This window comes from Chelonia mydas, chromosome 14 (assembly GCF_015237465.2).
Source record: "Chelonia mydas isolate rCheMyd1 chromosome 14, rCheMyd1.pri.v2, whole genome shotgun sequence".
NCBI lineage: Eukaryota > Metazoa > Chordata > Testudines > Cheloniidae > Chelonia > Chelonia mydas.
In genome coordinates this window covers 35,166,387-35,224,977 of record NC_051254.2, presented here as the reverse complement: position 1 = coordinate 35,224,977, position 58,591 = coordinate 35,166,387, and the positions used below count along the sequence as shown (strand labels likewise).

The 58,591-nt window shown below is 51.5% G+C and overlaps 1 protein-coding gene and 1 non-coding gene across 2 annotated transcripts; both read left to right on the top strand.

Moving 5' to 3' along the window:
* The first annotated feature begins 4,291 nt into the window (after positions 1 to 4,291).
* LOC102941219 lies at positions 4,292 to 41,110 on the top strand. Its single transcript, XM_043528530.1, has 14 exons — positions 4,292 to 4,779; positions 7,919 to 8,014; positions 8,879 to 9,109; positions 9,495 to 9,517; positions 10,642 to 10,769; positions 13,138 to 13,170; positions 15,072 to 15,584; positions 29,801 to 29,934; positions 31,966 to 32,388; positions 34,190 to 34,285; positions 36,062 to 36,292; positions 37,331 to 37,353; positions 38,691 to 38,806; positions 40,352 to 41,110. The coding sequence occupies exons 1-14, from the start codon at positions 4,363 to 4,365 to the stop codon at positions 40,891 to 40,893; spliced, it is 3,006 nt and encodes a 1,001-aa protein (XP_043384465.1). The 5' UTR covers positions 4,292 to 4,362; the 3' UTR covers positions 40,894 to 41,110.
* An 11,465-nt stretch (positions 41,111 to 52,575) lies between these two features.
* On the top strand, positions 52,576 to 52,647 carry TRNAE-CUC. The gene has a single exon. It is a non-coding gene; the product is annotated as a tRNA-Glu (tRNA).
* Positions 52,648 to 58,591: the final 5,944 nt, after the last annotated feature.

Genomic DNA, 58,591 nt, shown 5'->3' with positions numbered 1-58,591 from the left:
TGAGAGGATCTAGGGGAATCGCTGGAGAGAAACCTCCTCCCACCCAGCACCTCCGGCCAGTGGGTTTTCAGACAACTGGCATCACTTTCTCCTGCCAATGGAGATGCTATAAAAAGAGTTTAATCGAAGACTAGATTATCTCCATGCCTCCTGGCCCCACTGTTCCAGCACCCCTGCCCAGGTGGCAGGGTTCGGGTTCAGCCCCAGGTGCTAGGGCTCTGGCTTCATTTCTGTGATTTACTGCTTGTTGCTTGTGTCCTGTCAGTGACTTTTAATAAAAATACCCTTGCCAAAATTGTACCCTTACCCATAACTCTTGGTGAGTTTGTGCCTTCTCTGTCTCTCTGAGCACTTTATCTGTTTGTGGGCCAGGAACTGTTGTCAGAATAGCATGATTTTCAGTGCTGCATCCTGCCTCCTGCTGCCCTTTCTGCTGTTAGCCCTGGATTGCCACAGGCCAGTGATAACAGATTATCCTAATGCCAGAGATTATGCCAGAGATTATTATGTGCTGGAAATGGCCCAACTTGATGATCACTTTAGATAAGCTATTACCAGCAGGAGAGTGGGGTGGGAGGAGGTATTGTTTCATGGTGTCTGTGTATATAATGTCTTCTGCAATTTCCACAGTATGCATCCGATGAAGTGAGCTGTAGCTCACGAAAGCTCATGCTCAAATAAATTGGTTAGTCTCTAAGGTGCCACAAGTCCTCCTTTTCTTTTTTTGAGATTATGCCAGAGATCACACCTTATACACAGAATGTTGGGCCTCCAAGAAATCATTAGAAAAATCTGCTCTCTCTCATCCATAGTGAATATTCCTTACTAAACATTTTACGGTTGCCCCTTTGGCCCAGGAGGTTAGCCAGAATGGGGGCCCTGCACGAGGAGAAATCAGTGATAACAGTCAGCTGTATTCTTTAGTGTAATCTTGTTCATTTGAGGGGGAAAATGCATCAAGTCCTGTTTCCCTGAACACAGTGCAAACAAACAGCAGCAGGTGATTTTCTCACTCAAAAATCCCCTCGTCTGCCACTTCAGTGAGCTCTGTGCCCAAAAAACTGTCTCATCTTTCTCGCAGGTTCATATACACGACGACTGTTTGCCTCTAACACGCAAAAACTGGAAAACATGGGTGGGGGGTATCATAGACCAGAGGAGGCTAAGCCTCCCCTAACCCAGGCCTGTGGCCCCCACCCATGTTCCCTCTCTCCCCTGAAGCTGGCAGGGGCTCTGCTCCAGCTGGTGGTTAGGGGCTGGGCGGCTCGGGCTCAGCATGAAATGTCCCCATTGACTTCACTTACTCACAGGAGTAAAGTTAAACCCCTGTGAGCAAGCGTCTGCAGGATTGGGCCCTTAGAGAGCTGCTGGCAAGGGGCAGTAAGGCCCAGAGCCCCAACAGTATTTAGGCACCTAACCCATGGGAGTTAGGTGCCTAAATACTTAGGAGAATCTGGGGCCGAAGTGCACTCCTTCCTCCCCCCTCCCCATTACACAATACCAGAGGGGAGCAGGGTAGGAGTTGTCTCTCTCAGAGGGCCTGTCCCCACAATCACACCCCTCCCAGACCTGCTCCAGATGTGGGCCAGATCATGCGCCAACTGACGCTTAGGTGGGAGAGACACAGCGATGCAGAATTGGGGTTCCCGCCTCGGAGATACAACCCAACCCCCACCCCGGAGTATCGAGGATGCTCCTGAGCCCATAACACTGGACGGCTGGCAGCATACAATGGGCAGCCTTACGGAGTGCTCAGGGCAGCGCCCTCAAAAGAGGGACACTCCCGGGAAAGCCTGGAGAACTGGCAACCCCGTTCAGAGCAGCCACAGGCTACCAACGAACGAGAACCTGGCAGCGCCTGTCCCTCTGCGGCTGCTGCAGCTGGCTCTGCCCCCTCCTGCGCATCAGCCACTGGCACAGCTACTCCTCCACTGTCTCCCCAGCACGGAGATCCAGTGCACTTCTCCTTGGAGCTCGGCTGGGGGGGACCCCAGCTCCGACTCCCACCTCGCTCCCAGGGGCGGCGCTCGGCTCCTGGCTTCCACCAGCCGCCTGTGACTGCCCTGGGCCTGGCACAGCTGTGGCCAGGCTCCAGCCATGCCCGCCTGTTTGGGTGTTGTTGCAGGAGGAGGCCCACAGGGATGTCTGTCTGCCTAAGTTGGCCTAGCGCAGGGGTCGGCAACCTTTCAGAAGTGGTGGGCCGAGTCTTCATTTATTCACTTTAATTTAAGGTTTTGCGTGCCAGTCATGCATTTTAACGTTTTTAGAAGGTCTCTCGCTATGTCTATATATTATAGAACTAAACTATTGTCGTGTGTACAGTAAGCAAGGTTTTCAAAATGTTTAAGAAGCTTCATTTAAAATTAAATTAAAATGCTGATCTTATGCCGCCGGCCCGCTCAGCCCGTTGCCAGCTGGGGTTCCGTTCACCTAGGCCAGCAGCGGGCTGAATGGGGCCTGCGGCCGGGACCCCGGCTGGCAAGGGGCCGGCAGCCAGAACCCCAGACAAACAGGGGGATAAGCGGGGCTGGCGACTGGGACCCCAGACCAGCAGTGGGCTGAGTGGCTCAGCCCGCTGCCACTCAGCCCGCTCCCGGTTTGGGGTTCCGTCCGCTGGCTCCTGCCAGCCAGGATCCCGGCTGCCGGCCCCGCTCAGCCTGCTGCTGGTCTGGGGTCCCGGCCCTGTCCACATAAAGTAGGTACCTACCTTCTCCCTGGTTCTAGTCTCTTTCTCTCTCTGCACTGAGAGGAGGGTGGGAGTGCGCTGAGAACAGGGCTGGGGGTGAAGGAGCAGGCTGGGGGTTGGGGCAGGAGGTTTGGGTGTGGAGTGCTTACCTGGGCAGCTCCCATTTGGTGCGAGGGGTGCAGGTGGGAATGTGGGGGGTGCAAGAGTCCGGGCATGGGGTGTGGGGGGCTTGGTATGTGAGGAGGGTGCAGGAGTCAGGGCAGGGGGCTGGGGGTGTGGGCTGGGGTCGTGGGAGTACTCCCAGCCCCCTGCCCTGAGCAGCTCATGGCAGGGGTCTGGAGGGGATATGCCCTGATTCCACTCTGCTTTTTCCTCTCCCCCTCCATAGCAAGGGCAGATCGGCAGCAGGGAGGGAGAGAAGGAGGGGCAGGAACCCAGCACGCTGGGGGAAGAGGCGGGGGGAGGGGGAAGCTTGCCTGCCCTGCAAGGAGAGAGCAGGGGGCCGGGGGCGGAAAAGAGCAGGCCGGGCAGGATTTTTAAAATTAAAAATTAAAAATTGGCTTGCGTGCCATCTTTGGCACGTGTTCCATAGGTTGCCGATCCCTGCCCTAGCGCCTGCATGGGGCTCACTCCCAGCTTCAGCTGCACTTTGAACCGTATCAGAATGTTGGGAACCATGAGGAAAGGGATAGATAAGAAAATATCATATTGCCGCTATATAAATCTATCACACACCCACGTCTTGAATTAGGAGGTTGGACTAGAGGTCCCTTCCAACCCTGATATTCTATGATACTGCGTGCAGATGTGGTCACCCCATCTCAAAAGAGTTATATTAGAATTGGAAAAAGGTTCAGAAAAGGGCAGCAAAAATTAGTAGGGGGGAACAGCTTCCATATGAGGAGAGATTAATGAGACTGGGACTTTTCAGCTTGGAAAAGAGATGACTAAGTGGGGGATATGATAGAGGTCTATAAAATCATGACTGTGTGCAGAAAGTAAATAAGGAAGTGTTATTTATTCCTTCTCATAACACAAGAACTAGGGGTCATCAAATGAAATTAACAGGCAGTAGGTTTAAAACAAACAAAAGGAAGTATTTTTTCACACAACGCACAGTCAACCTGTGGAACTCTTTGCCGGAGGATGTTGTGAAGGCCAAGACTATAACACGGTTCACAAAAGAACTAGATAAGTTCATGGAGGACAGGTCCATCAGTGGCTATTAGCCAGGATGGGCAGGGATCATGTCCGTAGCCTCTGTTTGCCAGAAGCTGGGAATGGGCGACAGGGGATGGATCACTTGACGATTGCCTGTCTTGTTCATTCCCTCTGGGACACCTGGCATTGGCCACTGTGGGAAGACAGGATACTGGGCTAGATGCACCATTCGTGTGACTCAATATTGATGTTCTTATTAAACTCCCCCTCTCTGCCCCCCTAAAACACCAGACAGAGATTGATTTGTTTCCCTGAGCACCACCGCTGGGAATTTGACGTGGCTCCCTGCCCACAGAGAGAGTCACATTTCTCCCCAGTCTGGAGCCCTTCCTAGACTGAAACTGTCAGCCACAGCTCACAGGAACAGCAGCAAATCAGCCAGATCTAAGGGGAACGCCCCATAGGCTGAGCAGAGGCTGAACACAGGGAAATGAAACTAACCCTGTCACGCTGCCATGGCCGCAGACAGCCCTGTACTAAGTCTCCAGGATGAACTCTCTTGTTCCATCTGCCTGGAGTATTTCAAAGAGCCGGTGTCTATCCACTGCGGGCACAACTACTGCAGGGCCTGCATCAGCCAGTTCTGGGGGGAGACGGATACAAACTTCTCCTGCCCCCAGTGCAGAGAAACCGCCCAGCAGAAGCTTTTCAGGCCCAACAGGGAGCTGGGGAAAGTTGTAGAAATAGCCAGGCAGCTGAGTTTCCAGGTCACAGTGACCGCCGGAGGGGAGCAAGGGTGTGAGACACACCGGGAGGCCCTGAAACTATTTTGTGAAACGGATCACCAACTAATCTGTGTGATCTGCAGAGAGTCGCAGGTTCACAGAGCTCACACGGTGTTCCCAGTGGAGGAGGCGGCCCAGGAGTACAAGGTAAGGCCTGGGTGTCTTGTGTTTCAGAGTAGCAGCCGTGTTAGTCTGTATCCGCAAAAAGAACAGGCGTACGTGTGGCACCTTAGAGACTAACAAATTTATTTGAGCATAAGCTTTCGTGAGCTACAGCTCACTTCATCGGATGCATACAATGAAAAATACAGTGGGGAGATTTTATATACACAGAGAACATGAAACAACGGGTGTTACCATACACACTGTAACGAGAGTGATCAGGAAAGGTGAGCTATTACCAGTTTTGTTTTGTTTTGATGATAGTTATTTTCTATATTTTGGCTGGCATAGTGCCCCAGTGAAAGTCCCCAGAGCAGGGGGCAGCCGGCCCGCGCCGGACGCTTGGAGAGAAGTGAAAACACCAGCGGTATAGTGACTGAACCGTGACAGCATCACTTTGGCTGAAGACAGGTTGTAGGTAATGCATAGTCATGGATCCCGAGGACAGCTAGCAGAGTGGCATTGGTGGCATAGCAGTTAGCATGGCTGCTTTCCAAGCAGTCTGTCTGGGTTCAGTGCCAAACAAGCACGGTGTTTTCCTCAGCTCTTCCCCTGCTTTTACCACAGCAAAGCAGTGTTGCCAAGCAGAGAGAGGAGAGGCGCTCCCTTGCCATACCGAGGGCTCTGTGTGGCACAGTGGATAGCGTGTTGGACTGCTAGGGAGCAGTGCCTGGCCTGCCTGCATGACGACAGTCATTCAAAGGCTGTGTGTTCAGATCCCACCACAGTCACTTTAGCTGCTTTCCTGGCTACCATTGTGGCTTGTACGCAATAAGTAGGGCCCTACCAAATTCACGGGCCATCTTGGTCAATTTCACAGTCATAGGATTTTAAAAATCGTAAGTGTCATGATTTCAGCTATTGAAATCGGGAATTTCACGGTGTTGTAACCGTAGGGGTCCTGACCCAAAAAGGAGTTGGCGGAGGGGGTTGGAGTGCTCTTGCTGCTGGCGGCGGTGCTGCCTTCAGAGCTGGGCAGCTGGAGAGTGCTGGCTGCGGGCCAGGAGCCCAGCCCTGAAGGCAGAGCCGCCGCCCACAGCGGTGCAGAAGTACGGATGGTACTGGGTATGGGATGGTATGGGATGGCCACCCTTACTTCTGCGCTGTTGCCTGCAGAGCTGGGCCCTCAGTCAGCAGCTGCCGCTCTCCGGCTGCCCAGCTCTTAACTCAGTGCAGGAGTAAGGGTGGCAATACTGCTACCCCCTTAAATAACCTTGCAACCCCCCTGCAACACCATTTTGGGTCAGGACCCCAATTTGAGAAATGCTGGTCTCCCCCTGTGAAATCTGTATAGTATAGGGCAAAAGCTCACGAAAGACCAGATTTCACAGGGGAAGACCAGATTTCACAGTCTGTGACGCGTTTTAGTGGCCGTGAATTTGGTAGGGTCCTAGCAATAGTCAGCCAATTGAGTGCAGCCAAATGGGGCCAAGACAAGGGCCGAAAGGCGCGCCTGGCTACCAGTAGGTAGAAGCCTCTACCTGCGTCTCCGCTGCGCAGGGAGACGTGTTTAACCCCCTAGAGAATTAAGGAAAAAATGGGAAGGAGAAAAAGAAACCAAAGCCTCTTCCAATGGCTGAGGCCTGGTACAAGCCTTCTGTGGCTGCTCCTTTCAGGCCTATCTGGGTGCCCCCTTCTGGCCATACCAGGGTTGGGGCACTGCCACTGAGCAGTGGGCAGCCGGGGTCCAGCAATCCCTGGCCTCACACTGAAGAGCCCAACTTTTAAGCCTCTCCACTAACTTAGGTGTCGACTCTTAAGCCACCCCACCTTGTGCTGCAGCCCCAGTATTTAGCCTTCTTGTGTGGGTTCTCCTGCTGGGGAGAACGGGCCCTGCTGGGCTCCATTTGAGGAGGAAACCTGGGCCGGAAAGAATTGTGGTCAGCTGGTCAAGCTCGTGCCCCAGCAGCTCAGGCCAGTGCTCCGACGAGTGGGGGAGGCAGCTGAGGAGGGCGGCAGGCCCGTGGCCTTGGGACCCAGAGAGGGGAAGAGAGGAGGTGGCCAGACACTCCTCCTGGCAGGCTCGCCTTGCTCTCCTTCTCCTCTCAGATGTGCCCTCCTCTCCTCAGACTGGCCATTCCCGCCTCTGGCACCTGGATTCTCCCCACATCCCGAGCAGGGAAGCCCCCTGCGCCAGGTGTTGCGGGGCCCTTTCCCAATTTGCTGGAGGAGTCCGCCCTGGAGTGTAGGTCTTGGGGGAAAAGGCAAAGGCTTGTCTCAAAGGCTGATTTTCCAGAGATGGCAGCCAGGGAGCTGCTCTGCTTGGCACCTAGGCTCTGCTTTCACCCTCTCTATTGAGAGTGAAGATGAAGATTAAACCACTTTAGCCCTTCAGCTCCACGGAAGGTTTCTGTCCAGCCTGAGCTGGCTGTAAGACACCTGGGCTAGGATGTGTAGCACCCCGTGAATGTCCCCACCAGAGACTGTCCCTGGAGCGGGTGGCAGCTGGTCTGTGCCGGACTTTGGGAGCCAGCCACCAGAACCCCTCAGGGCTCAGGAGGGAAGTGAAAAAAACAGCAGTGTAGATAATTGAACTCCGCCAGTGTCACTTTGGCTGCAATCTGGCTGAAAACAGGTTCTAGGTAATGCATAGTCATGGATCTTGACAGCTCCCAGTAAGGCAGCATTGGTTGTGTAGTGGTTGGCATGGCTGCTTTCCAAGCAGTTCGTTTGGGTTCAATTCCCAGCCGGCTCAGTGTTTTCCTCACATCTTCACCTGCTTTTACCACAGCAATTGCAGTGTTGCAAAGTAGAGAGAAGAGATGAGGTGCTGAACCCTTCCATCGCGCAGTGGAAAGTGTTTTGGACTTCTAAGGAACACCACCTAGTATGGTTTGGTTTGACAGTCACTCAAAGGTTGTGGGTTCAAATCCTCCCAGAGTCACTTTAGCTGGCTGCCATTCTGGCTTTTACAGAATAGACAGCCACTTGAGGACAGAAAGGCGCACCAGGCCACTTGGCCACTCTGAGGGGAGGAGGGTCCAGGCCAGCCGGTGCCAGAGGGAGGCCCTCTCTTGTGCACAGGGCTTGGTAGGGAGGACAGACTCCCTGATTCCTGCTGAGGAAACTGTCCACAAACACACACAAAAAGTTAGTTCCAGCCATGCTATTTTTCTTTGCTCAGAAACAAATCCAGACCCGGCTGCAGACTCTGAAGGAAGAGAGAGAAAAGCTCCTGGGGTTGAAAATGTCAGCAGAAGGGAGAAGCCGGGAGTATCTGGTACGTGTGTCCAGTGTTATCACTCAGCAGAGACATGGTGTAGGAGTCTGTCTCCCTGGATGAGTGTGGGGATGGGGGTGTATGTGTCTCTGACCACGTCTGGTGGGATCACGGGGAACCAATATTCCAGTCAGTTCCTGCCTGGGGATGGTCTCACATGGCTTAAACTGACCTTTGCCCTCCCTGAATTCTGGGCCCTCCATGCAAGTTAGAGCAGCCTCGGGGATGCACAAGCTGACTTTGGCTCCCCAAGGGGCCCGAGTAGCAGAGACCAGCTGGGATGCAGTGGGCTTTTTCCACACTGCTGTTGTACCTCTTATTCCATAGGCTGGGAGCAGGACTATTGTCAAACATAAATGCCATTCTCCCCTGGTTGGGGCAACCCGCAGCACAGGGTTATTCTCAGTGCAATTCAAAAAGGCCTGAGAATTGGGCTTCCCGTGTCTGTGCATGTCGCCCTTTGGGGATATCCCTGTCTCTCCATGGGCTGGATTCTCCCAGTGATTTCTACCCTTCAGTGAGGCTGGACCAGATCCTGAGGATCTCAGAACAGCCCTGAGGGAGCTCAGCAGCTGCTACAGCCATGGTAGGGATGCAGTTGCTACTCTGGCCAGTGCAGGCTTTGGGGCCATGGCCCTGCCTCCTCCCTTCCCAGACATCAGAGAAAGTAGGACCAAGACGGATGTGCTGGGCAAAATCTTCTCTCTGACAACTCCGAGAAAGTTCCTCTCTAAATGGCGAGTTCTGAAGTTTGGATCTGCAATGAAATTTGCCCCATTGCACACTCAGGGCCCAGGGAAATATCCCCTGACCCTCTTCACATCCCTGACCTGCCTTTTCCCTCTTTCTGTCTGTTCATGGCAGGAGGAGACAGACGCCCAGAGGCAGAAGATCATGTCCGAATTTGAGCGGCTGCGCCAGTTCCTGGAGGAACAAGAGCGACTCCTGCTGGCCCGGCTGACAGAGCTAGAGAAGGGGATGACAAAGATGAGGGATGAAAATGTCACCAAACTCTGCGAGGAGATTTCCCATCTCAACGAGCTGATCCGTGAGATGGAGGGGAAGTGTCGGCAGCCAGCAAGTGAATTCCTACAGGTGAGATCTTGGCTCCTGGTATAGACTTGGCAGGCTGGGAAATATTATGTGAATCACACTATTGCACCCATTATAAAGCTGGAGGAACGGTGGCCCAGCCAGATGATGTAACTTACCCAAGTCACTAAGGGTGTCCAGGGCAGTTCAAGGAACAAAGCCCAGATCTCCTGCGTCCAAGGTCAGTGCTTTAACCACAAGGCTGCCGGCTGGAACAGGAGCCTGGGCTCTGTCTTTGCAATGCGACGGTGCTAACCGTGACGCTGCCGAACGCACCTCCCTGGGAATGGGGCGTGTGCCCCCTTCACCCGTGGGACATAGAAATAGGTTCAATGACTATGCGTTCTTTGTTATCACTAATAGACTGAGCTTCCTTTCTTCTCTCTAGGACGTCAGAAGCACCCTGAGCAGGTACGTGGCATCTTCTCAGTCCCCTTTCTCGCTTCACTGTGCTTGGGCCCGTGTCCAATCCTCATCTCCTTCACAGACAACAGCAAAGCATGCCGGGCAGGGTATTCAGGCATTTGCCCCCCTCTGGTGAAGCAAAACTTGGGCTTGATGCTCTTTAATTATTAACCTGAATATAGGAACGTGCTATAAAAACTCCATGGCTCACCTGTGCCACAACAACTGGCACTGTCTACACCGGGGTTAGGTCAGTAAAACTGTATTGCTCAGGGGTGTGGATTTTTCACACCCCTGAGTGACAGCGTTATACCGATGTAAGTTTGTAGTGTAGACCTGGAATTAATCCAAAGAGTGACAGAGCTGTAGTGATCTGCCAATTCAAAGTGTCTGTCAGGGTGGACCCAAAGTGTGTTTCAGGATTCTGGCTCTGTCAGATATCAAACAGCAAAGAGATGGAAAATTTTCCTGTGACTTTGCTTTATTTCCATCATTCAGCTTCCAAGCCCACAGGAATGAGCTTTCTTGCAGGTAACATTTCCAAGGTGCAATAGGGCCATTAACCAATCCTTTGTATTGTGATGTTTCTTGATGGCCCATCTGATTTTGACAGTCCCTCTGGGTGGGCTGGGGGGACAGTTCCCATGCCTGGGTTCCCAAATTCACAGCAAACATTCTCAAAGTTATAGAGCATACATATACATATTTTTTATAGCATGGAATATCGACATTACAAGTGAGATTAGTGCGGGCAGCAATTTACAAGCATTTCACAGAATCTCAATACTAAATACATTCTTATAAGACTAATAGCTATTCTGAGCAAAACTAACACACAAGTGAACCGGTCTGGTCTCAAGCTATGAGTTTTCCTGTTCTTCGCTAATGCCTGCAGCCCGGGCAAGAGCTGGCATCTGGCCTGCCAGCGTCACAGGGGTCACTATAAGAGAGACTTGCTCCGCCATTGGTTGGGCTGGACCTGTTCTGAGGCTGGGTTACACAGAGAAATGTGCTCAACTTAACAGCTTTCACAGCCCATCTGCTTCCACTGACATGTGACTGATATTAAATGATGAATGCCAAAATAATGGAGAATAACAATGAAGTAATCAAATGATGAATCAAAACAGCCTGTCTCCTAGGTGCGAGAAGGGGCAATTCCAGCAGCCAGTGGAGATTTCTCCTGAGCTGGAGAAGAGACTCAGCGATTTCTCTCCGAAAATCCTTGTTCTAAAGGAGACGCTGAAGAAATTGAAAGGTACGACCAGGAAGGGATCTAGGAAGGGAAATAAAAAGTTGTCTCTAGAATTGTGGGATTTGCTGACCAATCAACTGCTAATTTAAAACTAACAGAAAAGAGATAGATCAATATTCTTGAATGAGGGGACAGGGCTGGCGAATTTTCTAGGGCAAATGAAATTCTGATTTCGAAACAACTATGATATGAATGTGAATCATTGTCACCTTAACTTGTTTGCCTGAATTATAGAGGAATGCAATCTCTTTGGAGGAAGCAAGCGTTACGGCCATACAGAGTGCTCTGATCTTATTTCTGCCTGGGTTGAATTTCAGTCTGGCCTACTTTGATTTTCATGCAGGTTGTAAGGAGAGTGGTCACTTTGGATAGGCTATTACCAGCAGGAGAGTGAGTTTGCGTGTGTGGTTTTTGGAGGGGGGTGAGGGGGTGAGAGAACCTGGATTTCTGCAGGAAATGGCCCACCTTGATTATCATACACATTGTGAAGACAGTAGTCACTTTGGATGGGCTATTACCAGCAAGAGAGTGAGTTTGTCTGTGGGGGGGCGGAGGGTGAGAAAACCTGGATTTGTGCTGGAAATGGCCCAACTTGATGATCACTTTAGATAAGCTATTACCAGCAGGAGAGTGGGGTGGGAGGAGGTATTGTTTCATGGTGTCTGTGTATATAATGTCTTCTGCAATTTCCACAGTATGCATCCGATGAAGTGAGCTGTAGCTCACGAAAGCTCATGCTCAAATAAATTGGTTAGTCTCTAAGGTGCCACAAGTCCTCCTTTTCTTTTTGCGAATACAGACTAACACGGCTGTCACTCTGAAACCTGAAGTCTGGCCTCAATAGAAATTCCCTGGGCGTAAATAAAGTTCATGACTGATCAGAGAGGACAACACAAGTCTCATGCATGAAGTCCTCCTTACACCATATTAAGTGGACTTAAGTCATGCACAGGTTGATCATTCTACATGGGGGAGGGGAGACATTTCACATTCACTCTTAGGCCTTGTCTACACTGCCACTTTACAGCGCTGCAACTTTCTTGCTCAGGGGCGTTAACCTCCCCCCCCACCCCCGAGTGCTGCAAGTTTCAGCGCTGTAAAGTGGCAGTCTAGACAGTGCACCCGCGCTGGGAGCTACTCCCCTTGTGGAGGTGGTATTTTTACAGCGCTGGGAGAGCTCACTCCCAGTGCTGGCATGCCCTTAGGGCTTGTCTACACTTCCATTTTATAGCGCTCTAACTTGCTGGCTCAGGGGGGTGAAAAATCACCCCCCGGAGCGCAGCAAGTCTGGGCCGCGCTCCCAGCGCTCGGAGCTAATCCCCTCGTGGAGGTGGATTACCAGGAGCGCTGGGAGACCTCTCTCCCAGCGCCTGCGCGGGACCACACTCGCACTTCAAAGCGGTGCCGCAGGACGTAGCGTAGCTAGGGGGGAAGCGGGGCAGCGGCTGCTCCCCCACCGAGCAGAAGTGACGCCTCTTTAATTACTTGGCGCCTTTACAATTTTTACTCACCCGGCGGCGCTCCGGGTCTTCGGCGGCGGGTTCGGGGGGAGCAGAGATGAAAAAAGGCACCACCCCCTGGTACTCACCCGGCGGCTCTCCGGGTCTTCAGCAGCACTTCGGAGTCGGGTCCTTCACTCGCTCCGGTCTTTGGTGGCACTGCGGTGGCGGGGGAGGGCCTTCAGTGCCGAAAAGCAGAGCGAGTGAAGGACCCGATGCCAAAGTGCTGCTGAAGACCTAGAGCGCCGCCGGGTGAGTACAAGCGGGTGGCGCCTTTCTTAATCTCCCCTCCCCCTGTTTTTTCCACCTGGCTACGCCACTGCCACGGGAGCGCTCCCGCGGCAGCGCTTTGAAGTTTCCAGTGTAGCCATGCCCTTAATTTCTCTTTCTGTCTGGGTATCTCTGACCCTTTCCTTCTGCGTTTGGCCCAGCCGGCAAGCACATGTATCCTGATTATTTGTAAAACCGGGCCTTCACTATTAAAGCTGGTCAAAGCATTTCATTCAAAAAAAGTTTGGTAGAAATTCCCACCCCCCCTCAAAAAAACACTTCCAAAACCACAACGAAAACAAACAGAAACAAACAAACAAACCCCCCTGATTTTGTTTTTATTTTTTTCCCCCAAAAATTCTCTAAATTTTTATTTTCCAGGTCGTCATCCCCCTCCCCATTCTTTTTTGGCACCGAATACAAGTGGGGTATTTTTGTTTTGGTTTTTCACTTTTACATTTTTCTTTCTCTTTTGCCACCATGTAATATTTAAACACTTCTTCTTGCTACGTCCCCAAATTCATCCCAGCTCTGGTTATGGACGGCAGAAATCCTGCCATAACGTGTCAGCATGACATCTCATCTTTCTCCTCTCTCTCTAGACACCCTGCCCTCCGAACTGGAGAGAAAATGGGGTGAGTCCCTCTGGGAAAGGTGGGGCCGGGGAAGAAGGCTGCAAATGGGAAGAGATCATAACAGTTTGTGTTGGTGACCCTGGATTCACTTGCTGAAGAAGCTTCTGAGATCAAACAAAACCTAAGCTGTTATGACTAGAGAATGGGCATTCCAGAGAGGGGGACGGCTTTAAACACTCCAGCATATTAACCCCTTAACTGGTTGGACCGAGCCTCTTGCTGTCTCCGGTCATCCTCTTCGATCTCTCTCTCTTGCTGGGTTGGGGGGTCTCCCTTCACCCTGTCCTTGGGGACTCTCTCCTGGGTGCTCCATTTTGTCCACCCAGGTGGGGAGGAGACCCTCTCCTGCTGGTGCCTCCTTCTCTTCCTCCCCTTGTGGGCTGGGGGCCCTTTCTTGTCCTTGCCATCCATCCCCCGTTTGCTGGGGCAGAGGAGTGTCTCATCACCCCTCCTCCGCCTTCCACATGCTACTGACCCATCCCTCTGCCCCACGCCCAGTGTCAATCCCCAGCCCCTTCCTTCTGGAGTGGGGTTTGCACAATGTCCCTCCTGTGTAGGGTCCTACCAATTTCACGGCCTTGAAAAACGCGTCACAGACTGTGAAATCTGATCTCCCCTGTGAAATCTGGCTTTGACGGGGGAGGGACATGGCTGGGGGTGCCCCAGCCTTGGGCTCCCACTGTGGGCCGGGCTCCAGCTACTAGTCCCAGTCCAGGCTGGGGAGGGACAGGACTTCCTCTTCTCCTGCAGGGGCTGCCCCGAGAGGTGGGTCAGACTCACCTCCCCCCAGGTGCAGGAAGCTCTGCAGATGCTGGCTGGGACAGCTCCTGATCCCCCCATACCCTGCGACCCTCACTTCTGCGCTGTGGCTGCTGGTGGTACTGGCTTTAGAGCCTGGCGCCCAGCCAGCAGCCGCTGCTCTCCGGCTGCCCAGCTCTGAAGGCAGAGCCCCCACCAGCAGCAGCGCAGAAGTGAGGGTGGCAATCCCACAACCCCCCTACAATAGCCTTGTGACCCCCCCATGACCTCCTTTTGGGTTGGGACCCCCACGGTTACAACACTGTCAAATTTCAGATGTAAACACCTGAGACCGTGAAAATCCCACGGCTGTGACATCGACCAGAGTAGGTCCCTACCAAATTTATGGTCCATTTATTTGCCATCTCCTGCTTCCTCCCTCCTGGCTGGCAGGGCTGGGGAGGCATCTTCCCAGCAGCCCTCCCTATAGGCGCCGACTCCGTGGGTGCTCGGGGGCTGGAGCACCCACAGGGAAAAAATGGTGGGAGCTGAGAACCCACCGGCAGCCCCCCATCAGTTCCCCCTCTGCCCCCAGTGTTTGCTGTCTGCTGGCAGGCCCCACTCATCAGCACCTCCCCCACCCCCCCTGCAGCCTCCTGCCCGCTGGGAGGGGGAGGAGCGAGGGCACACGGGTTGGAGGGAGGGGGTGGAACTGAGCGGAAAGAGGCGGGGTGGGGTGGAGTGGGGGCGGGGAGAGGAGGGATGGGGTAGGGCCTTGGAGGAAAGGGTGGAGTAGGGGCGGGGCCTGGGGGCAGAGCACCCCCCCGCACATTAGAAAGTCGGTGCCTGTGGCCTCCCTCCCCTGCTCTCTCCCTGCTGCCGGGAGCGGGGCAGCCCCTGCAGGGGGACCAGGGAGATGCCACCGGGGAGGAGGCAGAATCTGCAGCCAAAAACATCAGCTATAACAGCACCTCTAGGGCCTGGGAGGAAGGCCACGGAGAAATCCCTGCTCAGCCCCAGCACAGAGGCAGCTCCCTGCTGGGGCAAGGCAGGAAATCGGGAAGGGTCCCAGCCGGGACGGGGCTGCTGGGGAGTGTGAGAAATGGTCCCAGCCTCCCCCAGGGCCGAGCTCTGCCCCTCACGCTCGGATTCTCTCCCCCCAGCGAGTGTGACTCTGGATCCAGACACGGCTCATCCCGAACTCGTCCTGTCTGAGGATCGGAAAGGCGTGAGGAGGGGACACAAGCGGCAGCTTCTTCCCGACAATCCGGAGAGATTTGACGCTGAGCTCTGCGTGCTGGGCTGTGAGGGGTTCACCTCGGGGCGACATTTTTGGGAGGTGGAGGTGGGGGATGGAGGAGGCTGGGCCGTGGGAGTGGCCAGAGAGTCTGTGAGGAGGAAGGGAGAGTTTATCTTTCGACCTGAGAAAGGGATCTGGGCTGTGGGACTGTGGAAGGGTCGGTACTTGGTTATCACCTCTCCTGCGACCCCTCTGTCTCTGAGCTGGGTGCCCAGGAAGATCCGGGTGTCTCTGGACTATACACAGGGGCAGGTGGCATTTTTTGATGCGGATAGTGAAGCCCCGATCTTCACTTTCCCACCGGCCTCATTCATGGGGGAGCGAGTCCACCCCTGGCTCTGGGTGGAGATGGGATGCCAGCTCAGGCTGTGCCCCTGAGACGTGGGGTGAAATTCACCGCTGCACCTTTCCTCCAGGCAGAGGCTCCCCCGGCACCTGTACTCCCCGTTTCTGGGACTCTGGCCAAGTGCAGGAAGCCTCTGAACTGACACAACCTCAGGTTGCTGGATGTGATTAGGGCAGAGAGCCCAATCCCATTGCCCAGTCTGGCCCTAGCCACTCTGATTCTGGAGCGCTCTGGCAGTCTGCAGGTCCGATGGAGGGAGAGGGAGCCACAGGGTAGGGACAAAGGTGGGGACTGGAGAGCAGTTTTACTCCAGTGACTTCACTCCTGATTTACACCAGGGTAGGTGAGAGGGGAATCAACCCCAGTGACTCCCAAGGGGTCACTCCTGATTCACACTGGAGTGAGTGAGGCCAGGAGGAAATCACCTCCAATGGGAGTGACTCCTGATTGACACTGGTGTGCATGAGAGGGGAATTAGCCCCAATTATTCCAATGGGAGACATGGCTAGAAAGGGTTAAACATCCTGCAAAATAAATAACCCTCAAAAGACATGTAGGGAGATAATGTTTGTGTTTTTTTGTATTTACATATGTATGAGTAGGGTCTACAATGTAATCAACAGTCCCTGTCTATGCTGTATTCTGATAATTCAGAGGTCAAAAGAAGAGCCTATCATTTAAATGAATTGTAAACATGGGATATCTCGGTATTCATCTCTCTTTGAAATGTACTTTGAATGGTGGAGGAACAAGCAAATGGCCTTATGTTAATTCCTATAGCTAAGTACTGGTGATGTACCTCCTTCAAAGTCACCTAATTACCTTTTGTTCCCTGAGTAACTCCAACTTGTCAAAAGACATGAAATTGTATAAAGGATCCTTGGATCCTGATTCTATCACCTCAGATTTGCTTAAGCGTCATCAGGGGAAGTTTGAGTCGCAAGATTGAGGTTCCAGTTATGCTGGTACTCACTGAAGGTGATATTGGACATTGGACTATAATCTATGAAGACAGGTTTCAGGGTAGCAGCCTTATTAGTCTGTATTCGCAAAAAGAAAAGGAGGACTTGTGGCACCTTAGAGACTAACCAATTTATTTGAGCACAAGCTTTCGTGAGCTACAGCTCACTTCATCGGATGCAAGTGAGCTGTAGCTCACGAAAGCTTATGCTCAAATAAATTGGTTAGTCTCTAAGGTGCCACAAGTCCTCCTTTTCTTTTTATAATCTATGAAGTATTTCTGAAAGAACTCTTTGCAGCCACAAAGCTCACCATCTGTGCTATGAATCTGCACCTCAATAAATTGAAATCATGTCTGTATGTATATTGATCTTTTAACCATACTCTTTGTCTTTTGTTTTTAAATAAATTTTAATTTAGTTAATAAGAATTGGCTATAGTGTGTATTTGGGTAAGATCTGGAATATTATTAGCCTGGGAGGTAATGTGTCCGATCTTTTGGGATTGGTAGAACCTTTTCTTTTATATGATGAAGTAAGATTTACAGAAATTTTCAACATATTTGACGTGGGTACCTGGATGGAGGCCGGAGGCTGGATCACTTCAAGGGAACTGTGTTGTTTGGACTTCTGAGTAACCAGTGAGGTAATAAAGAAGCTGTTTTATGCTGGCGTGGTAAATCTAAGTATTGGAATATCCACCAGCTTTATGGGGATTGTCTGCCCCATTCTTTGCAGTTCACCCTGATTGAGTGACCATAGCTGGCCTGCACTAGGACCCCGGTTACAGTACTCCTGATTGACACTGGTGTGAATGAGAGAGGAATCAGCCCCAGTGACTCCAATGGGAGTGACTCCTGATTGACACTGGTGTGAATGAGAGAGGAATCAGGCCATGTATCTTGTATCCCAAATAAGTTACTGGGCATCACTTCATGCAAAGTCAATAAATAGATGCTAGCACCTGTGAGTTCAATGGCAGATGCACTCATTGTATGCCAGAGCTGCTCCTGGTCCTAGGAAAAGGGTGACTACAGCCTTGGAGTGGGAGAGACTGGCCCAGTTGTCTTGGCCGGGTTGGTGCAATCCAAGTCGAGGGCACTGAACAGGATTCCCCTTTCTGTGCCTGTGTGTTTCTGTGGTGCCGGCTGCCTCTGTCCCAAACCCACACGGGCCGTAGCCGCTTTGAACCCTGCAACAGCTGGCATGATGATCTTTATTAGGTCATGTCTGTGCAAGGGCTGAGGCTGGCTCCAGCTCTGCAGGTGGCCTGACACCTACGTGACCCCACAGGGGTGCGCACTGTGAGACGTCTACAGTGAATGAAGGCATCCCAGCTCAGGGCAGGCTCCCCCAGTGAGCGGGCTTCCAGTCAGGGGCACTGGAACAGGGGCGCCAGGGGCCATGGCCCCATCACTTTTAAAAGTGGAGGGGGTCTGTGGGGACTAGAACCACGAGTGCCGGAAGCTCCCTAGAAGTGGGATGACCACCGGTGCCCGGACTGCCCCTCCCCTCGAGGCCCTGCCTGCTCTCTCCCCCTCCCCCTGTGGCCCCGCCCTCGGTCCTCCCCCATTCTGCCCCAAGTCCTCGCCCCACCTCTTCCCCCAAGGCCCCGCCCTTGCTCCGCCTCCTCCTGCTCCTGTTCCGCCTCTTCCGCTGAGGTCCTGCCCTCGTTCTGCCTCTTCCTGCTCCTGTTCCCCCGAGGCCCCGCCCACCAGCCCACCACTCCTCTCCGCCTCCTCCCTCCGTCTCCCGGGTCTGTGGGCTGGCCGGCCTCTCTGCACCTCTACGATAGGGCTGTGTGCGTGATCCCATGAACCCTGTGGAGAGAAACACCACAGAACGTACCACCTGGGAAAGTCAGACTGACAGCTTCCCTTGTGGCCCCGGTGACCTATGTAAGCCCAGGAGGAGTTCCAGGAACTGGCAGCACAACAAGCAGGACTTCCCTGCCAGCCGTAGTGATGGACCTGCCTCTTGGCCTGCTCTTGGAAGCCTGACCTTGGCTCTGACGCCTGGTCCCTGACTTTGGCTCTGACCCTTTGCTCTGCCTCTGGCTCTGACCTTTGGTGCCGTTCTTGGGCTCTGACCGCCACTGCTGTCACTGCTAGGTCTGACTGCCCCTGCTCTGACCATTAGGCCATGAGCACCCAAGCCCTGGTCATGAGACTAGCTCCTGCCTCTCGGAGAGGTGCCTAACCTACAGTGACAGAAAACCCCCTTCCATCGCTGTAGGAATCATCTGCATGACAACACTACAGGGGCCCAGCTACGGCTCTGTAGCTGCACCACTGTGGTACCAGCAGTGTAGACGTGGCCAGTCTCCTGGGGGATAGACCATATAGCAGCTACAGCATTAAAACCCAGAACAACTCAGTCAGATTGTTTCTGGAGGTGGGGCAGAGGGGTGACACTGAGGTCCAGCAGCATTTAGTGGGTCTGCGGCCTGCCCACAACTAAGCTCCACCCCAGAGAATGAGGCTGTAGTTTTCTACCTTCTCCTGTTCTTCCCTGAGTGCCCCTCCCCTACCCCTACCTTTGTGGTCATTTGTCTTGCTTTGTGCGATGAGTGAGGGAAAAAGGGATGAAGCAGCGGGGAAAGATGAGAGTTTCTTTAATTTTCCTCTTAGTTGGAAATGTCTGCTTGATGAACATTCCAGGCATGTGGGCCTTTGGTTTGCACAAGCAGAAGCCACATCTACACTACAAAATTAAGTTGATCTAATTCATGTTGGCGTACAGCCCATTCAGCAATTACACTGCACTTTGCTCCTTGTGTCAGCACAGCATGGCCTCACCGGGAGCAGTTGTACCGATTGTACTGTCAGCACAGGGCATTGTGGGATAGCTCCTGGAGGCCGGTAGCAGTTGACGGAAGCAATGCAGTGTCTACACTGACACTGCATTGACCTAACTACATCGGCCATGACTCTACGCTGCCCATGGAGGTGGAGTTATTAAGTTGCCGTAGCAGGGCAGTTTCATCAGTGGGAGTGAAATTTTAGTGTAGACACTGTCATAGTTAGCCTTACACAAACTGCCTAACTCTGTAGTGTAGACCAGACCAGAGAGAGACAGAGAGTGCATACTGCCAGCATCCAGGTACCATGCTGGGGGTTGAAAGCAAAGAAACAACCATCTCCTTTTGTTTCTGGTTCCTCCTGTGTTCAGAGAAAAAGGACTTTGTACGCCCCTTGTCAATAAACAAAAATACATCAGCGAAAATACCAGACTCCATTGTTAATGTGCACTCCCATCTGGAAACTCCCCAGGCCCTAAACTTCGACTGTGGCCGGTTACCAGCTGTGTCCACCCAGACCCACAGGGCCCCAATCTGACCCTGATCTGTTCACATATTGCAAACCTTCCCCACTCTGGCCTAGGGTTACCACCTTTGAAATGGAAAAAACCCAGCACCCGTCCCCACACAAGGCAAACCCATGGCAACCTCAACCCCTAACCACAAGGAAACCTCGCACCCCCCCTTCAACAGCCACTTATAGTATCTAGAGAGAGAACACATATAGATAAGATTGGTAACATCACTGATAACAAACAGGCCCTTGTTTTATCAGCACATTTTGCCAGCCAGTCTTTGTAGTCTGTTTCGTTTAGGCAGTTGTCATTGAATGTGCTGTTTCTGATGCCAGCTTTTTTTTTTTGCCTAGCTCCTTGCTCTCGCACAAACCCCTGTGTTGGTGGGCAGACAGCTGCTGTGTTGATCCATTGTCTCTTAAATTATGGCAGTGGGAACACTGCAGCATCTTTAGCTGGGCATGGAACTTTTAACATTAGACATCCGATGAAGTGAGCTGTAGCTCACAAAAGCTTATGCTCAGATAAATTGGTTAGTCTCTAAGGTGCCACAAGTACTCATTAGACAGCCAGTGCATTGTGAGAATAATGCAAAGCTTTAGACGCATGTAAAACAAACCCAGCAGATTAGATTATTTTTTCTGGCAACCGGCAAATGCATAAAAAAATGCCCAGGCCGGCCTAGGCACAGGAACTAGAGATGCGGGGGGGGTGCTGCAGCACCCCCAGGTTTTACGTGGGGCTTGGCTGCCGGCCCTGCACCTGGGCTCCGTTCCTGGCCCCGCAAACAGGGTCCTGGCCCCGCACCGGACGCTCCACTTCTGGCCCCCCACGTGGGGTCCCGGCTCCTGGCCCCACTTCTGGGGCTCTGCTGCCAACCCCGCGCCCAGGGTCTCGGCCTTGTGCCCGAGGGTCCTGGCTGCCGCGCCGGCCCTGCGCTAGGGGTCCCAGCTGCCGGTCTCAGCTCCCTTACCCCTGTCTGGGTGCCCCGCTCCTGAAGACAGGGCCCTGCTCTCGGCCCAAGCTCGGGGGCGGGGTGCGTGTGTGTGCAGACAGGGGTAAGGGAGCTGGCTTTCAGCACCCCACTATTAAACATGTTCCAGCACCACTGCAGGCCGGTCAAATACAGGCCAAGTGGTAACCCCACTCTGCCCCCTGCCCCCCGACAAAACACCAGATTTATTCTCTTCCTCCCACAGTGTCACCCCCAGGGATTTAAGGTGATAAGGTTCCCAGCACAGAGAGGGGTCACATGTCTCTCCATCGCCCCTGGGGCTGGAACTGCTATTCAGGACCCATTACAGCCCAGCCAGCCAGGGCTGGCCCAGGCATGGAAACACCCCTTTCCTGCAACAGACAGAACACATGAAAATTTCACCAACAATTCCCCCTGCTAGCTAGATTTGCTGCTTCCTGGAGGAGCCCTCAGCCATGGCCACTGTAGAGCATCTCCAAAGAGAGCTGACTTGTTCCATCTGTCTGGATTATTCCATATACTGCGGGCACAATTTCTGCTGAGCCTGCATCAGCCTGTGCTGGGAGGGATCAGGTAGAAACTTCTCCTGCCCACAGTGCAGAAAAACACCCCAGAGAAGAAACTTCAGGCGCACCAGGGAGCTAGGGAATGTTGTCAAAATAGCCAAAGGGCTGAGTTTCCAGACAGCCAGAAGCGGAGGGAGGATGTGAGCAACACCAGGAGGCCCTGAAACTCTTCTGTGAGGAGGATCAAACTCCCAGCTGTCTGGTTTGCAGAGCATCCTGGGCTCACAGAGCCCATGTGGTGGCTCCCACGGAGGAGGCCACCCGGGGTTATAAGGTAAGAACTTAAGAACGGCCAGACTGGGTCAAACCAAAGGTTCATCTAGCCCAGTATCCAGTCTTCCAACAGTGGCCAATGTCAGGTGCCCCAGAGAGAATGAACAGAACAGGTGATCATAGAATCATAGAATACCAGGGTTGGAAGGGACCTGAGGAGGTCATCTAGTCCAACCCCCTGCTCAAAGCAGGACCAATCCCCAATTTTTGCGCTAGATCCCAAATGGCCCCCTCAAGGATTGAACTCACAACACTGGGTTTAGGAGGCCAGTGCTCAAACCACTGAGCTATCCCTCCCCCCCAGATCATCAAGTGATCCATCCCCTGTCACCCATTCCTGTACCCAGAAAAGGTAAGACCCTTTTCTGCGGCTACAGAACTTGTACCACTGCCAGTTTAGGTTTGATCACTATTGCGTTCTCTAGTATTTCAGAGAGCAGGAGTCATCCCTGATGCACAGGACTCACAAGAGAAAGAGACCAACTTCCTCCGCCTCATGAAAAAAATCTCCAAACTAAACTTGTGTGCATGTCGCACACCCATCAGCTGAACCCCCCCACCCCCAAATCACTTTCTCTTTGCTCAAGGTCAAATCAAGGCCCATTTGGAGGCTCTGAGGGAAGAGAGGGATGAGCTGGAGGAATGTAAAGATATGGAAGAGGGTAGAAGTGAGGAATACCTGGTAGGTGCCCATTGTTGGGACCCAACAGGGACATGGGTGCTGGGGGCTCTCCCCCTGTGTGAGTGTCACCCTCAGACTGTCAGGGGATTGTGTGTGTGTCTCTGTGAGCACGTGTCACCTGTTGGGATTGTGCATGTGGGAGTATGGCCCTCTGTAGGCTGTCCCTGCCCCTGCACTGGGGCTAGGTCCGATCTCCAGCAGCCATGGGCAGCTAGCTACAGCACCAAGGGGGGTGTGGTGAACTCCCCTCTGGGCAGTCCAGGGTGTAGGGCCTTTGTTTTGCCTCCCTCCCCATGGGCGGGGGGGTAAGTATTAGTTTGGAGCAGTGGTTTTCAACCTTTCCAGACTACCGTACCCTTTTCAGGAGTCTGATTTGTCTTGCCTACCCCCAAATTTCACCTCCCTGAAAAACAACTAGCTTACAAAATCAGACATAAAAATACAAAAGTGTCACAGCACACCTGTACCGGAAAATTGCTTCCTTTCTCATGTTTACTTATATAATTATAAAATAAATGGTGACCCCAGGTTAAGGAACACTGATGTAATATATAAAGCAGTATAAACCAGTCATTGTTGGAATGAACTTTTAGTTTGTATTGACTTTGCTAGTGCTTTTTATGTAGCTTGTTCATAGAATATCAGGGTTGGAAGGGACTTCAGGAGGTCATCTAGTCCAACCCCCTATTCAAAGCAGGATCAATCCCCAAATTTTGCCCCAGAAGATCCCTAAATGGCCTCTCAAGGATTGAACTCACAACCCTGGGTTTAGCAGGCCAACGTGCAAACCACTGAGCTATCCCTCTTCCACCTTGTTGCAAAACTAAGGCAAATATCTAGATGAGTTGACATACCCCCTGGAAGACCTTTGCGCACCCCCAGGGGTACATGTACCCCGATAGAAAACCGTTGGTCTGGAGTCATTGTGTGTGTTGGCCAGTCCCAGGATAATAGCAACCACTCAGCTGTACTATAGGCAACCTGGAGTCTGGAGAAGCTAATAGTCTTTTCTGTGGGCTCTGAAACCTGCCCGCTTCCTCCGATTGTGCTGAAATTTGGTGTGTCTCATATAGGGTGGATTGATTCAAATCACCAAGTGGGAAGCTTGGCTTTAAACCATCCCTTTGAATCAACTTTTCCTTTAGTACTTTATTTTTGGAAGAAAGAGGCATTCTTACTGGTTGAGATTACCACTAAAACATGTAGATTTACAGGTCAGTGGAGCCTTTGCACTAGATTTGGTACCTTTTTTTGCTACCTAAGAGGGGGCACTCTTTGTCCATTCATTTATGCAATTGCATAGCTCAGTATTTTCAGATTCTTATGAATTGTACATTTTTAGAGTGTGTTAGAAAATGGGGACTGATATATTGTTTATTTACTAACTAATTAACTTTTTGTTCACATGTTGTTTGTCAAGCTGTATTAGGAAGGTAACTGGAATTTAGTTAAATACACAAAAGAATTTATTTCTATTAAAACAAAACAACCTTACATAAACTTCTCTTATTGACACTCGTTTCACATTTACAACTAAATTATAATAAGTTTAGGCCTTAATATATTTTGTATTAAATACAGATTTCTTTAAAAAAATATTATACTTAAACTAATAAAATAAAAAAAATCCAGTTTAAATTAAAATCCATTTTTCCTCTTTATTAAAAAAAATCATTGATTTTTATCCATTCTGGTCTCATGGGGCTGCAGGACAGGGGCCGTAGACCATATGTAAGGTTACTTCTGCCGGTTCCCCAGATACAGCACCCCTAACAAAACGGCATTGCTTAAGGTTGACAGATTCGACGAGGAAATTATTATTTTATTTTACAATCATCAGGCTGTGGCTTGGCAAACCTAATCTTCAAATGGGGGATATTGGAATTTAAGATTAAATTTATAATAAAATGTTGTGACTTCTGTCCAAAGCTCATGGCACACAGCAGAGATTCCTTGCATCTCTCCACCTCCACCCCCCAGGGGCCACTCTCCTGTCCCCCTCTATTTCAGGGACTCCCTGCAACTCCCCCAATCTCCTCCATGCCAGCAGCTCTGGGTGCACCCCCATTCACCCTTCCAATGTCAGGGTCCCCTAAACCCCCGCCCCCTCCACCAGGAGTTCTGGCTGCACCCTTCCCCATACACCAGGGTCCCCATTCTCTCCACCATGTGCTCTTTCTTCTTCTGCCCCAAAGTACCTTTCTTCCCCTCCCCCTGCATGGGAAGGGAGGGAGAGAGACAACTGGTGCCTCTCTCCCTCACCTGGGAGGAGAAGTGTAGCTTCCTCTGCTTGCTTTAGCTTTGTTGCCTGTAGGCATTTCAATCCCCTGGAAGGTGGCGTTTGCTGGTTGTAAACTTGCTTATCCACTTTATGGTTGAGTTTGTTGCTCTCCCTGTAAGGATGTTAAGGAGACCCTGGGCTCCGTGTTGTGTTAACTGGGAAATGTCCTTCTAGGAAAAACCTCTCTCTAAAATCTGAAACTCTAGGAACAATTTGGAAGCTAAACAAAGAAGCCCAACGCATGATCGTTAGCAATTTAACAGGTTTAAATGGGAAGAAGGGAAAGAACCAGTAACTGCAAAATAAAAAATCATGTGAAATCAATTTTTTAATGACAATTTTCATGCACCCTGTCTTTTTGAACTGTCCTTTTCCCTGTTTTTGCTTCTCTTTGCTACAAGGAACAGATCGAGGCCGAGAAACAGCTGATTGTGGCTCTGTTTCAGCACCTGCACCACTTTCTTGAGGAACAAGAGCGACCCCTGCTGGGCCAGCCGGCGGAGCTGAAGGAGAAAATCGCCTAAAAGAGACAGGAGGAAAATATCACCACGCTCTCGGAGGAGATTTCCCATCCCAGTGAGTCGATCAGCGAGATGGAGGGGAAGTGCCGGCAGCCAGGGAGTTTGTTGCTGCAGGCGAGACCTCAGATCTTTGCAGGGAAATATAGAGAAGGGGTAGAAGGTTAGAGCCAGGAGCCACATAGGACTGAAACTTCATAGATCTCATCTATAGGTGGTTAAATATAAACTCTCCCTTGTTTTTCATGGCTTTATAGGATCATTATTTTCGTTCATTTTCCAGCTGCGATTTATCAGGGTGGCAAGGTCCTAGGAGAGGGGTATGATTATGGATATTTTAAATTCTTTGCTTTGAAGCCTTCCTGTCCCACTCTGTGTTGGACACAAAAAGAACTCCGGGCATGGGCACCAACTCCATGGGTGCTCTGGGGATGGAGCACCCAGGGAAAAAAAAAGTGGGTGGTCAGCACCCACTGGTGAGCGCCACCAATTAGCTTGTCCCTCTCCCCCCCCAGTGCCTCCTGCCCGCCATTGATTAGATGTGTTAGTGATTAGCTGTTCCACAGCATGCAGGAGACTGGGGGGGGAAGGAGGGGGAGGAGCAGGAAAAGGCAGGGTGCATTCGGGGGGAGGGGGCAGAACAGGGTGGGAAGAGGTGGGGCGGGAAGTGACAGTGAGGGTGGGGCGTGTTTGGGGGAGGGGCAGAACAGAGTGGGAAGAGGAAGGGCGGGAAGAGGTGAGGCGGGATGGAGCCGTGGGTGAAGGGGTGGGGATGGGGCCTGCAGCAGATTGGGGGTCGAGCATCCCTGGGGAAATGAGAAAGTCGGCGTCTGTGAGTCAGGGCATTGCTTGAAGGCAGATGTGCCAACCCTGACGCCACCAGCATACCTATGTTGGCATTGTAGTGCAGGCCAATGGCTCACCCTTTGTGTACATGCACCGCTGCAAAACAGGGGTGGTGTATTGTATAGCCACCGAGTTGTGCTTCAAAGGGACAAGCTGGCTGCAGCTCAGTAAACATCCCGGTGGTTGCGTGGTGCCGTGTGTAAATGGTCACCGTTTGTTCACTTTTATCAGCTTGGGAATGAGCTTCCTTTTCTCTTCCTCCCTCTTAGGACACTGGAAGCGCCTTGAGCAGGCACGTGGCTCCTTCCGACTCTCCCCCCTGCCCCCCGCCGGCACCGTGCTGGGAAGGGGCGCGGGCATCAGCCTTGGTGGCACAAAATCCTGCAGTTGGGGCCCTTTATTTAAGGCCCTGTGATCCATCTTCCTAAAGCAGTGGACCCCAAACTTTTTCACTTGCGCCCCCCATATCGGGTCCGAGCCCCGCCTGGAGCTGGGGTGGGGGGGGTGATGGGGCAGGATGGGGGAGGGGGATCTCCATTCCAGGGGTTGGGGGGTGACTGGGACAGGGAGGGGGAGCCATGCTCAGGGCAGGATGAGGGAGCCTCCAGCTGTCTCTGTGTGCTCCTCCAGGCTTCAGCAGCAGCTGCTGGTCTTCCCACCCCCTGGTGGCAGAGGCCGGTTAGTAAGCGGACTTTTAGTGTCTGGGTGGCAGGGACTGGGGGGCCCGGGCCAGAGTGGAACTGGGGGGCAGAGCAGGGCTGGGTGGCTCTGTGCTTCCTGGGCTCATTGGCTCCCTGTTGGCCCATGCAGTGACCAGCCCCTGGGTCAGGGACTGCCCGCTTTAAGGCCCCTTCACACTGCCAGAGGGGTGAAGTTGAAAAGAGGCCTTAGTGCACGAAAAGCTCGGCCCATCTGGCTTGTTTCATGCAGGGGTTTCACAGGAACACTCTCACCAGCCCGTCAGCTGTGCAGAAGGCACCAAGAAGCACCGAGGACCAGAGGGCAGACTGAAGCTCTACAGTGAGTCAGCAACGATGCCCTGAGGAGAAGCAGGCTGGTGATGGGCTGCAGAGATGGGAAGGTCCCGTGAGCGGATGCCAGGCAAAGCCCCCCACATTTGCCCGGGCAGCAGAAGAGGCAAACTGGCGGGCAGAGGCTCTGAGTGGCGGGAAGTGATTTTGGAACAAAGCAGCCGGTTTGGAGGCCAGCGAATCCAGCCCCAGTGGGGCGAAATGACTGCAACGTGGTATTATCCAGCTGGCCGCGGCGGGTGGGGGGACGGTGCATGGATCTGTTGAAGGCTGCAGCAATTCCGCCCCCCCCCCCCAGCGGGCAGAGGGGGTGTGTGCGAAACACATCCCCCAATAACACCCCACCCAGGGCCGCTCCTGGCTGGGGCAGTTCACGCAACAGCCTGGGCTCAGGATGGGGACTCCCCGCTCCAGCTGTAAAATCCACCCTGTGCCAGGAGCCAGCGGCAGGGCCTCGCCCATCACCTAATGGGAGAGCAGCATCTCCCCGCCACCCCTGAGCACCGTGACAGGGAGCTAAGCGACCCTGAAGCTGGTCAGGCAGGGACGGTGGGACCTTAGTCCTAGCAGTGCTCCCTTCCAGCACCAGCTTTCCCCACTCCCCAGGAATCCCACCCTGCTCCCAGGGGCAGCAATGGGCTATTGCCCCCACCACCACCAGCCAGTGACTGCCCTGCCCACGGTCACAGCTCTGCTTGGCGGCAGTAGCAGAGAGGCAGTGTCCAGTCAGTTACCGGCTGTGCCTCCCCCAAAAAAGCTGGTCATGCAGGAGGGCAAATGCCGTGGATGTGGCATGGGCCACCTCCCTTCAGGGGTGCACCGGCCCGCTGCCTTTGGAGCACCAGACATGAAGCTCCCTAGAAGTGTGTGTGTGTGTGTGTGTGTGTGTGTGTGTGTGGGCAACGCCTGGGATGTGGGCTGGCCTGTGCTCTGCCCCCGAGGTCCTGCCCTCGCTCCACCTCTTCCCCCAGGGCCTCCCCCGCCTGCCACTTGCTCCTTCAGAGGAGTGAGTGGGGGGTGGGTGGGGCCTTGGGGGAGGAGGCGGAGAGGAGTGGCAGGTGGGTGGGGACTTGGGCCCTGCTGCGTCCCCGGGCCCCCCACCCATCCCCCTATCGCCCCTGGCCCCCACTGCCTCCCTGGGCTCCCCATCCCATCCCCGCATCGCCCCTGGCCCCCGCTGCCTCCCCGGCTTCCTCCCCCTATCACCCCTAGTCCTCACTGCCTCCTCAGTCCCCATTGCCCCAAGCTCCCTTCCACAGCCTGGCACTCCAGGCCTGCCCTGCTCCGTGCCTCTTGACCACTGCACCCTGGATGGTCGCCCACCCGGAAGACTGACCCTGCAGGTTTCTCTTCTCAATTTGACATTTCTGGGGAGATGAACGTGGTTAACATACAGTTTGGGTTGTGACGGGTCCCCAGAATTCCATGCAGCTGTTGAAAACTGGAGCTGTTTTCCCACACTTTAGGAGAACGTCAGGGGATGGATCACTTGATGATCACCTCTTCTGTTCATTCCCTCTGGGGCAGCTGGCACTGGCCACTGTCGGAAGACAGGACACTAGATGGACCTTTGGTCTGACCCATTCTGGCCATTCCTATGTTCTTATCCCGGCTCTGAATTAGTCTGGAAGCTCTTTAGGGCAGGGCTGTCTTAGATTTTTAAAGGTATTCAGGCCCCTAACTCCCATTGAAATCAGTGGAAGTAAGGCCCCAAACTACCTTGGAGGAGTGTGGGGCTTGTTCTGCGTGACTAGGGTTACCAACTTTCTAATCGCACAAAACCAAACACCCCTGCCCTGCCCCTTCTCTGAGGCCCCGTCCCTGCTTGCTCCATCCCCCCTCCCTCTGTTGCTTGCTCTCCCCCACCCTCACTCACTTTCACTGGGCTGGGGCAGGGGGTTGCGTTGGGATGTGGGAGGGGGGTGAAGGCTCTGGCTGGGGGTTTGGGCTCTGGGGTGGGGCTGGGGATGAGGGGTTCGGGCTGAGGGGAAGGGCTCCGGGCTCGAGCAGAGGGTTGGGATGCAGGGGGTTACGGGCTCTGGGCTGGGGGTGCAGGCTTTTGATGGGGCCAGAAATGAGGGGTTTGTGGTGCAGGAGGGGGCTCCAGGCTGGGGCAGGGGGTTGGGGTGTGTGTGGGGGAGTAAGGACTCTGGCTGGGGGTGCAGGCTCTGGGCTGGGGCTGGGTTCTGCATCCTGATTTTATCTACCAATATTAAAGAGGCCAAAGCAATTACCAGGGTGGTGGGTGAACCTCCCATTTGGGGAGGCTAGCCAACCAGCCCCACCCCTTGAGGCCAAGCCCACGGCAGCCTGATCCCCGAGATGCCCCCCCGCGACCAGAGGAGACCCAGGCCACCCGCCTCAGCCCCCGAGTAAGCTGCCCATGCCCCCAAGCACCAGGCTGGCCAGAGCACCCAGCTGAGCTGCCAGCCCCACCCGAGCACCAGGCTGGGCCACTAAGCTGATCCCCTTCCTGGGCTGGCCTAAGCGCTGCCCTGGCCGCCGATGGGCCTGAGCTCCAGGCTGCTGGCTGGAGCTGAGCCCCCACCAGCTTCTGGGTAGAGGGAGAGGGAGGGCGGGACTCCCAGGGGAACATGGGTGGGGCCACAGCCTGGGTCAGGGGAGGCTTAGCCTGCCCTGGTCGTTAATACCCGCCGCCCATGGCAGTTACTCCAGAAACTCCCTGCCACTCAGCGGAAAGGACTGTGTTCTCTCCATTAGGAGACGGGGCCGAGCAAGAAGCTCCCAACTTCACGTGCTGTCGTCAATAAATGATAAATGAAAAGCCCTCGGCTTGAGCCGGCAGCAGCAGAGGAGCTCGGGGTCGGGCGCTGGGTTTGGAGAAGGATTTACATTCCCTGCTGGGCAAAGGCCGTTCCCCGCCAGTAGAGGAGAAGTTTGTTTCAATTGGGAAAGTCCATGGGCCACTGAAGGTCTGTCTGCACCGCCTTGTAAACCCAGGTCTCCTCTTGCTCAGGTCTGGGACTTGAGCTGTTTCCACACTGCACCATGACAAGGCTTGGACCAGAGCCACAGCAGGACTCGGGCTCTGAGCCGTTCCCCTATTGGGGCCCATGACACGCACTGACCCGAGTCACACTGATTTGTGTGTGGACGGAAAGGGGGCTTGGGCTCAAACCTGTCACAGCCCAGGCTTAGTGTGCAGTGTAGGCATACCCTGTGTGGCATCAGCTCTCCCCAGTCCTGTTGAGGCCCCTCCGCATGGTACTGAAGCCACAAGGGGGTCGAGGTGGAGCTGTGGCCAGCTGGCTGGGAATGCATATTAGCTCCACTGTGTCCTTTAGAACTTACCCAGTGGAGAACGCACAGCTCCGGGTCACAGTACCATTCCCACTGAGCGCGCCATCTGGGTGTCTGTGGGCAGCTGTAGCCAAGGGAGATCCCTATTGGTTCCAGGCTTGGGGGTCTAATATGGTGCAGGGGCCCTGGGACATTACATGGATAGCCCTGCTTTCCTGGGCATCCCCTAGGATCCATGCGGGTTGCGGTGAGACCCGCGGCTCCTGCTGTCTGGCCTCTGCAATAATTCTTCAGGGCAGGAGATGCGGGGAAGGGGGATCATTGGATTTCCCCAAATGTCTGATATATTATCACTAAGGCTAAGATTTTGTCATGGATATTTTTAGTAAAAGTTGTGGACAGGTCACGGGCAATGAAAAAAATTCATGGAAGCCTGTGACCTGTCTGTGACTTTGACTAAAAATATCCCTGACACAATGGGGAGCCCAGCTGCAGGGTCCTCACGCTGCCTGCAGAGGTTAGGCAGCTGCAGGGGCCGCTCCAAGTTCTGGGGGCCCCCAACACCTGTGGGGGCTTGGAGCTCCAGGATCCCCCCACCTGGAGCTCTGGGGTACCCCTGCCACCTGCAGCGGCCAGGAGCTTTGAAGGACCCCCGGTGCCCTTGGTGGCTCAGAGCTCCTGGGTCCCCTGCCCCCTGTGGAGGCTGGGAGCTGTGGCAGGGGTCCTGCTGCCTACAGAAGCTTGAAGCTCCAAGGGGCCCTCACCACCCATGTCCACTGGGGGCTGTGGGGACCTCTGCTGCCCACGGCAGCCAGGAGCTGCGGACCTGCCGCCCACGGTGGCTGGGAACTCCGGAGGCCCCCGGCACCTGTGGCCACGGGGAGCTGCGGGGGGCCCATGCAGCTCCCAGCCAACAGGGCTAAATTCATGGAGCTTGCTGGAAGTCACAGATTCCGTCCCTTCCGCGACCTCTGTGAAAAAATTGTAGCCTTAATTATCACTGAATGTTTCACTACCACTTTGTGTGCCTCTGTGGGCACAGATCGCACTGAATCCGAGCCTTAACGCCCAAGGCAAACTTTGCAAATGCAGCTGATTGACTGAGCAGGTTTAAGATTTTACTTTGAAGTCCCGCTCAAAACTTCCTTCATTAGGGGCCCTTCCTCACCTGACACAGAAAGGATGGTGGGAGAGGAGGTGGAAGGTTGGTAGGAGATAAAGTAGAAGGGGCAGAGCTTAGGTTATTTGCACGGCCTTAACTGTGCATTTCATCTTTGCCATATTTTGGAAGGAGTTTGCCTTGGTGTATAAACAGGATCAGGGCCTAACTTATGTTTGTCAGTTTTTTATATTAAACCATAAACAGAAACCTCCAATGGGCTTATATGTCATGAGGTTTAAATGGCTATTTTATGTATTTAATTTTGAAAAAGCTACAGTGTTCTCTCAGGGTTTTTCCTCCAAAAGAAATAGAGATTTATCACCTTCCCCCCAGTTCAGCACTGCTCTTTGCCTGGGGGAATTTAATATCGGTCCCTTCACAGAGAGCTTTGCATTTCTCTGCACAGTCTCCAGGGGCTGAAAATCAAACAGGCTTCCCCCCAGCTCAGCCAATGAGAAGGACCCTAAGTGAAGAAACACCCAATTGTGGCTGCAGTCTAAAGGCAGGAAAGTGAAATGAAACCTGTCACTTTCCCCCGCAGGGAGCCATGGCTGCAGAGAGCCCTGTACAGAGTCTCCAGGATGAAGCTTCTTGTTCCATCTGTCTGGAGTATTTCAAAGACCCGGTGTCTATCCACTGCGGGCACAACTTCTGCAGGGCCTGCATCACCGACTACTGGGAGGAGTCGGATACCAACTTCTCCTGCCCTCAGTGCAGAGAAACGGCGCAGCAGAGAAACTTCAGACCCAACAGGGAGCTGGCGAAAATTATCGAAATAGCCAAGCGGCTGAGTTTACAGGCAGCCAAAGGCTCAGGAGGCGAGCGAGTGTGTGAGAAACACCAGGAGACCCTGAAACTGTTCTGCGAGGAGGATCAAGCCCCCATCTGTGTGATCTGCCGAGAGTCCCAGGCTCACAGATCTCACACTGTGGTTCCCATAGAGGAGGCTGCCCAGGAGTACAAGGTAGGGAAGCCTAGCGTATTGTAACAGGCAGGAGTTTAAATAAGTAAAGCATCACATAGAATGGGATCTTCCACTGTGAATTTCTAGACTTGCATATATTTAGGTTTCTCGCCAGTTTCATCTGAATGCCTCATTTCCTGTACACATATATATATACACACACAAACATAGCATTAAGAAGACAGGAAATGACACACTTATGTTAATGATCTCTGCTCTCAACCTCTTGCCGAATAACGTCTGGATCAAAGTGATGCTGAACGTTTGCTACCTAATAGTTCTGTTCAAAATGACATTGCCCAGGAGCTGAATAAAACGGACGGAGCTAATACAGGGCCCGATTCAGCAAAACGCTTAGACATGAGCTTAACTTTAAGAGCGTGAGTTATCTGACTGAAGACAATGGAATTATTCCCTGGATCTAACGCAGTGGTCACCAACTGGTAGATCGCAATCGACTGGTCGATCCTGGAGCCTCTGCCAGTCGACCGCGATCTCTGGCTGCTAAAAGTCCAGCAGCGCAGCGGGTCTAAGCAGGCTCCCTGCCTGCCCTGGCCTCACGCCGCTCCCAGAAGGGGCTGGCATGTCTCTGCGGCCCCTGGGGGGAGGGGGCAGCGGGCCTCTGTGTGCTGCCCGCGCCTGCAACGGCTGCCCCTGCAGCTCCCATTGGCCGCAGTTCCTGGCCAATGGGAGCTGCGGAGTTGGCACGGGTGGGGTGGGGGGCCATCGGCAGCGCAAGAAGTTGCCTGCCCCTTTACCCCCTACCCCCCCGCCCCCAGGCCACAGAGACATGCCAGCTACTTCTCAGAGTGGTATGGGGCCAGGGCAGGCAGGGAGTCTCCCTTAGACCTGGTGCACTGCTGACTGGGAGCCACCGTGGACCCCTTCCTGCACCCCACCCCCCTACCCCAGCCCAGAGTCCCCTCCTGCACTCAAACACCCTCCCAGACCCTGCACTCCCTCCCATACCCCAACTCCCTGCCCCAGCCCTGAGCCTGCACCCCGCACCCAAACTCCCTCCCAGAGCTTGCATCTCTCACCCCCTCCCACACCTCAACACTTTGGCCCAGCCCAGAGCCCCCTTCTGCACCCAAACTCCCTCCCAGAGCTGTCACCTCTCACCCCATCCTGCACCCCAACCCCCTAATCCAGGCTCAACCTAGAGCCTCCTCCCACACTCCAAACCCCTCAGCCCCAGCCCAGCACTTGCACTCCCTCCCACACTCCAACCCTCTGCCCCAGCCCGGTGAAAGTGAGTGAGGGCGGGGGAGAGCGAGCGACGAAGGGAGGGGGAATGGAGTGAGCAGCGTGGGGCCTCGGGGAAGGGGCTGGGTAGATCCTGGGTTGATCTTAGATTCAAAAAGCGATCTTGTGCGTAAAAAGGTTGGAGACCACTGATCTAATGAAAGCATGTGTTTCAGTGTTTTGCTGAACAATGGCCATTCTTTTCCTTTGTCTGTGTCACTCCTTTTATTCCTGACACGGGAATCACTCACCTCTTGGTTCCCAAACATGCGGATGTCTCAGAGGCCAGGGGGCTAAGGACTATACAGAGGTCCAAGATTGTAACATCAGTAACCGGTAAAACAATCCAGTGAATTGGAGGATACAAACCTGGTGGCCAACTATGCATGGCTGTGGAATCATTTTCTCCTTTTGAGTTAAATCAGGTGCAAAGCGTTTAAACAAATACAGTCATATCCGTGCAGCCGGGTTATAGTTTGTAGGGACTGGATTCTCCCTACGCCGCTATCCAAAGAAGGGAAAAAACGTTGAACACCCAACATTATTTCCTTGCCAGGAAAAACTCCAGATCCAATTACAGACTCTGAAGGAAGAGAGAGAAAAGCTGATGGGATTGAAACTGACCAAAGAGGCAAGAATCTGGGAGCATCTGGTAGGTATCAGGTTATTATTATCCAGCAAGGACATGTAGGTGCGTGCCCCTCCCAGAGTGGGTATCACTCTGGTAGTGTGGAGGATGGGAGAGGCTGTGTCTCATACTTTGACCATGTGTCACTGAGTGAGATCCTGTGTTTCTATGTTCCCCTTTGGGGATGTCCGGTCTGTGCCGGCTGGATTGTGGCAGACGCTCTGTGTCCTGCACTTGGGCTGATGAAAATGCCCCTGGACTCTGATATGTGAAGGGGGAGAGATGCAGTGCGTGATCCTGGGCTGGCTAGCACCAGGCATGAGGTCATGGCCTGGCCGCCTCCTTTCCCTCTTCTGAGCAGCCAGGAGCATCACATCTGCTGCAGGGGCACAAGGCAGTTTGTGTGGCCTTCCCCAGGAGATCCAGAAAGAGCCTGTTCTCCCTTCATCCCTGCTGAGTCCAGGCTCAGTCTGGGCCTGTGTGTCTGTGTTTGGATGGGCTGGGAATTTCTGGGTTATTTGCACCCCAGATGTCTATGTGTTTGGGCATCTCTGGGAGCGGCTATCAGGATTTCCAGAGTTAATGTATTAGAGGGTTAAGCTGTCTGTTGAGTTCTCTTTTGTTTCATTCTTTTTTGTTTGTTTGCTTGCCCCAGCCTCTCTCACTCCCAATGTCATCCAGAGTATGTCTACACAGCAACTAGACACCCGTGGCTGGCCTGTGCCAGCTGACTCAGGTTCGCAGGGCTCAGGCTGTGGGGGTCTAGGACCCTGAGAAGTGGAGGGATCTGGGACCCTGAGAAGTGAAGGGTCCCAGAGCTCGGGCTCCAGCCGGAGCCCAGAAGCCTACAGAGCAATGAAACAGCCCCGCAGCCCAGTGGCGCTGAATTTCTGGTTTCCCTGGGGGTGCTTGGCCTCCGCTCTGCCCAATGCCCCGCCCTCACTTCATCCCTTCCCCCAAGGCCCTGCCCTGTTCCACCCCCTCCCCCGAGTGCACCCCACCCTCGTTCCACCTCCCCCACCCTGCCCCAGTGTGTCCTGCATGCCACTGATCACTGGTGCATGAGAGGCGCTGGGTGAGAGGAGGAGGAGCTGATCGACGGGGCTGCTGGTGGGTATTGAGCACCCACGGATTCGGTGCCTATGCTGCAGCCCGAGCCCCACAAGCCCGAGTCAGCTGGCACAGGTCAGCTGCAGGTTTTTCTTTGCTGGGTGGACATAACCTCAGGGTCTTAACTTAACTGTCTTAACTTCTCCTTTAGGGACCTACCTGGAAGGTCACAGACTCTCTCGTGTCAGACACATAGACACACCAGTCAGATTACAGCCAGCAGGGAACTGTAGGAAAATCTTCCCCTGAACAATACTGGGAACTAGAAAAGTTCCTGGAGGACAGTCCATCAGTGGCTCTTAGCCAGGATGGGCAGGGATGGTGCCCCTCACCTCTGTTTGCCAGAAGCTGGGAATGGGTGACAGGGGATGGATCACCTGATGATCCCCTGTTCTGTTCATTTCCTCTGGGGTACCTGGCACTGGCCACTGTCGGAAGACAGGATACTGGGCTAGATGGACCTTTGGTCTGACCCAATCTGGCCATTCTTATCTTTTTATGGGAAAGTTTCCCTCAAGCGCTATTTAAAATACCCCCTCCATCCCCCACCCCCATTGAGCACCCAGGGTCTCATCTAGAGCTGGCCTGAATTGGCAGAGCTGCCTTGACACTCATGGAGTTAAACCAGCTGAAGATCTGGCCCCAGGTGACTCACTCTGTGGGCCTTGCCCTTTCCCTTCCTCGTTACAGGAGCAGGTAGAAACTGAGAGGCTGAAGATTCTGTCTGAATTTGAGCAGCTGCGGCAGTTCCTGGAGGAACAAGAGCGATTCCTTCTGGCCCGGCTGGAAGAGCTGGACAAGGAGATTGAGAAGAGAAGGGATGAGAACATTGCCAAATTCTTGGAGGAGCTTTCCTGTCTAAATGACATGATCAGTGAGCTAGAGGGGAAGTGCCAGCAGCCAGCGAGTGAATTCTTGCAGGTGAGATACTGGATCCTTGATACGCAAGAGCCTTGGAGTCCAGGAGTCAAATGCCAGAGTAGAACTCACAGGTTATGCAGCTCAAATATAATTTTTTTCTGTTTCTAACCATTAGTATTATTATTGGTTTCATTGTTCAGAGAACCTGGGTATTTAAAATCAAATATAATCTATGTAGGTACTCAAATGACCCCCATGATCATCGGATCTACATGCCTCCCCAAAATTAATGCATCGATCCTCTTTTTAGGGAAGGATTATTAGCTGCATTTTACAGATGCGGGGGACTGAGGCAAAGAAGCCTGGATCCCAAAGGGTTTTGGGATTGCAAGGCCTAACTTTCAGGTCCCTAGAACATCACTAGGACAACAGTGGGATCCACAACGTTAGGCCCCCAGACTCCCTACACAATGCACAGGCAGATCTAGGCACGGAAGAACAGGAGCCACAAAAACCAGAATGCCAGGCAAGGAGCTGCCAAAGCTGGCCGATGGGAGATGCCAAGGAGAGGAGTGTGTCCCAAGCCCCGGCACTCTTAGAAAGAAAGGTGCCCAAATCCGGGCTGCAGGGGAGGCGCCTGGCTCTTGCTTGTGATCCGCAAATGGGAACCCCTTACTTGGAGCCTGGTGGCTTCTGGTGCCTAAATCATTCTTGTGAGAATGAGTCAGGTGGGTAACTAGTGCCAAACAAAGCCACTCTGGTGGCAGAGCTGACTCGCCCTTGTAACCTTTAGCTCAGTAATTAGGGTCCTCAGTTGGGACGTAGGAAATCCTGGTTCAATCCCTGCCTGATGAGAAGGAGAGATGTTATGGGGTTCCCCACCTTAGAGGTACACACCCTAATCACTGGCCTAAAGAGTGGATTTCAACTTACTTCTCTTCTAGCCCACTCAAAGGCAGGGGCACAACGGACTAAGCAGTTAGGTACAAAGAAAAGCCCTAAGGTTATACCCTGAAATCATCTAAACGGCTACCGAGATTGGTCTGTGTTGCATCTCGTTGATTTCACTCAGGTTCCTTCTCTCCCTTCCCCTTCTAGGATGTCCGAAGCACCTTGAGCAGGTACGTGGCGCCTTCTCACTCCCACTCACAAGTTTCCATGCTGTTCTTATGATTGGTTTGTATTGTGGTCGTGTTTAGGGGCCCCAAATGACAGACCCATAGGGCTCCATTATGCTAGGCAATGGACAAAAACGTAACAGACACTCCATGCCATAGGTGCTGATTCCGTGGCTGGAGCACCCACGGAAAAAAATAGTGGGTGCTCAGCACCTACCAGTGGCCCTGCCAATCAGCTCCTCCCCCTCCCTCCCAGCGCCTCCCGCCCGCTGCGGATCAGCTGTTCAGTGACGTGCAGGAGGCACTAGGGAGGAGATGGCAGAGCGAGGATGGGGCGTGCTCCAGAGAGGGGGCAGAACAGGGTGGGAAGAGGCAGGGCAGGGTGGGGTCTTGTGGGAAGGGATGGAGTGGGGCGGGGCCTGGGGCAGAGCTTGGGTTGAGACCCCTGCTGAAAAGAGGAAGCCAGTGCCTGTCCTGCCATACATCTCACTGGGAAAGGATCCCTCCTTCCTTGCCCTTTGACTAGGACAAGCGTAGCTGTCCTATGCTCCAGAAAGCCTTACCTTGCAGGTCCCCCCGAACGAGGAGACCTGGGTGCTTTCCTCCTCCTAGAGGGAAGGCAGAGTGAATTTCCAAACATATAGCGGCTTTCGTAGTGAAACAAGATTGATGTGAACATAGAGCAAGAAGATCATTTTAAAAAAATTGATGATCTCCACTTATCTATGTTTATATCTCTGTTGGCTGAGAGCAAAATTCTTGGCGATCTGATAACTTTTGGGTGATGCATGAGACAAGCTGGAGCTGTGGTGTTCTCTCAGTCCGCTTCCAAGTGCTCAAATGGCCACAAAGATGTATGGCACAGACGTCATATTTTTTGCCCATTATTGGTTAATCGCAGCAGGAAAGCCAAGGATCGAATTGGCCGTGGGTTCAGATAGATTTTATCCCAGCACTCCCAGCGCTGGTAGCTACTCCCCTCAGGGGGAGGGAGGTGGTGGTTTTCCTGCAGTGCTGGGAGAGAGCTGGAGCTGGAACCGTGACTACACAGCCAGGTTAAAGGGCTGCCACGGCAGTGCTTTAATGTTGGTAGAGAAGACAGACCCTGAGGCTGGGGTATACAAAGGCAGTCCAGGGGTGAACTCCTGGCCCCACTGAAGTCAAAAGAAATTTTGCCATGGACTTCACTGGGGTCAGGGTTTTACCCCAGTCCGATCAGGACAGCAGGGTTCCTTAGCATGAAAGTCATGGGGAAAGATGATTTTTTAAAAACAGCAAACAAACAATGGAGAATAAGGAATAAACTAAATAATGAATTAGAAGAGTCTGTTTCTATCCAGGTGTGAGCTGGGGAAGGTCCCGCAACCGGAAGAGGTTTCTCCTGAGCCGGAGAAAACCCCCAGCAGCATCTCTCATAAAACTATTGCCCTAAAGGAGACTCTGAGGAAATTCCAAGGTACGGAGAAGGGATCTGAGAAGAGGGGAACTTGACATATGACAGTGGGAGGAGATGAGCCAATTAGCTGCTCATGTAAAGTCCAGACAATAAGAGTAAACAATGATCTTATCATTACTGAACTCTGTAAGGGCCTGGAGCAGAGGTTCTCAACCTATTTTGGCTAGGACCCCCTTTGAAAATATTTCAGGCTGTGACGACCCCCCTCAAAAAGTGAGGACCCCCTCCATACCACGCCTTCCTTACTTCTGCGGTGCTGCTGGGGACAATGCTGCCTTCAGAGCTGGGAGCCTCAGCCACTGCTCTCGCGACCCTCCCATACAATAGTCTTGCGATCCCCTTTTGGGTCGGACCCCCCAGTATGGGAAATGCTGGGACTAGAGGAGATTCCTTGGGACTAGCCCGTAGGATGAGAGCTTGTTGGAAGGTGGGAGGTGTTTTCTCTCTCACACACTTAATTTTGAAAATGTTTCTTTACAAGTAATTCGTAAGTTTTATCTAGGTTTCTTTTTCCCGTGGGCAGTTCTATCCTCCCCAATGCCCTCACCTACCGCCCCTGATCCCTCCTTTCACCCTGCACCCCCCAGGCTATCCTCTTCTCTCCTTCTACCTCTTCTCTGCTTTTCTCTCTTGGCTGAGGGACCCACCCAGGCTGCTGATGCTGGTGTCCCTCCACTCAGGGCTGGCCTTAGAGAAAATGGTGCCTGGGCGCATGGGTGGCAGGTGAACCCCACCCTTTGGGGTTCTGCACTGCTGGAGCCCCAAGCCCTCCCTGCACTGCTGAAGCCCCGAGCACCCCAGCTGCACCGGCCCAAGCTGCCTCAGCCGGCCCAGCCCCTGGCCGCCAGTCCAAGCTGAGTCCCTGCCGGCTTCAGGGGAACGTGGGTAGGGCCTTGGGATGGAGCATGGGTGGGGCCACAGCCTGGGTTAGGGGAGGCTTAGTCTCCCCAGGCCTTTGATATTCGCCACCCATGACTGGGCGAACTTGTATTTTGGCGCCCCTGGCCCCCACAGGTGCCCCACCACCCTATCGCCCCTGACCCCCACTGGTCCCCCTCATCCAGGCCCCGTTGCCTCCCCTTAGTGCTTAATTTGTATTGAAAGAGGTGCCGGGGCTCAGCCCCGGCACAAATTAAGCACTGGCTGTCAGCAGGTCAGTGGGTAGGAGGTACCAGCGCAACGTCCCCTTGAATACCACGCCTTGGACGGCGGTCCAGCCCGCCCACCTCTAAGGCCGGTTCTGCCTCCACTCTCCCCAGCGCTGTGGCTAGGAGTGGGGCAGCAGGGTGGGAAACAGAAAGGCAGAATCTGGAGCCAAAACTACAGCTGTAACAGCACCTCTAGTGCCTGGGAGAAGGGAATCGCGGTGAAATCCCTGCTCAGCCCCAGCAGAGGCAGCTTGCTGAGATCCGGGACGGAGAGGCAGGAAATCAGGGAGGGTCCCAGCCAGGACGGGGCTGCTGGGGTGTGTGAGAAATGGTCCCAGCCGCCCCCAGGGCTGAGCTCTGCCCCTAACGCTCTGATTCTCTCTTGGTCCCCCCCCAGCGGATGTGACTCTGGATCCAGACACGGCTCACCCCCGCCTTGTCCTGTCTGAGGATGGGAAAAGCGTGAGATGGGAAGACACGCGCCAGCACATGCCCGACAATCCCAAGAGATTTGATTCTTCTCGCTGTGTGCTGGGCCTGGAGGGCTTCTCCTCGGGGAGGCATTACTGGGAGGTGGAGGTGGAGGACGGGGGAGCCTGGGCTGTAGGGGTGGCCAGAGAGTCTGTGAGGAGGAAGGGACGGGTCAATGTTAACCCGGAGGAGGGCATCTGGGCCGTGGGTCAGTGTGGGACTCAGTACCTGGCTCTCACCTCCCCCAAGATCCCCCTCTCCCTTGCTGAACGGCCCAGGACAATCGGGATTTATCTGGACTGTGAAGAGGGGCGGGTGGCATTTTTTGATGCCGATAACGAGGCCCCGATCTTCACTTTCCCACCGGCCTCTGTCCCTGGAGAAAAAATCCTCCCTTTACTGTGTTTGGGGAGAGGATCCCAGTTCAGATTGTGTCCCTGCATCACAGGGTATAATATAGAGCCTTAGAAATACACATGGTTAGCCTCACACGGCACAGTTTGTCCTGGAGGCCAAAGTGTATTTGTGCATGTCAAACCCAAGAGAAGGGAGAAAAGGCATCGAACTGTCTGTTTGTCCCAACACTGATGCTGCAGGATTACAGCAGTTTGCAGGGACATAGACTGGGGTGGGGTAACCAGAGCCAGAAACGGGGCATTGGAGAAGGGTAACTGGGGTAGAGGGGAACGGGGAGGAGGTGGATACTGCAGAAATGAACCTGAAAGGGAGACAATTAATAATCTCCAGCTTTTAATGGGGTTTTACAAGTGCATTTTTTAAAAAAGCAAATGGATTCTACATTCTTATGATCCATGGAATAATTGTATTAAAGTGAATTGTAAAGTCCCCAAGGGCCCTTTTGTCTCTCCTGGTGGGTTTAAAAAGGAAAAAAAAATGGAATAAGTGAAATTGCAATGAGCCGTTCATATGGGAGGCAGTGTGGCCTAGGGGGTACAGCACTGGATTCAGGAGACCTGGGTTCCATTTCCAGCATAGCTGTTGGCCTGTTGGGGGAGTTTGAGCACGGCTCTATACTTCTCTCTCCCCATCTCAGAAATGGGGCTGATACTGGCCTCCTTTGGAAAGTGAATTGAGATCCTTGGTTGTAAAGCACTGCCTGAGAACTACATGGAGGCTTGCATCAGTGTGAATGAATCCATTTCAAGCAACACCCCTTTAGTTAAGCCAGTGAAAAGCTGTGTGTAGACAAGGCCGTGCATACATCACGCTTGTTAGCAGAAACTGATACTGAGCCCTTGCACAAACACAGCACTATCTCTTCACTGGGGGACAGGAGCTGGTTGTGTCTGATATCTTAAGGCAGAGCTCAACCACCCCCCCCCCCCGATCTTTTGCATTGAATGCAAAACACAGACATCCAAACAGGTGAAAGCTTGTGTCCCAGTGGCAATCAAGAACCTCCAGGATGAGCAAGCAGCAGATTGGAGTTTGTTTGGGGGGGGCGGGGGGGAATCCCTTGGATTTCAACGTACTGCTATTCTAGCTCAAACAAAAGAAGGAAGAATGGCCTCGTAGTTCAGGTGTTAGCTTTGGACTCAGGAGACGCAGGCTCCTTTCTTGGCGTTGCCTCAGGATTCCTGTGTAATTTGAAGCGAGTCATTAGACCACTCGGGGCCACAGATTCTCCATCAGGAGTGTCAGGGTTGCACACCTTCCTGAACTCGCAGAGGGCCTGTGAGGGTAAATTAGTTCATGAATGTGAGCTACCAACACACTACAGAGATGAGACAGTGAAATGATCCAACACATGGTTTGAAAGTGTATGTTCTCCACCTCGTCGCAGCGAGATGGATGTTATTGGAACAGGAAAAATGTCCGAAACTTGCAAACATGGGAGTGAAAGAAAATGACAGGAGTTAGAAAAATTCCCATATACAAGGTGGGGAAAATGTAATTCACCTACTGGATGCATACAGGTATTTAACCTGTATATATGGGATTATGGGGTATCTACAGCTAACTTGGGTATATGAGATTGTGCTTGCACATTGGCATCAGAGTCTCACACATACACACTATTCTGATGTCTAATGATGCAGATCTCTTACATTTATAGTTATGTTCACAGGCGCTGACTTTCCCATTTTCCTGGGGGGTGCTTGACTCCTGCTCCGCCCCAGGACCCACCCCCACTCCACACCTTCCCCCAAGGCCCCACCCTGCCTCTTCCCACCCCTGCCCTGCCCTCGCTCCGCCTCTTCCTGGCCCCGCTCCTCTCCCTTCCCCCCAGCGTCTCCTGCCCCCCTCTTAACAGCTGATCAACGATGGAAGGGAGGCGCTGAGGGGGAGGGAGAGGAGCTGATTGACAGGGCTGTGAGTGGGTGCTGAGCACCCACTATTTTTTTTTAGTGGCTGCTCCAGCCGCGGAGCACCCATGGAGTTGGCGTCTATGGTTAAGTTGGGGTTTGGGTGAAACCCCATTGAAGCTGGTGGGTATAACAGGCCATCCTTCGTGCAGGAGAGATGTCAAGAACACAAAGCTCCTTCATGGAATAAGAGAGCTGAAACAATAGGAGCCTCCACCCAAAGCACAGGCTATAGATAGGGATCTGAATGATGTGGGTAGACGGGTTTCACTGGGGGAAATTTAGGCACCACTGAGGTCGTCAAAGCCCCCACTTAGCTGTTGCCTAACCTGTAAGTGCCTTAATTGACTCGATGCCTAAAGTTTTGCTGCAAAATTCCCCTAAGTGCTTATGTTTCTGCCTCTAGGCATGCACACTGCTGCCTCACTTGAGGTGTCTGGTTGCCTGTCTCAAGTTTGACGCCTGGTCTACGACACGCGGTTATTTCGGAAGTAGCCGGGTTAATTCGAAATAAAACTGATTCCGTCCACATGACCAAACCAGTTTTTTCAATTTAAAGAGCTCTTTAATCCGATTTCTGTACTCCACCTCGGCAAGTGGAGTAGCGCTAAAATTGAGATCGCAGTTCTGGGTTACAGGTACTGTGGATGCCATTCGACGTTATTGGCCTCCGGGAGCTATCCCAGAATGCTCCCTTGTGACCGCTCTGGACAACACTCTCAACTCCGATGCATTAGCCAGGTAGGCAGTAAAAGCCCCGGGAACTTTTGAATTTCATTTCCTGTTTGGTCACCATCAGCACAGGTGACCATCAGCACAGTCCACCATCACAGGCGACCATGCAGAGTCCACCATCACAAGAAACCACGCAGTCCCGGATTCGCAGACGAGCTCCAGCATGGTCCGAATGGGAGGTGCTGGATCTCGTCGCATGTTGGGGAGACGAATCTGTTATGGCAGAACTACGTTCCAAAAAAAAGAAACGCAAATATGTACGCTAAAGTCTCCAGGGCCATGACAAAAAAGGCTACTCCAGGGACACAGAGCAGTGTCGTACAAAAATCAAGGAGCTCAGGCAAGCATACCGAAAAGCCAGGGAGGCGAATGGGCGCTCTGGGTCACAGCCCCATACATGCCGCTTCTACACTGAGCTGCATGCTATTATGAGGGGTGACGCCACCACTACCCCACCACTGTCCATGGACACCTGCAAGGGGGGAGTTGCACGGAACAAGGAGGATGAGTTTTTGGAGGACAAAGAGGAGGAGGAAGACAGCACACAGGCGGCAAGTGGGGAATCCGTTTTTGCCCCTAGCCAGGAACTAGTCTTAATGCTGGAGCCAACAGCCTCCCCCCATTCCCAAGGCGGGCTCCCGGACCATGACCCTGGAGAAGGCACTTCTGGTGAGTGAGAGCCTGATCAGAGCCACACGGTGGGAGGGTGGGGGGAAACCCAGCTGCGCTGGGCTGTTTGAGTGTAGTTTAAATGGCTCATCCCTGCTCAGAGCCTCATCTGAGCCACGGAGAGGGTGTGGGGGGTGTTGTATGAATCGATCATCCCAGAGAGCCTGCAGGCCCTCCTTTTATATGGCAAACCCACCAGGCATTGCTTGCTATGCGAAAGGGGGCCCGGCAGTCTGAAAGCATTGAAATGAATGTGGAAGAAGCAGAACCCCGCATGCCCCTAGGGCTTACCATGGCTGCCTGCAGCTGAATTCTGTTGCCCGGCCGTGTGTGATGGCTTACTCACACCAAAATGGCAGGCACTTCAGTATAAGAGGCGAAACGCGACCTTGTACAGAAAGAACATGTGCTGTGTACTATGACTTGCCTGTTTCACTGAGAAAGAGTGTCTCCTTTGTTCTCTAAAATGTATCTTTTAAAATACTACCCTCCCTTTTTCTCCTCCCTCAGGTGAAAATGTTTCAACGCGGCCCCTGTCTACTGTGTTCCAGAGGCTGGTCCAGATTAGAAGGTGGAAAAAGCGAACCAGGGACGACATGTTCACCGAGCTCGTGCAGTCCTCCCGCACTGACAGGGCCCAGCTGAATGCGTGGAGGCAAACAATTGCGGAGTCCCGTAAAGCGTTACGTGTATATGAAGAGAGGAGGGACGCGCGTGATGAGAGCAGGCAGGATGCTATGGGCAAACTCATGGGGGAGCAAACTGACCTGCTCCGCTGTATGGTGGATGTAATGCGGGAAAGGCAGCAAGACCACAGACTGTCGCTGCAGCCTCTGTATAACCGCCCTGCCTCCTCCCCAAGTTCCATAGCCTCCTCACCCAGACACCCAAGAACGCGGGGGCGGGGGAGCGGCTACGGGCACCCACATACTCAACCCCAGAGGATTGCACAAGCAGCAGAAAGCTGGCATATCCGAAAGTTTGATTTGGTTTCTGGACTTGTCCTTCCCTCTTCCTCCACCCCCATAACCCAATTCGCCCCAAGTCCTGGTCTACCTTTTGATTTCTCTCAGTGTGTTGTGCAACAAATAATAAAGAACAGTTTTTAAACAATTGCGACTTTATTTCCTTTCATATATATAGGGGGCAGGTAACTTCAAGAGAAACAAACACAACTGTCACACCGTACCCTGGCCAGTCATGAAACTGGCTTTCAAAGCTTCTCTGATATGCAGTGCACCCTGCTGCGCTCTTCTAATTGCCCTGTTGTCTGGCTGTGAGAAATTGGCTGCCAGGCGAGTTGCCTCAACCTCCCACCCCGCCATAAACGTCTCCCCCTTACTCTCACAGATATTGTGGAGCACACAACAAGCAGCAATTACAGTTGGAATATCGGTTGTGCTGAGATCTAACGAGTCAGTAAACTACACCAGTGCGCTTTCAAACGTCCAAACACACATTCTACCACCATTCTGCACTTGCTCACCTATAGTTGACTGCTCCTTACTACTGTGCAGGGGGCCTGTGTATGGCTTCATGAGCCATGGCATTAAGGGGTAGGCTGGGTCCCCAAGGATAACTATAGGCATTTCAACATCCCCAACAGTAATTTTCTTGTCTGGGAAGTAAATCCCTTCCTGCAGCTGTTCAAACAGACCAGAGTTCCTGAAGATGTGAGCGTCATGCACCTTTCCCGGCCATCCCACGTTGATGTCAGTGAAAGCTCCCTTGTGATCCACCAGTGTTTGCAGCACCATAGAAAAGTACCCCTTGTGGTTTATGTACTGGCCTCCCCGGTGTTTCAGGGCCAAGATAGGGATATGCGTTCTGTCTCTCACCCTAGTGCATTAAAGCCATCCACAATGGTCTGCAGATTTTCCAAAGTCACTACCCTTGATAGCAGCTGGTCAATGATTGTGTTGGCTACTTGCAGCACAGCAGCCCCCACAGTAGATTTGCCCACTCCAAACTGATTCCCGACTGACCGGTAGCTGTCTGGCTTTGCAAGCTTCCACAGGGCTATGGCCACTTGCTTCTCAACTGTGAGGGCTGCTCTCATTTTGGTGTCTTTGTGCTTCAGGGCAGGGGACAGCAAGCCACAAAGTTCCATGAAAGTGGCCCTACGCATACAAAAGTTTTGCAGCCACTGGTTCGGTTCATGATAGCCGAAGGAAGGCGGGAAATGGTTGTCTTCTGTAGCTTTCACAGAGGTGGGAGCCCAGGACAGACAACATGGAGAAGCTCGGTAGCACGGCAAGAGCGGGAGAGCAGAGTTGGCGGCGGAAGCTGTGCTGCTTGGTTCACGATGGCCGAGCAGAGTTGGCAGCGGAAGCGGTCGATGAGAAAGAGAAAGAGTAGATACTTAGAGAGATTACATAGAAAGATGAGAGGTAATGCGAGGTGGCTTCATTGTACCAGGAGAGAAGCAGTGCACCATACTGCACCATCTGCTGAAAGCAGTATGGTGTCTGCACACCAAAAAGGCGCGAAACGATTGTCTGCTGTAGCTTTCACAGAGGGAGGAGCGACTGATGACACACACCCAGAAACACCCACGAGAAAGTTTCTGGCCCATCAGGCACTGGGAGCTTAACCCAGAATTCCAGTGGGCAGCAGGGACTGCGGGAACTGTGGGATAGCTACCCACAGTGCAACGCTCCGACATTCAATGCTAGCCTCAGTACTGTGGATGCACTCCGCCAAATTCACGTGCTTTAGTGGGGACACACAAGACCGAATGTATAAAATCGCTTCAAAAAATTTGAATAGAATAATTTTGAAATAATTTTGTACTGTAGAGGACTCTGTGGGTATGTCTACACTACGGAATAAGGTCGAATTTATAGAAGTCGTTTTTTTAGAAATCGGTTTTATATATTCGAGTGTGTGTGTCCCCACAGAAAATGCTCTAAGTGCATTAAGTGCATTAACTCGGTGGAGTGCTTCCACAGTACCGAGGCTAGAGTCGACTTCCGGAGCGTTGCACTGTGGGTAGCTATCCCACAGTTCCCGCAGTCTCCGCTGCCCATTGGAATTCTGGGTTGAGATCCCAATGCCTGATGGGGCTGAAACATTGTCGCGGGTGGTTCTGGGTACATATCGTCAGTCCCCCCTTCCCTCCCTCCCTCCCTCCGTGAAAGCAGCAGCAGACAATCGTTTCGCGCCTTTTTTCCTGAGTTACCTTTGCGGACGCCATACCATGGCAAGCATGGAGCCCGCTCAGGTAACCGTCACCGTATGTCTCCTGGGTGCTGGCAGACGCGGTACTGCATTGCTACACAGTAGCAGCAACCCATTGCCTTGTGGCAGCAGACGGTACAATACGACTGGTAGCCGTCATCGTCATGTCCAAGGTGCTCCTGGCCGCGTCGGCTGGGAGCGCCTGGGCAGACATGGGCGCAGGGACTAAATTTGGAGTGACTTGACCAGGTCATTCTCTTTAGTCCTGCAGTCAGTCCTATTGAACCGTCTTATGGTGAGCAGGCAGGCAATATGGATTGCTAGCAGTCCTATTGTACCGTCTTCTGCCGAGCAGCCATGGGATGTGGATGGCTTGCAGTCCTTCTGCACCGTCTGCTGCCAGCCAAAGATGTAAAAGATAGATGGAGTGGATCAAAACAAGAAATAGACCAGATTTGTTTTGTACTCATTTGCCTCCTCCCCTGTCTAGGGGACTCATTCCTCTAGGTCACACTGCAGTCACTCACAGAGAAGGTGCAGCGAGGTAAATCTAGCCATGTATCAATCAGAGGCTAGGCTAACCTCCTTGTTCCAATAAGAACAATAACTTAGGTGCACCATTTCTTATTGGAACCCTCCGTGAAGTCCTGCCTGAAATACTCCTTGATGTAAAGCCACCTCCTTTGTTGATTTTAGCTCCCTGAAGCCAACCCTGTAAGCCATGTCGTCAGTCGCCCCTCCCTCCGTCAGAGCAATGGCAGACAATCATTCCGCGCCTTTTTTCTGTGCGGATGCCATACCAAGGCAAGCATGGAGGCCGCTCAGCTCACTTTGGCAATTAGGAGCACATTAAACACCACACGCATTATCCAGCAGTATATGCAGCACCAGAACCTGGCAAAGCGATACCGGGCAAGGAGGCGACGTCAGCGCGGTCACGTGAGTGATCAGGACATGGACACAGATTTCTCTGAAAGCATGGGCCCTGCCAGTGTAGGCATCATGGTGCTAATGGGGCAGGTTCATGCTGTGGAACGCCGATTCTGGGCTCGGGAAACAAGCACAGACTGATGGGACCGCATAGTGTTGCAGGTCTGGGACGATTCCCAGTGGCTGCGAAACTTTCGCATGCGTAAGGGCACTTTCATGGAACTTTGTGACTTGCTTTCCCCTGCCCTGAAGCGCATGAATACCAAGATGAGAGCAGCCCTCACAGCTGAGAAGCGAGTGGCGATAGCCCTGTGGAAGCTTGCAACGCCAGACAGCTACCGGTCAGTTGGGAATCAATTTGGAGTGGGCAAATCTACTGTGGGGGCTGCTGTGATGCAAGTAGCCCACGCAATCAAAGATCTGCTAATATCAAGGGTAGTGACCCTGGGAAATGTGCAGGTCATAGTGGATGGCTTTGCTGCAATGGGATTCCCTAACTGTGGTGGGGCCATAGACGGAACCCATATCCCTATCTTGGCACGGGAGCACCAAGCCGGCGAGTATATAAACCACAAGGGGTACTTTTCAATAGTGCTGCAAGCTCTGGTGGATCACAAGGGATGTTTCACCAACATCAACGTGGGATGGCTGGGAAAGGTACATGACGCTTGCATCTTCAGGAACTCTGGTCTGTTCCAAAAGCTGCAAGAAGGGACTTTATTCCCAGACCAGAAAATAACTGTTGGGGATGTTGAAATGCCTATATGTATCCTTGGGGACCCAGCCTACCCCTTAATGCCATGGCTCATGAAGCCGTACACAGGCAGCCTGGACAGTAGTCAGGAGCTGTTCAACTACAGGCTGAGCAAGTGCCGAATGGTGGTAGAATGTGCATTTGGATGTTTAAAGGCGCGCTGGCGCAGTTTACTGACTCGCTTAGACCTCAGCGAAACCAATATTCCCACTGTTATTACTGCTTGCTGTGTGCTCCACAATATCTATGAGAGTAAGGGGGAGACGTTTATGGTGGGGTGGGAGGTTGAGGCAAATCGCCTGGCTGCTGGTTACGCGCAGCCAGACACCAGGGCGGTTAGAAGAGCACAGGAGGGCGCGGTACGCATCAGAGAAGCTTTGAAAACCAGTTTCATGACTGGCCAGGCTACAGTGTGAAAGTTCTGTTTGTTTCTCCTTGATGAAACCCCCCGCCCCTTGGTTCACTCTACTTCCCTGTAAGCCAACCACCCTCTCCTCCTCCCTTCGATCACCGCTTGCAGAGGCAATAAAGTCATTGTTGCTTCACATTCATGCATTCTTTATTCATTCATCACACAAATAGGGGGATGACTACCAAGGTAGCCCAGGAGGAGTGGTGGAAGAGGGAAGGAAAATGCCACACAGCACTTTAAAAGTTTACAACTTTAAAATTTATTGAATGACAGCCTTCTTTTTTTTGGGCAATCCTCTGTGGCGGAGTGGCTGGTTGGCTGGTGGCCCCCCCACTGCGTTCTTGGGCGTCTGGGTGTGGAGGCTATGGAACTTGGGGAGGAGGGCGGTTGGTTACACAGGGGCTGTAGTGGCAGTCTGTGCTCCAGCTGCCTTTGCTGCAGCTCAACCATACACTGGAGCATACTGGTTTGGTCCTCCAGCAGCCTCAGCATTGAATCCTGCCTCCTCTCATCACGCTGCCGCCACATTCGAGCTTCAGCCCTGTCTTCAGCCCGCCACTTACTCTCTTCAGCCCGCCACCTCTCCTCCCGGTCATTTTGTGCTTTCCTGCACTCTGACATTATTTGCCTCCACGCATTCGTCTGTGCTCTGTCAGTGTGGGAGGACAGCATGAGCTCAGAGAACATTTCATCTCGAGTGTGTTTTTTTTTCTTTCTAATCTTCACTAGCCTCTGGGAAGGAGAAGATCCTGTGATCATTGAAACACATGCAGCTGGTGGAGAAAAAAAAAGGGACAGCGGTATTTAAAAAGACACATTTTATAAAACAGTGGCTACACTCTTTCAGGGTAAACCTTGCTGTTAACATTACATACATAGCACATGTGCTTTTGTTACAAGGTCGCATTTTGCCTCCCCCCACCGCGTGGCTACCCCCTCAACCCTCCCCCCTCCCTGTGGCTAACAGCGGGGAACATTTCTGTTCAGCCGCAGGCAAACAGCCCAGCAGGAATGGGCTCCTCTGAGTGTCCCCTGAAGAAAAGCACCCTATTTCAACCAGGTGACCATGGATTAGATCTCACTCTCCTGAGGATAACACAGAGAGATAAAGAACGGATGTTGTTTGAACGCCAGCAAACATACACTGCAATGCTTTGTTGTACAATGATTCCCGAGTACGTGTTACTGGCCTGGAGTGGTAAAGTGTTCTACCATGAAGGACGCAATAAGTCTGCCCTCCCCAGAAACCTTTTGCAAAGGCTTTGGGAGTATATCCAGGAGAGCCGCGAATGCCAGGGCAAAGTAATCCTTTCACATGCTTGCTTTTAAACCATGTATAGTATTTTAAAAGGTACACTCACTGGAGGTCCCTTCTCCGCCTGCTGGGTCCAGGAGGCAGCCTTGGGTGGGTTCGGGGGGTACTGGCTCCAGGTCCAGGGTGAGAAACAGTTCCTGGCTGTCGGGAAAACCGGTTTCTCCGCTTGCTTGCTGTGAGCTATCTACAACTTCATCATCATCATCATCTTCTTCGTCCCCAAAACCTGCTTCCGTATTGCCTCCATCTCCATTGAAGGAGTCAAACAACACGGCTGGGGTAGTGGTGGCTGAACCCCCTAAAATGGCATGCAGCTCATCATAGAAGCGGCATGTTTGGGGCTCTGACCCGGAGCGGCCGTTCGCCTCTCTGGTTTTCTGGTAGGCTTGCCTCAGCTCCTTCAGTTTCACGCGGCACTGCTTCGGGTCCCTGTTATGGCCTCTGTCCTTCATGCCCTGGGAGATTTTGACAAAGGTTTTGGCATTTCGAAAACTGGAATGGAGTTCTGATAGCACGGATTCCTCTCCCCATACAGTGATCAGATCCCGTACCTCCCGTTCAGTCCATGCTGGAGCTCTTTTGCGATTCTGGGACTCCATCATGGTCACCTCTGCTGATGAGCTCTGCATGGTCACCTGCAGCTTGCCATGCTGGCCAAACAGGAAATGAGATTCAAAAGTTCGCGGTTCTTTTCCTGTCTACCTGGCCAGTGCATCTGAGTTGAGAGTGCTGTCCAGAGCGGTCAAAATGGAGCACTCTGGGATAGCTCCCGGAGGCCAATACCGTCGAATTGTGTCCACAGTACCCCAAATTCGACCCTGCAAGGCCGATTTAAGCGCTAATCCACTTGTCAGGGGTGGAGTAAGGAAATCGATTTTAAGAGCCCTTTAAGTCGAAATAAAGGGCTTCATCGTGTGGATGGGTGCAGGCTTACATCGATTTAATGCTGCTAAATTCGACCTAAAGTCCTAGTGTAGACCAGGGCTTAGTGTGTGTGTGTGTGTATATACACTGTACTTTCAGGCTGGAATCAGACTCTGTGCGTTTGTGCAATTGTTACCCCTAAAGCATGGAATCAGACATATTCTGTGTCTATGTGTATTATTAAAACCAGTTCCTCACCAGATCAAACCTCATACCCCAACATGTGGGGAGAAAAGGAGCAATGTCATGGTTGCCTGTGTGTATTTTGGGAAGGGAGAGGGATTAGTGTTGGTTAAGAAGAGGTGAAAGTATCTGCATCTACCAGCCTTGTATAGCTGCACAAGAATCAGGCACAATACAGAGTTACCCATCTCTGAGTGCCAAATGGTTGGATTGGCTAATGCAACCTGTAGAGATCCATGGCACACTGGGATATAAAGTCAAGTGTACATCATCATCATTTGATAGGGATAATGATAGGAAGGTTGACAATTGACTAAGTAGTTAAGTCGAAAGACGATTGGGTATTCATTCTCATTCGTGTCACTGTGGATTGATGTTTTTTCCTGTCTGTCTCCCTTCTGGAACATCAGAAGCACCTTGAGCAGGTATGTGGCTCCTTCAGCCTCCTGCTTAGCTTTCAGGATGCTGGGAAGGTGTTTGGCGAGTGTGTGAAAAGCAAAGCTCTGTGCAAACTGCGGGCATGTTGCTACTGCTCACCTTAAATCCGAGGCTCAATCCCCTGTTATAGAAATGGAGGTGTGGAAGTGATTTAATTTGTAGCTTGCTAGCTAGCCAAAGGAAAATGATAATAATAGTAATACTTCAGGTTGACTGAAGATGAATGTTTAGAGAAAGTTGCCTGTAAAAGCCTAGAGTCGGTGATAAAGCAGAAAATGCCATCTCCCTGGTGGTCTAGTGGTTAGGATTCGGCGCTCTCACCGCCGCGGCCCGGGTTCGATTCCCGGTCAGGGAAACAAGCTTTTTGTCAACCTTTATTGAACAAAGGGAACTGTTCTAGAGCCTCAGAGCAGAAATAAGGCATGTTCCCACTATGAACACTTTATAAAAATAGAGCTGTGCAAATCAGTTGTTGTTTTGCTTGCTACCTTGCCAAACCAATAAAATAATAGTAATAATCATCATAATAATTCAGGTTGACCCAAGAGGAATTTTTTTCAGTTGTTTTGTGGAAACGAAACTAAAAAAAAATTATTTTTGGTCAAACCAAAATCTTTCAGTAAATAAAATATTCATCCAGAAAACCTTTCACCCAGGTCTATATTCAAGTCTTTGGAATTAACCATCTTGAGAGAAGGATCTTAATTGTGGGTTAGGGGCAGATCTATTTCTAGCCCTCTGTCCAAATGTCCACAGAGGTGTGTTTGTTTCACATTGCATATAAACCAAGAAGAAATTAACTTGAAACCTAAACCTGTGATCGCGATGCAACATTGTGATTGTGACTAAAGGAGAAAATTTCTCCTGAGTTCAGTAGAACGAAGGTTTCCTCATCAGGTTCTAGCAAATGCTCCAAGTTCTGATGGTGCTTGGAACTTCCAGACATATCGGCCAGAATTTTCAGAAGATTTGGCACTGTAACCCACCTCTAGAGCCAGATTTTCAGATGCTCTCAACACACTGAATGCTGAGCTATTCTGAATAAAAGCTGGTACGGATTGTGGGTGCTTCACTACATGGGCCACAGTGCAGGAGTTTGAGGTTCACCATTACTTTCTCCTAAAGCCGAATGTCTGGATTCTGCCTCAGTCCTGGCGTCCATCTTTTATTCACATAATAAGTCAGCAGCGAGACTACAATACCTCACTAAAGGACTCCAGGAAACCTGCAAATTTTGCTCAGGGTGATTGTGTATAAAAATGAACTATGCTGTAGAAGGGCCCTAGAATTTGAAAAAAATATGGCATCTTGGCCTCCCGGAACAGCTCATAACACTAAAGAAAACAAGGAGGGGGCAAAGGCACTTTTTTGGTGGTGTCTGAGTGGTCTAAGGCAGCGTGCTTCTCAAACGATCTGATGTGGGGGACCGGCAATTTTGTTTTCCAATGTGCGCGCAGACCGGCAGCCGCTGGCTCGCGGACCACCACTTTGAGTAGCACTGGTCTAAGGAGACAGACACAGAGCTTTATTTTCTCCTTACTTGGGTGTTCTGATCTCCGGATGGAGGCCGGGCTTCAAATCCCACTCCTGACACAACCCTTTTCTTTTAGTTGAAGGAATGGTCTCAGTCCAATCTCTCATATAACATTACAACACCCATGGCTTAGCATTTCTAGCACAGTAGTTGCAAGAGAAATTGGAGGGAATTTAAATAGCTTCAGAAGCTGGGCATTCAGGGCACCCAGTTAGGTAAATTCTAACCCCTTTCTCCAGCAGAGACTTGGCATTGCTTGAGGAGAGCCAGTTTTGTGGAGGAAAAGGAGAGCAGCTGAGTGACTAATGGGAGTTAGATTCACATAGGCATTTTGAAACAATTTTGTTTTTTAGAGAGGAAAAAAAAAAAGGAAATAATTTGCTATCAGGCCTGAAAAGGTAACCTGTCCCAGTACAGTGGCAGAGGCAATTTACCAAATTAGTCACACATTTATTTAGTGAATCAGTTTGTCTTTTGAGAATAAAGAGACTGACAGATGGCTACAGACAAGAAAGTTTGTTGGGTGTGTGATAAATATAGAAGTAAAAAAGCAGCTGGAAACAGAAGATTATTGTATACAAAATCTAGCATCCTTGTTCTTTCCGGCTTGGTTGGACAGTGAGGCCCATGCCTGGAGTTGCTGTAGCTAAGGAGTAGTATCAAAGCCGTTTCTGTAGCCTAGCGGTTATGATGTTCACTTATCACACAGCAGTGCCTGGGTTAAAACTGGACAGAAGCCCTTCAAAGTTTTCATTTCCTTACTGTTTGAAAAAGAACATAGACCAGATCCTCAAAGATGCTGGGTATTTCAATGGGATTTAGGCACCTAAATACTATTGCAGATCTGAGTCTTAGCGTTTAAATTTATGCCAACTAATCAGACACTAAGGTAAGTATTATTTTCCACATTTGAGCATCAAAGGCAAAGAAAGGGTCGAAATACAGAGAAACAACAGCAAAAAATGGTTGTCTTTATAGAGATAGATAGATATAGATATATTGCACATAGCAACAGGAATCAATGTAGAGTTGGATCTAAAATACTGAAAGATTAATCTTTGCTATACAAATAATAATGAATGATAATTAATAATATAATAAATGACCTTGAATTCCTTCATAATGTTATGGTTCTTGGAACTTCCAGACACATTGGCCAGAATTTTCTAGAGCCAGATTTTCAGAAAAACTCAGCACACTGAGTGCTCCACCTGAAACAACAGCAAAAAGTTGCCTTTAGATAGATAGATAGATAGATAGATAGATAGATGGGGTTTAGGGGGATAGATAGATCGATAGATAGCCCTACGCCACTTGAGGAGGTGGAGTTACTATGTGCGTGTAGTAGGGCACTTACATAGGTGGGACAAGGCTGTAGTGTGTACAGTGAGGTAATTAGGACAACCTAAGGTGCTGTAGGTTGGCTTAATTGTGTAGTGTAGCCCAGGTTTTAATCTCATGGTGATGGGTTAGAGCCCCATGTTGGGTGTCTTGTTTCCTTTGCTTAGGAGTGCTTGTTCACACACCTATCTCCTTGCTTTCCAGTTCAGGGAAGGAGAAAATAACCAAATCTTCTGGTATTAAATGGCAAAACTTTTCGAAATGACCCTGCCCCCCAGTCAGTGAAACCTATGGTGAGAAACTTGCCCTCAATTTTACTGCATTTTGGTTTCTTGTCTTGTTGGTTGCTCCCTAGGCACTGACAGGGAAATGTCCATGGAAAAGTGGAGTGGATGTGAGCTTTCTTGGTTCTGAGATTTGCCTGCGTTTTGGCCTCATTGTGAGAAGGGCAAATTGGATGAGACTTTGCAGCATTTCTGATGACTGTTTGAGTTTGGAAAGTAAGCTCTTTGTTGTCCTGTTCTTCTAAGTGAAACTGAGTGAGCAGATATACACTGGCAGCTGAGAAAGCCTTAGAAGGGGACATCCAAAGCTGGGCACAATCGGTTTCTGTCGTGGAGTGGTTATCATGTTTGCTTCACACGCAAAATGTCCCTGGCTTAAAACTAGGCAGAAACAGTGCCTTTTCTCTTTACTGATCAATTTTGGTCTTCCTTCATTCCAAGCCCTTTTCTGAAATACACCTGTATTTCCCACACTTTTTGTTCATTATTCTTTCCTTGTATGAAATGTTAGGGTCTTAATTTAATTGCCACACAACTTTGCTCATGAATTAATGTTTAACATGACATTTTACAGCCTTTTCCTAGGCCCTCCTTTCTGTCACTTACATGAGTTTACTTATGGGAATATTCACTGATTCATTGCACCTTGCATTTCAAAGGAAAGTTCCGAATCATTGATGTTGGATTCACTTTCTTTATTTCTTTCTAATTCTTTCTTTCACATAGATGGGGAAATCTGTGTTTGAGCAAGTTAGCTTACTGCTCCCTCTTTCTAGATTGAAGTTGCCACAATTAAAAACTTCCCTATACGCAAATATCTATGTGAAAATATTTTCTAAACCATTGCAGAGATCCTGGGCAGGGCTAGGAATGGGGCAGATTAATAATTGTCTGTTCTTTATGTTGGTGCTTGCTAATTGGCCATTTGGAATTTTCATCAGTGATGGCATTACACCCAAAAGATAATGTCAAAATGCAGAGAAGAAATGGTTATGTGGGCTAATAAATAGTTCTTGGTGTAACACCAAAAGTGATGCATTCTAGTGTGAAAGAAGAACCCTTTCATGTCTTATGAGGGTTTTCAATGTAGTTATAGCCATGCAGGTCCCAGGAAAGCTTGTTTTTCTCACCAACAGAAACTGGCGCAGTGAAAGATATTATCTCACCCACCTGAGTGTTTGCTAGCCACATATCAGGGTTCCCTCCCCACTCTGAACTCTAGGGTACAGACGTGGGGACTTGCATGAAAGACTCGCTAAGCTTATTTCTATCAGCTTGGGTTAAAACTTCCCCAAGGCACAGATTCCTTTCCTGCCTTGGGATTGCTGCCACCACCAAGTGATTTAACAGTTAGGCAAAGGACGGTTTATCCCGGTTTTTTTGTATCTTTAAAGTTTTGCCTAGAGGGGAATCCTCTGTGTTTTGAATCTGATTACCCTGTAAAGTATTTACCATCCTGATTTTACAGAGGTGATTCCTTTTCCTTTTCTTTCAATAAAATCCTTCTTTTAAGAACTGGACTGATTTTTCCATTGTTCTAAGGCCCAGGGGTTTGGGTCTGTTGTCCCTTTGTAACCAATTGGTGAGGATATATGCTCAAGCCTTCCCCAGAAAAGGGGGTGTAGGGCGTGGGGGAATATTTTGGGGGAATAGGACTCCAAGTGGTCCTTTCCCTGATTGTTAAATCACTTGGTGATGGCAGTGATCCCAAGGCAAGAAAGGAATCTGTGCCTTGGGGAAGCTTTAACCTAAGCTGGTAAGAATAAGCTTAGGGGGTCTTTCATGCGGGTCCCCACATCTGTACCCCAGTGTTCAGAGTGGGGAAGGAAACCTGACACCACACTACCTGAGAAGTGAGGAAATAAGACTCAAAGCAGAAAAAATGGAACAAAGAAGTTTAATTCCTAGCAGAAAAATGGGCCATGCCCTTTGTCAGCTCAAACCAATCTCCGACGAGTCTGTGACCTCTTGTGGATATTGCTGTTTCTGTTATTTAGACAATATCACTTCTAGTATATCCATTGAATCAGATTTATGCTGCAGTATTGCTGTGTATCCAAAGAGATTCATTCAGTTATGCACACGAGTGAATTGAGATGGGCAGTCGGAATCAGCCAGTTCTCCCCCATCTCAAAATCTTTGCTTTTTTAAAAATGCCCTTTTTTATACTGTTTATAAGGGACAGGGCAAAAAAATGGCCAGATAATAAGCTACTGGGGGGGGGGGGGGGGGGGGAAAGTGCTGCGTTTCTTTTAATTCGCAGTGAAGAATGAAAGGAGAATTGTGTTGAAAATTTTCTTTCCCTGATTGAGGATGGAACCGAGGCAGCAGCAAAGAGAACCCTAACCAGGCCTAGGTCAAATCTGGATCACCAGACACTTTTGAATGGACCCTGAAATCTTTTTCTTTACTTATTATTATTATTATTATTATCATTTTTAAAAATTATTTTCTCTGGAGTCTGGACCTTTTCTATACCTTGACCAAGAAATTTGGACCTTGACAAAAAATAATTGACTACCTCTGTAGTAGACCATAAGGGACGTGAGTTGGGATTTTTTTTTTTTTTTTTTGGTCAACTCCTCTACCCTTTCTAAGGCTACTTTCCAGGGTGGATAAAAATCAATGATTAAAAAAAAATAAAATTAAAAAATCGGATTTTATTATTTAAATCGGATTCTTTTGGATAAAATGCTTTTTCAGGAAAAAATCTCTCTAAAGATATTTTTAATTAAGATACATTATAGCTCAAAGATCTCTCATCACGGAATAGGGATTATAAATTCTAATTCTATAGTAGGAGACAATATATTCATGTAATGTTTAAGAAAAGTTTTGTAAATGAGTTCCAATAGTTCACGCAGTAGGGACCCAATTTTATGGGGTTCCACAAGCTTCTGTATAGATTCTTTAGGTTAATCTTTCTATCTACCCAATGGGACTCAGTGCTCAGTCTAGAAGATAGCATCAGAGATGCTTAGTTTTGCAGTTCTCAAACTGTATATCGGGGCTCTCAGCTTTGTCTGCCCCCAGTTTGTCAACTGTGTGCAGGCAGGAAGCAGGCAAAGTGCTGAGCCTGGCCCCACCTGGGCTCCGGGATCATGCTATTTTGCACAGCACAGGCAAGTCCATGTTTCATC

Coding starts and splice junctions, on each gene's coding strand:
- LOC102941219 (XM_043528530.1), top strand. CDS start 4,363: ATGGCCGCAGACAGCCCTGTACTAAGTCTCCAGGATGAACTCTCTTGT. Junction 4,780..7,918: donor AGGCGGCCCAGGAGTACAAG/GTAAGGCCTGGG, acceptor TTCTTTGCTCAG/AAACAAATCCAGACCCGGCT. Junction 29,935..31,965: donor AAGTCCATGGGCCACTGAAG/GTCTGTCTGCAC, acceptor TTTCCCCCGCAG/GGAGCCATGGCTGCAGAGAG.